Source organism: Herpailurus yagouaroundi, unplaced genomic scaffold, assembly GCF_014898765.1.
Source record: "Herpailurus yagouaroundi ecotype Mexico unplaced genomic scaffold, PumYag 355, whole genome shotgun sequence".
Taxonomy (NCBI): domain Eukaryota; kingdom Metazoa; phylum Chordata; class Mammalia; order Carnivora; family Felidae; genus Herpailurus; species Herpailurus yagouaroundi.
In genome coordinates, this window is record NW_024412572.1 from 1522047 (window position 1) to 1593911 (window position 71865).

General features: G+C 43.6%; 1 protein-coding gene, 1 long non-coding RNA gene and 1 pseudogene across 4 annotated transcripts; 1 reads left to right on the plus strand and 2 right to left on the minus strand.

Moving 5' to 3' along the window:
• Positions 1-16032: 16032 nt before the first annotated feature.
• C1S (complement C1s) lies at positions 16033-25972 on the minus strand. Of its 2 annotated transcripts, none has more exons than XM_040463055.1 (12): positions 25806-25972; positions 24727-24838; positions 24269-24476; positions 23960-24137; positions 22729-22854; positions 21858-22057; positions 21492-21645; positions 20937-21052; positions 20445-20523; positions 19824-19952; positions 18612-18686; positions 16033-17281 (listed from the first exon to the last, which is right to left on the minus strand). In XM_040463055.1, exons 2-12 carry the CDS (start codon positions 24747-24749, stop codon positions 16482-16484), a joined length of 2088 nt encoding a protein of 695 aa, XP_040318989.1. In that variant the 5' UTR covers positions 24750-24838; positions 25806-25972; the 3' UTR covers positions 16033-16481. The 2 variants fall into 2 exon arrangements, with proteins under 2 accessions (XP_040318989.1, XP_040318990.1); XM_040463056.1 differs by having other exon boundaries at positions 24727-24893.
• A 3189-nt stretch (positions 25973-29161) lies between these two features.
• LOC121021939 (glutathione peroxidase 1-like) lies at positions 29162-30023 on the plus strand (annotated as a pseudogene).
• A 9693-nt stretch (positions 30024-39716) lies between these two features.
• Positions 39717-42905, minus strand: LOC121021970 (uncharacterized). 2 transcript variants are annotated; one of them, XR_005786755.1, is made up of 2 exons: positions 42855-42905; positions 39717-40144 (listed from the first exon to the last, which is right to left on the minus strand). It is a non-coding gene; the product is annotated as an uncharacterized LOC121021970 (long non-coding RNA). The 2 variants fall into 2 exon arrangements; XR_005786756.1 differs by lacking the exon at positions 42855-42905 and adding an exon at positions 42375-42521.
• Between the last annotated feature and the right edge of the window lie 28960 nt (positions 42906-71865).

Consider the following 71865-nt stretch of genomic DNA (forward strand, 5'->3'; position numbering starts at 1 on the left):
ATCCAAATAATGAAATACAATGTAGCCATTCGATCTCCAAGATAAATGAAAAAGTAAAAAGCAGGATAGGGTGTATAAAATACTATTTGTACAAAAAGAGGAGAGGGTATGTACCGCTTTTATACGTATAAAATATTGCCGGAAAGATATGCAAGAAACAATGGTGATCTCTCGGAGAGGACAGGAGTAAAAAGAAAAGTTTTCACTGTGTACTCTGATCTTTCCAATTTTAAGCCATGTAGATGCTTTAGTCAAAAAGTAAAGAGATGATGCTCTATTAAAATATTTTTTAATTTAAAAAAAAAACTTTTAAAGGGGTAACTTTCAGGGTGCCTGGGTGGCTCAGTCACTTAAGCGTCCAACTTTCGATCTCATCTCAGGTCTTGATCTCAGGGTTGTGAGTTCACGCCTCACGCTGGGCATGATGCTGAGCGTGGAGCCTCTTTAAAAAAAAAAACGGCGGGGGTAACCTCATTGGGAAGGTGGACATTTGGCAAAGAATGAAGGAAGTTAGATATTCAGAGATCTAGGGAAAAAGTATTCCAGGAAGAGGAAAGAGCCAGTGCAAAGGTCCTGAGACAAGAACATGCTTGAACCATCAGAGAATTGCCAAGGCAGTCAATGCAGAGTGATACGAATTCATATTTTCAAAAGATTGCTCTGGCCGCTGAATTGAGATCAGATTCCAGGTGGGAAAGAGCATGATGGTTAGGAAGCAATTATGATAATCCAGGCAAGAAGTGAAGGTCGCTCAGACCAAGTGCTAGCAGCGGAGGTGATTTAAAGTCATCATATTATTGGGGAACCTGGGTGGCTCAGTCAGCTGAGCGTCTGACTTTGGCCCAGGTCAGGATCTCACGGTTCCTGAGTTCGAGCTCCGCGTCGGGCCCTGCGCTGACGGCTCGGAGCCTGGAGCCCGCTTCACATTCTGTTTCTCTCTCTCTCTCTCTGCCCCTCCCCCGCTCATGCTCTGTCCCTCTCTCCATCTCTCTCTGTCTCTCTCTCAGAAACAAATAAACATTAAAAAAATAAAAAATAAGTAAAGTCATCACATTACGGACAAAATTTGCAGGAGGAGGCCAGATTTCCTGATGGAGTAAATACTGGCGAAAGCTGGACGAGGAAAAGAAAGAAGTCAAATAGATACAGAGGATTACAAGAGCAGGTCTGGTGAAAAACACGAACAGATCCGTCTTGCACATGTCGACATCAGATGCCTATTGGATCAGGGTCAAAACGGAGTAACGGGGATTAAATTGACCCTCCTTCCTGAAACAAGCAACAGCAACAATGGCAAAAAAAAAGCATCGCATATATGACACGATAGTTCTCCAGACATTAAATTTCAGGGGACAAAAGACAATGATCCCTGAGAGACTGAGCCCTACCCCTGCCCCAGCTCAGCTCTTGGAGAGAGTTTCCAAGCTGAGGTACTGGAAGGTGAAAACCAGGTCGTGCTTAGTTGACTCCCTGAGCTGAGCCAAAAGGGAAGGGAGACCAAGGCCACTCAAGTTCACAGAAGTGAGGATCAGAAAGGAGAAAGCCACAAAGAACGCCAGAGATCCGCGAAAGCTCCCTACCAGTATTCACCCATAAGTGAGGAAATTACTCAAGGATGGAGAATAAAGCTGTATGACGCGATCGGATGAAACAGTACCAGGCGATCAGCAGGGCTGGGAACAGTGCTGGATCCTGCCAGCCAAAATGAATTCACGGGGCATTGTGCAGGGCATGTGAAAGGGTCTTGCTTCAGTGGTAGGGAACAATTAGCCTTCGATTAAATGCTGCTGCAGTTCTGTCTAACAAATGTTAAAAGCAAGACCCCAAAGGATCACACTGTTTCCAAGTAACTTAACTGAGTCCCAGAGCAAAGCTCCAGAATATTTATAGAATTACAAAAATATCCAGCACCCAACAAGATAAAATGTACAAAGTCTGGCAACCAATCAAAGAATATGAGGCATACAAAGAAGCAGGAAAACATGACCCGTAATGAGAAGAAAAATCATCAAAACCAGGCAAAACCTGACAGCTGTAAGAATTAGCAGACCGGGAGGTTAAAACAATTGCTATGACTTCCTCTTCTGTATTCAGAACGTTAAATAAATGTCTGTTAGACACCCAACAAAATATGCTGAATACGCTGTTGGATGCATACATTTGGAGTTGAGGGAACAGCTCTAAACTAAAAATGTCAAGTTTGGAGTTACCGGGAGGTGTATAGACGGGTATTGAAAGCCACAAGGTTGAATGAAACCACCAAGGGAGTGAAGATAGAGAAGAGAAAAGAACCAGTGCTTATGCCTTGAGGCATGTCATTATAAAAAGTCTGGGAGAACAGGAAAAAATCAGCAAAGAAGGCTCAGAAGTTGTGACTGTTACAGAATAAATGTGAATCTCAAAATTCACATGTTGAAGCCCTAACTCCCAATATGTTGGCATTTGGAGGTGGGGCTCCTCGGAGGCAATTAGGTTTAGATAAGGTCATGAGGGTAGGAAAAGAAGAGGCTGCACATAGGCACCAAGAAAAAGCCATGTGAGCCCACAGTGTGGCGGCTGACTGCAAGCCAGGAGGAAGGACCTCACCAAAAGGGAATCTGCCAGCACCTTGATCTTGGACTTTCCAGCTTCCAGGACCGTGAGATATAAACACTCATCGTTTAAGCCACCCAGTCTGTAATATTTCGTCATAGCAGCCTGATTGAACTAAGATAGTGACCGCTGAAGTAGGAGGAAAACTGTAGAGTGCAGAATTTTGAACCCAAGGAAAGAAAGTGCATCCAGGCAAAGGACTGATCAATTGATTGACTTAGCCAACGTCGTTTCTGGGTCAAGATGAAGACTGAGGATTGATCCTGGGATAGAGCAATGCCAAGGTCACTGGAGAGCCAGCAAAGCACAGTTTGGTGGAATGGTGGGGGGGGTGGGGGTGCGGGGCGGGAAGTCAAACTGGAGTTGGAGTTGGAAAGCGAGTGGAAGAGGAGGAACTGGAGACAAAGAGTATAATCAGTTGTTTTAAGAAATTTGCTGCAAAAGGGAACAAAGAAACAGGGCAAGCTATTGGAAGAACTGCAGTAAGAGAAGGGTGGCTTTTTTTTGATTAGAGAAAGAACAGCTTGTCTGTATGTTGATGGAAGTTAGAGGGAAACATCATAGAGGGGAAATGATGGTGATCAATGGAGGTAGGCGAGAGATAGAATCCGGTTGGAAGCATGGCTATGCTATCTATGCTAACAGACAGGCAAGCAGAGTAGAAGAAGCTGGTATTTCAGTAGGTGTGGTGACAGAAATGTGTAGTTCTTCCAATTCTTCACTTGTCTTGGTGAAGTAGAAAACAGGGTCATCCGCTGAGAGTGTGAATGGGGGGTTGAGGAGAGAAAAGAAGGAATGAAAAGTCATCAAGGAGAGTGGGAGAGAGAACGGATTAGGGAATTTTGATTGCCCGGGAGCATTAAGGGTCCACCTGAGATTCATGGTCATGGATTAAAATGAGATAGCTGTTCTCACTGTTGTGAGACCATTGTATGGGTTCGATTGTATGTCTTCGGCCAGCCACTATCAGCTGCACCGATACAAGGCATAGAGGGCTTCCTTTTTGCCACGTGAATATATTGAAACCACAGAAGGGCACGGGAGTCCAAGTTGCACGTGAAAGAGTTATTATATTGAATTTCAGCTGGGTAAAGAGGAGACTAAGTACGGAGCGGGTAATGGGCAGTAAATAGGCAGTAGGACTGATGGATTAGTGTTCTGGTATTGTGGGATATAGGAATTGACCTGGAAAAATAGGAGGTGGTGGCAAAAGAAAAGGATGTGTGAAGTCAGGACGATAGGAGAGGTGGCAGTTATTGGGAATGAAAAGGTCTATCTAGGCATGACCATGGGAATGTGTGGCTGAGATGAAGTGGAAGATAAAGGTGTGAGAGAAGAAGATTTGTGGAACTACAAGGCTAAAGCTTTAGAGGGATCGCCTATCTATACACCGAAATTGATAAACACTATGACAGGAATAGTGTTAGAATGACAGTGAGTCAGTTACCACAGTCACCGAGAAGTGAGGGGAATGACCCAGGTTCCAGGAATGACCACAACAATGTGTAGGCGTAGATGATATGGTCTGATGATACGGGCATGAGCTTCAAAACTAAGAGGCCAGAGAAGAGCATGGTCTGTACGTGACAAGGGGGCTCAAAGAGGGCAGTCACACAATGCCAGCCCTGGAACGGAGGCTGGGGAAGAAAAATGCAGTCACCAACTGAGTAAGCTGGAAGAGGTACAGTAGTTCAGGGAGTTCACTCTTGTGTCAAGGGGGCTGGCCTCTTTCTACCCATGGTAACTTGACGAGTTTCTTAACCTCTCTCAGCCTCAGTTCCTTTGTCTAATAGTATCTCATGCCAATTTTATACAATAGTATCTCATACAAATATCGAACAGTTAAATGAGAAAATACAGGTAACAGGCCTAACACAGTGTCGGCCATATTGTAAGCTGTACTAGGAAGATGTCCTCCTGGCACTTTGCTGCTTCAACTTCCACAACCAGAGGGCGAGGTCTTTCTTTGTGGCTGTGATCTTAGAATCGTGCTTTTTACCCCTTTACTTTCTCAGCACAGCTTTCACTCAGTCTGATGTAGTGCAATAAAAATTACTATCAGTAAAGGTACAGAAACAAGGATGTGGTATGATTTCTAGGGTCCCGGGAAACTTTTAAGCCCCCTAACTTCAAGTAATCCCTCCCATTTCTGACTGATGACTGAAATGTCATTAACAAGGAGCAAACGTCCTTCAACATTTAGATACAGGTCAACCTGATGAGGTGACTTATATCTATTTGCACCAAAGGATGGTAGTGACGACAGCACAGGATGACCAAAGGGGAACAAGCAGCCAAGGACCAGGAAAGGAGGTTGGAAAGGGCTCACAGCTACCCATGACAAACTAACACAATGCCATAAATTGCTAAGGAAATTTTTTTTTAATTTTTTAAAGTGTATTTATTTATTTTTGAGAGAGAGAGACAGAGAGAGTGAGTGGGGGGGAGGGGCAGAGAGACAGGGAGAGAAAGAGAATCCCAAGCAGGCTCTGCATTGTCAGCACAGACCCTGATGTGGGGCTCGAACTCCCAAACTGTGAGTTCATGACCTGAGCCGAAACCAAGAGTCGGATGCTTAACCGACTGAGCCACCCAGGCACCCCCACACAAAAAAAATTTTTAATGTTTATTTATTTTTGAGAGAAAGAGAGAAAGAGAGACAGAGCACAAGCAGGGGAGGGCAGAGAGAGAGGAAGACACAGAATCCAAAGCAGGCTCCAGACTCCCAGCTGTCAGCCCAGAGCCGGGCACTTGGCTCGAACTCACGGACCGTGAGATCATGACCTGAGCCGAAGTCGGATGCCTAACCAACTGAGCCACCCAGGCGCCCCACCCCCCGCAATTTTTTTTTTCATTAATTTGTGTCACAAGTAGAGAATGTCAATCACACACCCCCAAATTAGAAGCAGAGTTCACCTAGACCCAAGCTAAATGATTATTGTTTTCCGAAATCTCTCTTAGGGTATCTCTGGCCAGCCTCTAAGGTTCAGCTCTTCCCCACACTCACCACCTCTGCTTGGTTCCATGAGAAGAGCAGAGTCTTTCCTTTGGGATTTCTTTGGGACATTGGTCTCTTGTGATCCCAGGATTCTCTTTCTCTTTTATTTTGTTTTCTCTCAAACATCTACTCAAGGAATTTTTGCTTTTTACCCTGGCTTCTATAAATTTTTATTCTAAAAATTCTTTTTTGTTTCCTGTTGGAAACCTTAGATTCTTCTTGGTTTGGGGGCACCTGGGTGGCTTAATCGGTTAAGTGTCCAACTTCCACTCAGGTCATGATCTCGCAGTTCGTGAGTTCAAATCCCACATCGGGCTCTGTGCTGACAGCTCGGAGCCTGGAGCCTGCTTCAGATTCTGTGTATCTCTCTCTCTCTGTTCCTTGCCCACTCGCACTTTCTCTCTCAAAAACAAATAGACTTTAAAAAAATTTTTTTAAAGATTCTTCTTGCTTTTTATCCAGGGAGATCAAGAAACATTTTTATTTTACTCATGAATAAATGGATACCCAGAAAAACCTGAGCATATTATGCCAAAAATATTTCACCAGTCAGTCCCAAGCAGTGAAGACAAAAGAAATAATTTGCTTCCACACTAAGCATAAAGGGAGATAGGGATTGCAAACAGCCTATTTAGAGGTCAGACAGAATGAAGTGATTAAAATTAGAACCAGTGCCTTACTGGCAGTCGTTGGTATTCTGTGTCCTTTGTATTCCCTTGCAGTAAAACAAGAGATTTTAAAAACAGAAACTACACCCCGGGAAACAAGACCCATTAGGGGACTCTCACTTTAAGTTTATGCTCTCCCCTTTTGGGTTCTCCCACTGTGGTTCCTGTTGCCACAGTTCCACTGTCCCCCATCATTTATCTAGTCGCCCTCTTTCTCTGGCTGAAGGGTGGGCACGCCTGAAATTCAATTCCCTTGGCCCCCTGGCACAACTGAGAAAATCTGGATCTTTCAAAATTGTCTTTTTTTTTTTTTTCATTGAAAAAGAAAAGAAAAAAGAAAAGAGTGTGACTAAAAGGGGTAGCATAAAGGAATTCTTTGTGGAGATGGAATAGTTCTGTTATCTTGATTGCAGTGGTGATTATGAATCTCCACAAGTGACCACTTTATAATTTTATAACCTCACACAAGACTATCCACGCACATTGTACCAACAGAAGTTTCCTGGTTTTGGGGCGCCTGGGTGGCGCAGTCGGTTAAGCGCCCGACTTCAGCCAGGTCACGATCTCGCGGTCCGGGAGTTCGAGCCCCGCATCAGGCTCTGGGCTGATGGCTCAGAGCCTGGAGCCTGTTTCCGATTCTGTGTCTCCCTCTCTCTCTGACCCTCCCCCGTTCATGCTCTGTCTCTCTTTGTCCCAAAAATAAATAAACGTTGAAAAAAAAAAAAAAGAAGTTTCCTGGTTTTGACATTGTGCTATAGTTACATAGGATGTAACCATTAGAGGAAATCAATGGGGGGCACACAGGATCTCACTGGGTTACCTTTGCAACTTCCCGTCAATCTATATTTCAAACAAAAATGATTTTTTAAACATCATGTAAAAAACGACAGAGTTCATGGATTTGAGCAAAATAAATAAAGTTTCTCTACCCACTTTCAACAACAGATCATCCCTTCAGAAAATCAATAAGGAAATATTAGATCATATGGATCCAAAAAACATTTACGGAACAACCCATAGAACAGCAGCAGAATACACATTCATCCCAAGCATACATGGAAATTCTCCAGGATAGGTCACACGTTAGGTCACAAAACAAGTCTTAATAAATTTAGGAAGATTAAAATCATATTAAGCATCTTTCCTGACCACAATGCTATGAAACTACAAATCAATGACAAGAAGAAAACTGGAAAATTCATTGGTTCTTGAATATAACCAATGAGTCAAAGAATAAATCAAACCAGAAATCAAAAAACATCTTGAGACTAATGAAAACAGAAATACACTGGCGCCTGAGTGGCTCAGTTAAGCCTCTGACTCAACTTCAGCTCAAGTCATGATCTCAGAGTACATGAAATCAAGCCCCCGTCTGGGGCTCTGTGCTGACAGCAGGAAGCCTGCTTGGGATTCTCTATCTCCCTCTCTCTCTGCCCCTCCCTCACGCTCTCTCTTTCTCAAAATTAATAAAGACACTTAAAAAATAAAATGGAGGGGCGCCTGGGTGGCGCAGTCGGTTAAGCGTCCGACTTCAGCCAGGTCACGATCTCACGGTCCGTCAGTTCGAGCCCCGCGCTGGGCTGATGGCTCGGAGCCTGGAGCCTGTTTCCGATTCTGTGTCTCCCTCTCTCTCTGCCCCTCCCCCGTTCATGCTCTGTCTCTCTCTGTCCCAAAAATAAATAAAAAACGTTGAAAAAAAAATTAAAAAAAAAATAAATAAATAAAATAAAATGGAAATACACCGTGCCAAAACTTATGGCATGCGACAAAAGCAGTTCTAAGAGGGAGTTCACAGTGATAAATGCCTACATTAGGAAACAAGAAACGTCTCAAGTAAACAACCTAACTTTATACCTCAACGAACTAGAAAAAGAACAAACTAAGCCTGAAGTTAGTTGAAGGAAGAAAATAACAAAGATTAGAGCAGAAGTAAATGGAGACTAAAAAGATAATGGAAAAAAACTAAGGGGCGCCTGGGTGGCTCAGTCGGTTGGGCGTCCAACTTCAGCTCAGGTCATGATCTCACGGTCCATGAGTTCCAGCCCAACGTCGGGATCTGTGCTGACAGCTCAGAGCCTGGAGCCTGCTTCAGATATTGTGTCTCTCTCTCTCTCTGACCCTCCCCCGTTCATGATCTGTCTCTCTCTGTCTCAAAAATAAATAAACATTTAAAAAATTTTTCAAAAAGAAAATGAAACTAGGAGCTGGTTTTCTGAAAGGATAAACAAAACAAACAAACCTTTAGTTAGATTTACCAAGAAAAAGAGAGAGAACTCAAATAAATAAAATTATAAATGAAAGAGGAAACATTACAACTGATACCACACAGATACAAAGGATCATAACAGACTACTGTGAACAACATATAGCAATAAATTGGACAACCTAAAAAGAAATGCATAAATTCCTACAAACATACAATCTACCAAGACTGAATCATGAATACAAAATGTGAACAGACCGATTACTAGTAAAGAGATTGAATTGGCAATCAAAAACCTTCCAACAAACAAAAGTCCCAGGACCAGAAGACTTCACCAGTGAATTCTACCAAATATTTAAAGAAAATTAACACCAATACTTCTCAAACTTTTCCTTTTTGAGGGAACACTTTCAAACTCATTTTATGAAGCCAGCATCACCCTGATACCAAAGCCAGACAAGACCCTGCAAGAAAAGTTCAGACCAAAATCACTGATGAAGAGAAATACAAAAATCCTCAAAAAAATGATCAACATTAAAAGGATTATACAGCATGATCAAGGGGGCTTCATTCCAAGGATGCAAGGATGGGTCAGCATCCACAAATCAGTGTAACACACCACATTAACAAAACAAAGGATAAAAATCATATAAGCATCTCAATAGGTTCAGAAAAAGCATTGACAAAATTCAACATCATTGCATGATAAATACCTCTCAAACTGGATATAGGGGGAATGTACCTCAAAACAAATAAGGCCATATGCAACAAGTCCATAGCTAACATCATACTAAACAGTGAAAATCTGAAAATTTTTCCTGTTTTTTTATTTTTTTAATGTTTGTTTTTTTGAGTATTATATATTTTTTTTTATTTTATTTAAATCCAAGTTAGTTAATGTATAGTGTAACGATGATTTCAGGGGTAGAATTTAGCAATTCATCACTTCCATATGACACCCAGTGCTCCCAACAAGTGCCCTCCTTAATGCCCAACACCATTTAGCCCATCCCCCCCATCCATCACCTCTCCAGCAACCCTCAGTTTGTTGTCTGTATTTAAGAGTCTCTTATAGTTTGCTTTCGTCTCTTTTCATCTTATTTTTCTTCCCCTTCCCCTATGTTCATCTGTTTTGTTTCTTAAATTCTACATATGAGTGGAAATCATATGATATTTATCTTTCTCTGCCTGACTTTTTTTGCTTAGCATAATACACTCTAGTTCCATTCATGTTGTTGCAAAGGGCAAGATTTCATTCTTTTTGATCACTGAGTATTTTTCATTGTATATATATATATATATATATATATATATACCACATTTTCTTTATCTATTCATCAGTCGATGGACATTTGGGCTCTTTCCATAACTTGGCTATTGTGGATAGTGCTGCTATAAACATTAGGGTGCATGTACCCCTTCAAAACAGCACTCCTATATCCATTGGATAAATACCTAGTAGTGCAATTGCTGGGTTGTAGGGTAGTTCTATTTTTAATTTTTTAAGGAACCTCCATGCGTTTTTTCAGAGTGTCTGTACCAGTTTGCATTCCCACTAGCAGTGTAAGAGGGGTCCCGTTTTCCACATCCTCGCCAACATCTGTTGTTTCCTGAGTTGTTAATTTTAGCCATTCTGACAGGTGTGAGGTGGTATCTCATTGAGGTTTTGATTTGTATTTCCCTGATGATGAGTGATTTCAGCATCTTTTCATGTGTCTGTTAGCCATCTGGAGGTTTTCTTTGGAAAACTATCTATTCATGTCTTCTGCCTATTTCTTCATGGGTTATTTGCTTTTTGGGTATCGAGTTTGATAAGTTCTTTATAGATTTTGGATACTAACCCTTAATCTGATATGTCATGTGCAAATATCTTCTCCCATTCTGTCAGTTGTCTTTTAGTTTTGTTGATTGTAGAGATTTTTTTTTTTGAGAGACAGAGAGAGAGCGTGTGAGCACATGCCCATGGGAGAGGGGCAGAGAGAAAGGGAGACAGAGGATCTGAAGCAGGCTCCCTGCTGACAGCAGAGAGCCCAACGCAGGGCTCAAACTCACAAACCATGAGATCATGACCTGAGCCAAAGTTGGATGCTTAACCAACTGAGCCACCCAGGCTCCCCTGAATGCTTTTTCCTCTAAAATAAGGAACAGGACAAAGATGCCCACTCTCACCACTTTTATTCAACATAGTACCAGAAGTCCTAACCAGAGTGATTAGTCAAGAAAAAGATATAAAATGAATTCATATTGGAAAAGAAGTAAAATTGTCTCTATTTGCAGATGACATGAAAACATATAGAAAAACCCTTAAAATCCGACCAAAATAAAACTGTTAGAACTAATAGATAAGTTCAGTAAAGTTGCAGGATATAAAATAAATACACAAAAACTACTCGTGTTTCTATACACTAACAACAAATTATCAGAAATTAAGAAAACAATCTTATTTACCGTAGCCTCAAAAAGAATAAAATATTTAGGAATAAATTTAACCAAGAAAGTGAGAGACCTATACACTGAAAACTATAAAACACTGATAAAAGAAAATGAAGAAGATACAATTAAATGGACTAGAAGAATTAATATTTTTAAAATGTTCCTACTACCTAAAGCCATCTATAGACTGAGTGCAATCCCTATCAAAATTCCAATGGCATTTTTCACAGAACAGAAAAAAAATCCTAAAATTTGTATGAAGTCACAAAAGACCGTGCGTATCCAAAGCAATCTTGAGAAAGAAGGGCAAAGTTGGAGGCACCCAAGGAGGCAGTTCCTGGTTTCAAACTATATTACAAAGCTATAATAATTAAAACAGTATGGTATTGGCAAAAACACAGACACACAGATCAATGGCAAAAAGTAGAGAACCTAAAAATAAACCCACATGGATGGCCAACTAATCTTGTAAAAAGGAGCCAAAAATTGGGGCGCTTGCGTGGCTCAGTCGGTTGGGCATCTGACTTCAGCTCAGGTCATGATCTCACGGTTCATGAGTTTGAGCCCCACATTGGGCTCTGTGCTGACAGCTCAGAGCCTGAAGCCTGCCTTGAATTCTGTGTCTCCCTCTCTCTCTGCCCCTCCCCTGTTCACACTGTATCTCTCTCTCTCCTTCAAAAATAAACATTAAAAAAAAATTTTAATAAATGAAATAAATAAAATGGTGTTGGGAAAACTGGATTGCCATATGCAAAACAATAAATCTAGACCATTATCTTACACCATACACCAAAATTAACTGAAAAAAAAAGTCTTTAATCCTAAGGACTTAAACATGAGACCTAAAATCATAAACCACCTAGAAGAAAACATAGAAGGTTAGCTCTTTGACATTGGTCTTGGCAATGACTTTTTTTATTTGACACCAAAAGCAAAGGCAACAAAAGCAAAAATAAGCAAGGAGGACTACACCAAACTAAAAATCTTCTGCTCAGGAAAAGAATCCATCAACAAAATGGAAAAGAAAACTACAGAATGGAAGAAAGTATTTGCAAACCACATATCCAATAAGGGGTTAATATCCCAAAAACACAAGAACAGCTACAACTCAGTGGGAAAAAGGGAAATAATTCAATTTTAAAATGGGAAAAGGACCTGAATAGATATTTTTCAGAAGACATACCAATGACCAACAGGTGCATTAAAAAGTGCTCAGTGTCACTAATCATCAGGGAGATGCAAATCAAAACCACAATTAAATATCACCTCACATCTATTAGGATAGCTATTCAAAAAAAAAAAAAAGATAACATGCTGGCAAAGATGTGGAGAAAAGGGAACACTTGTACACTGTTGTTGAGAATGTAAACTGCTACAGTCACCATGGAAAACAGTATGGAGATTTCTCAGGGAATTAAAAATAAAAATACGGAGGTGCCTGCCTGACTCAGTCAGTAGACAGTGCATTTCTCGATCGCGGAGTGGTAAGTTCAAGCTCAACATGGGTGTAGAAATTACTTAAAAATAAACATATTTTTTAACAAAAAATAAAAATACATGTGATCCAGCAATCCCTCCTCGGGATATATATTCAAGAGAAACCAAACTATTATCTCAAAGAGATGTCTGTACTTCAATGTTCTTTGCAGCATTAATCACAATAACCAAGATATGGAACAACCTAAGTGTCAAGAGATGAATGGATCAAGAAAATATGGTGTCTATTACATACAATGGAATATTATTCAGCTTTTTAGAAAAAGGAAATCCTGTCATTTGTGACAACGTGGACAAATCTGGAGGGCATTATGCTAAGTGAAATAAGCCAGACAGAGAAAGGCAAATACTGCACGGTATGGCTTATATGTGGAATCTTAAAAAAAAATTAATTAATTAATTAAGTCAAACTCATAGAAACAGAATAGAAAAGTGGTCGCCAGGGGTGAGGTGTAGGGGAAAGAGGGAGAGTTTGGAAAAAGGTAAAAGCTTTCGGTTATAAGATGAATAAAGTCTGAGGATCTAATGTATAGCATGGTGACGATAGCTGGTAACACTATAGTGTATAATTGAAATGTGCTAAAAGAGTAGAACTTAAAGTGTTCTCACCACCCAAAAAATATTTATAAGGGTAAATATGTGAGGCGATGAATTAATTACTGTGATGGTGGCGGGGGGGGTGCATACATGTATATGAAATCATCACATTGCATACCTTAAATATTTTACAGTTTTGTCAATTATACCTCAATAAAGTTGAAAAAAATAGTTTTCTCATATTTTTAGTTCAAAAAAAACCAGGTATGCGGGAAGCATAAAGTCACATCTCCACAGAAGAAATTGCTGATTCTAGGAATCATACTAAAAGCAAATTTTGAAGGTCTCAAAATTCCACGAGCACCTTCTGGGCTAGCCCGGTTTCAACTAGGTTCCTTCCATCAAGTCCTCTTGGACTCTGGGCACCTTCTATTCTCCCTGGCGTGAGAAACTGATCCACCAGTCCATTTTCTTCTGACCAAAGTGTGACCATTGACCTGCTTTTATTTTTTTTTTTAATTTTTTTTAATGTTTATTTATTTTTGAAGGAGAGAGAGAGAGACAGAGTGTGAGTGGGGGAGGGGCAGAGAGAGAGAGGGAGACACAGAATCCGAAGCAGGCTCCGGGCTCTGAGCTGTCAGCACAGAGCCTGATGCGGGGCTCGAACCCACGAACTGTGAGATCATGACCCGAGCCGAAGTCGGACGCTCAACCAACTGAGCCACCCAGGCACCCCTGACCTGCTTTTAAAAAGTTGTCTTTTCCTGGGGCTCCTGGGTGGCTCAGTCGGTGAAGCATCTGACTTTGGCTCAGGTCATGATCTCACAGTTCGTGGGCTCCAGCCCCGCATCAGTCTCTGTGCTGACAGCTCAGAGCCCGGAACCTGCTTCGGATTCTGTGTCTCCCTCTCTCTCTGCCCCTCCCCCACTCACACTCTGTCTCTCTCTGTCTCCCAACAAAATTAAAAAAAAAAAAAAATTCTTTAAGTTGTCTTTTCCTGAGTTTCAGGTGAAGCAGACATACGTCATTCCCAAGTGACGTGTGAGGCAGTCTGACTGATACCCTTTAAATCACAGTGCATGATTCTCTAGGCCTTGGTGACGAGTCCTTCCTAGCTCTAAAGTCTCTGAGGATGATGCATTTAGAACCCCTCTCTGCCATACACCCGAAGTAATGATCTTGTAGTAAAGTTAACCATGCAAAAACCATAACCATCCTACTGCATAAGGCAGCAACAATGAAGGAATTCTTTTCTTTTTAATTTTTTTTTTCAACGTTTATTTATTTTTGGGACAGAGAGAGACAGAGCATGAACGGGGGAGGGGCAGAGAGGGAGACACAGAATCGGAAGCAGGCTCCGGGCTGCGAGCCATCAGCCCAGAGCCCGACGCGGGGCTCAAACTCCCGGACCGCGAGATCGCGACCTGGCTGAAGTCGGACGCTTAACCGACTGCGCCACCCAGGCGCCCCAAAAATGAGGGAATTCTGCCCAGATGAGGCAATGAGGGAATATCCCAGCTCATTAGCAAGGGAAAAACCCAAATAGACTGATGATTCTGGCCTGGATGGGCTTTCTTTGTCTGTTATTTGTCGGATTCCAGGCTACCTGTTTTCCCCTATTATTTCAATTATTTCTCCTTTGATTCTTCAGACCTTCAGTTACAATTCTGGTTACTTCAACATGTGTTAACCTCCAGTCTAAGGTCAACTGTTGAATTTAGCCCTTTTGGTCTATGAAAAACGAAAGTCCTTTCTTGATGGACCCCAAATACACACCTTTTGTGTAAAACACACACACACACTTTTTGTGTAAAAACAAAACCAAAAAACTGGTCTCCTAAGAGCCTCACGTCCCATCAAACAGACCAGAGGCTTCCTGAACTCCTACTCTTACTCTCAGTCTGCGGCCTTCATAAGACACCCAGTTAGGGCAACTGCCACCCTAAGACAGGCCTCCTGTCCACAGTTTTAAAAATACTAGTCTCGGGGGTGCCTGGGTGGCTCAGTCGGTTAGGTGTCCGACTTGGGCTCAGGTCATGATCTCACGGTTTGTGGGTTCGAGCCCCGTGTCGGGCTCCGTGCTGACGGCTCAGGGCCCTGAGCCCGCTTCGGATTCTTTGTCTCCCTCTCTCTCTGCCCCTCCCCCGCTCGCACTCTGTCTCTGTATCACTCAAAAACAAATAAACGTTAAAAAAAAAATACTAGTCTCAATTGTGTGGTCGTTTTTACATTCCTAATCCATCTTGTGGGGAGGAGGAAAGTTGTGTTGTTTTTGTTTTTGTTTTTAATTTTCACTCCCTTGTAAAAGAATAGAAGGGAGAGTCTTTGGGTCCATCCATCCTCACCAGAATTTTCAGCTATAATGTCATGGCACAGAGTTTAATCCAGAGAAGGCATTGTTGCCTGACTGACAACTGATCAAAGCCACGAGGAAAGCAGATAAGAGCGTGTTCAATTTCTTCTTTTCTTCTTTATTAAGCCATAATATTGTATTATGCCAAAAAATATTGTATTATACAAATGAGTATTAAAGGAAAATTAATTTTCAGAGACACAAATAATTCGTGCCTCAAAATTTTATACTTAAAGATCTTAAACAGCCAATTCTAACTGTCGTTTGTGGACTTCTGCATGAGGTTCGGGTTTGTTTCATAAATTTCAGGGGCACCTGGGTGGCTCAGTCAGTTGAGCGTCCGACTTCAGCTCAGGTCACGATCTCGCGGTCCGTGAGTTCGAGCCCCGCGTCGGGCTCTGGGCTGATGGCTCAGAGCCTGGGGCCTGCTTCCGATTCTGTGTCTCCCTCTCTCTCTGCCCCTCCCCCGTTCATGCTCTGTCTCTCTGTCTCAAAAATAAATAAAACGTTAAAAAAAAATTTTTTTTTTAAATTTCAAACTCACCTTATCGTACCTTGTACTGATGACATTCGTGCTGACCCACAAGATTCAATAAATCTCAATTGGAAGAGAGGAGAAAATCTGAATTGCCTTTTCATGACAATTAAATATTAGCTACTAGATGACTGAATTTCCATGACACAACAGCCCTTTCCTCGCCCTTTTCTGGGGCTGAGGTCCTGATGTGGAATAAGTCAAGTCAGCCAAAACTGAGTTTTAAACATGATTTATTACAAGTAGATAGTAGACACTGAGTATGATAAGGTAAGTGGAACTTCAAACAGTAAAGGGGAAACAAAAAATCAAGGGTATGCCCAACAATAAATTTCACAATCAGAACCGTATCGCCAGGCAATCATCAGGAGGGGGGAGAGGGGACTCACTAGGGAATAGCGCAAGATAGGAGCATTCTTCTCGTGTTGTTATCCATAGTTGGTATTCAAGGGAGAGGACCCCCACAGATTCAGACCACACCGAATGGCCAGCACAATGTAATGTTCAAACACTCCTGCCAGCCAAGTACCCCAACAATCAAGTTCTATTTAAATCACACTCCCAGGTCTTTTTTCAGTCATAGTGAAATCGTAGGAGTATTGAGAGGAACAGAAAGCAAATGGATTGGTCATAGCCCTTGAAGAAGCTGGTGGTGTATGTATGGATTAGTCCATACTGGGGGGACTATTTTCCTGCATTGTCTTCTTTATCCAGTCAATGTAGTTCTTTACTCGTGTGTAGATTCCATAGGTTCCACACTGAGGGCCCCAGGACACCAGACCAGCTACATAGAATTTGGGGGTCTCTACACTGGGGATCTGTACAGCAAAAGCTCCGCCACTGTCCCCTTCACAGCTATCAACACCCTTCTGTCCTCCAGCACAGATCATGTTATTAGTGAAAACGAAGGCATTTATATCCAGTTTAAGATTTTCCCCTTTCACCTCCCGGCACCTTTCTAAGGGAGCAACGGGTAACTTTGCCCCTCTGAGCTGGCGCACATGATCTTTTTTCTCTGTTCGGCCCCAGCCTGAGATCAGTCCCAGGTCTCCCACCAAGGGATTGTATTCTGAGGAGGTACCTGGCAGGCAGATAGGGGAGACAGTGGGTCCCATTTTCACGGGCTCTTTCAGCTGCACAAGTGCAATGTCATTGTCAAAATTCTTCCGTGACTCTGGGTCATCCAACAATTTCCAACCCGGATGAATAATCACACGCTCAGCAGTAAGCATCTTGGTTTTTGTCAGATCTGAGCGGAGTACTGAGGTGGACCCAACGTACATTCCTGGGTTATGGTTTCTCTCCACGACATGGGCGGCTGTCAGCACCCAGTACTCATCGATGAGAGCCCCACCAGCCCGTGGGTCTGAAAAGAAGACTTGCCAGGGGAAATTTTGAATATCTGCAACAGATCCTCCAAATATCCTCTGTCTTCCTACAAAGGGCTTACTGGGAACACCACAGACTAGGAAAGAACAAGAACAAGGTGGAGAGGGAATAAGAAATAAATTATTGGCCTCCTACAGATCCTCCAACTACTCAAAAACTTGCCGGGCTTCACAATTCTCTAGCACAATAGGGCCAACCCTCCATTTGGTCAACCATCTGAGTATCTGACTCATCCTGAATGTAATCACCAAACATCTCCCTTTTCCAAAGCCGGGCAGGCTCATGGGAGAGAGTCTGGTGTGTGAACTGAGGAGTCCAAATGAACTAGTGCCTCACACTATGAAAACAGCCCTCTAGAGGTACACTTCATCCTAGGTTCAGCACATGGGGACAGCGGCCCAACTGGAGGCAGTGCTGGGAAATTCTTTCCTCATACAGATGATGGAGGAGGCAGGCGTTCTACCTCCTTCTGACGCCCAGACCAAATGCTTATCGCCTTCTGTACCGAAGTCCTAACCGCAGCCGAGGCCCTCCTAGTAATCCATGGAGGTAGGGCAAAGAGAGGGTTCTCTTCTTTCATCGCTCATTTCAATTCCCCATTGATTCCAGGCCTGAATATTTTGCCATTACCGAATGCAACTACCACTGAATTTTATTCCAGACCAAGTCAGTTTACCTAAATCCCTCAGTAGTCAGCCTGAGTGGACTCTGAGTTGAGCATAATATCAGGCTTTGGACTCAGACAGACCTGGGTTCAAAGTCTACTGCTGCCTGTTACTAACTCTGCGACCTTGTATTCAGTTCACTCATCTCTGAAACGGAACTAGTAACACCTCAAAGGGTTGTTGCAAGGACTGGAATGAGATAATAAATGCGATTAATTAGCTCAGTCCCTAGCTCTCAATAACACTGTTGTTACTACAGGATCACCAGTATTAATCTGGCTTTGCCTGAAAGCCTTCTTCTATTCAACTCTGATCTGTCTGCAACTCTTCCTTTCTTTTATTCCTCTATATCTTGTTGCCATATAGACTTTTACATAATAACTGAGCTATTCAGCTGGTCTTGTTTCTGCATGCGGAATCCTCACTCTCAATTTTCGGGCCCTGTTTTTAGCAATTCTTTATCCCTTTATTGCATCTCCTTTACCGAACTTAACTGGCCCTCCCTCTGCCACCAACTGTCACTGGCTGATTTTCTATTTCCTGTCAGTTGGCCTGAGTCAGGGCGGTGGAGGAATTCCCCAAGGCCCTGGCGGGCCCACAGCCCAGTGTTATCTCCACCTCCCTGGGCTAGACCCAGAGTGTTAAGTCCTTTCCCAAAAAGACTGCAGCTGCTTTCAGAGAGTGGGCCCCCTCACCTCCACCTATGTCTGTGGTCTCTCCCCAACCCTGAGCCCTGATTACCTGGAACACATTTTGGCAGCTCGGTGCCCAGCAACTCATTCACCCAGCTCCCGTTGCCAGCACAGCGATACTCCCCTGGAATAGCACAAAGGACACAAGACACACTCACCACCACATCTTCTCTCTTCCATCCCCCCCCCCCTTTCATTCAGAGCCTCCACAACTCTGGCGTTTGAGGAGGGAATCGAATCAAATCAACTAGAACAGAATGTTGAGAACACCCTCGAAACAATCCTTCTGTCCTCTATTCGGCCAAAGGAGGGAAAGGAAGAGTCCCCAAAGCAGAAAGAGGATTACGGTAGAGATTGGAAAAATGCTTCCAGTGGGAAAATAAATTCAATTAAAAGCAACAAAGTGGTACATATTATGTCTTAACCCATCTTTCATCTAGTACTGCCAAGTCCCCTCCATCAAGAAAGCCAGGCATTTGGGGGCGCCTGGTGGCTCAGTCAGTTGAGCATCTGACTCTTGATTTGGGCTCAGGTCATGATCTCACAGTTCATGAGTGTGAGCCCCTCATCAGGCTCTGCACTGACAATGCAGAGCCTGCTTCAAATTCTCTCTCTCCCTTTCTCTCTCTCTGCCCCTCCCCTGCTTGCGCTCTCCTTCCCTCAAAATAAATAAATACATAAACATTAAATATATATATATTTACATATATGTAAGTATACGTATACGTATGTATATGTATACATATACATATGTATACATATACATATGTATACGTATACATATGTATACGTATACGTATACGTATACATATGTACATGTATACATGTACATATGTATATGTATACATATACATGTGTGTATATATATATAATATATGTGTGTGTGTGTGTGTGTATATATATATATATTTTTTTTTTTTTTTAAGCAATCATTTGGTATGGTGACTTGACACTGGAAGCATTATTCCCGTAGGTTCTACATTAAATAATTGGCCAAAAGCTGGATAACCACATGAATATGGATATCATAGGGGGAATTCTGGCCACAGTTGTGAAACCGAGCTAGGTGACCTCTTTGATTCTCTACGGATGATCCTATATCCCATAGGAAAACTGCATCTCTAGACCAAGCCAAGAGAATAAATAAAGTCCATCCCATCTCCTTCATTTCTCTCCAACTTCTCTCCAAGCCAGAAAGAGTGCACTATTCACTCTCCAACTCTCACTCTTTCTCCTCTTTTCCCTAGTCAAAGAAACCTACCACTTTCTTCATTTTCCATGTAGTAATATGGCTCCTCACAAGTATAGCGAATGACAGAACCAAATAAAGTGTCTTCTGGATCTTCCACTGTACCATGCTGAATGGGTTCAGGAATTCCACAGTCCACAGCTATCAGAGGAAGGCAGGAGAGTGATGGTCAGGGAAGCCACTTCCTTCCAGAAGGAGTCATTGGAGCCAGTTCCATCCTCCAGGCCATGCTCCTCACTCCTTCCCCACCCGCACGTCCATAAGGACACCTGGGCTGAATCTCCCCAGGTCACTGAGTCCTGCCAAATCAGATAGCCCCTTGAAAGCTATAAGGAGTAGTAGCTTCTCAGTGGTTGGTGGAGGCCCCTGCAGAAGCCAGGAATGGACCTCTTTGATGCTACTAAGTCTACCAACCCCACAGACTCTTTCTTTGAAAGAAGCCTGCTAATCTGGCCAGTCTAGGACCAGAACTGGGCTGCCAATTAATTGGCTGGCTTCTCTTCAAAAAATCCAACCCACTCTCTCACAAGCCTAAGAGGAAAACATGAATTTGAATCTTGATGAACCCATCTTTCAATTCCCTTAGAAAGGAAAAAAAAAAAAAAAAAAGTCCCATTTTAAAGAGATACATACGTTGACATTTCAGTTTGGAATTACTCCACTTTCCATCACTTTGACAAGTAGAATAGAAAGATCTCGAGCCAACACTTCCCTGGAGAATAATACACATCACCATTAATTTATAAGGAGAGATATGAGAGGCCAAAATCAAGAATGGAATCTATCTCTGGCCTTGGATCAATGAGGAGTCCTGACCATAAGAAGTTTGGGGACATCTTATCTTAGCAGAATGACCCAAAGCACCCAGGAGTGGAGGCTAAAAGACAACTTTGTCCCAGCATATCAGAATCCCTTCCTCAAGAAGACTGAAAGCAGAAGGAGAATGTCAATCTGGCCAAGGAGCTCCATGACTTACAAGGAGGGACTAAAGATCCTGCAGTATTCTGTTTATGGAAAAGGGGTTATACCTTGCTCAAACAAGGACATTCAGTAAACCATTAGATAATTCCAGTATGCTCATCCTGACTTAGAGATTAGGGAGAAGCCCCTAAATTTGTACTTTACCTGTACGACTTCAAACCCTTCCAGGCAGGTTATCCTCACCACATCTTTGAACACATATTTTGCTTTCTCAGGCTCCCAAACAGAATTGTCAGTGACGTCTTTGGGACAAGGGATTGCTTGGAAAGAACAGGGGGAATCAAATTACCAAATAGTTGGAGAATCTCTATTCTATTTACATCACCTTCACACTTTCTAAAATCATTCGGTCATCCTTAGTTCTGATGCTTAACATTCCAATGCAGATGTCTAAAACAATATGGCCTTACCTACTCCAGAAAGAGTCATTAAGGCAGTTTCATCCTCCCAGCTGTGTTAGTACATACTAACAAACCACCCCAAGTTGTACATACTAACCACTCCACGTCACCTGCACCCGCAAGCCCAGTTGAAGGATTCCTAGAGGTCAAGGCATTTCTAATGACCACTGACAGGTTTAGATCCTGCTGAAGAAGTGACGTATCTCAGGTGAACTATCCATACAACAATCTACCTTTTTGGATTTTACATTGTCCGGGGACTTCGGTAGCACCAAAGACCAACTTATAGGTTACTCACGATCTCCATGGTAACGAAGTTTCCAGCCCCTTTTTTGCTCTGTTTGGTCAGTTTGGAAGATGATATTAAGAGCATTGCTCCTGGTTTCAATATTTAGTGGCCCAGGGAATCCATTACCACAGTAAGGACCAAATTGCTTGTCTCTTGCAACAAACTGAAAAGAAACAAAATGGTGAAATCCGAAGAGAGAAAGAACTAAAAGATACAGGTAGGTAAAATGGAGGGGACAAAAGTAAAGAACGTAATAAAAGTAACATAAAATAAGAAGGAGAAGAAGAAAAGAAGGGGCAGAAGGAAAGACAATTTGTCTTTGGGGAGAAATTGATCTGTGTGAGTTGGGAGGAAAACTAATCATTCATCACTCACAACTAAACTGTCAGGGCAATGGCCCCCTGAATCAGCTGGTTCCACATCAAAATCTTCTCTCCGCACAGTCACGACCACTTGGTATCCCTCCTCCAAGAGGACCTGATATTCACACCTTGAATTCTCTGGGTATGGATTGGGATAATTGGGACTTGTGATCTCCCCAATCAGTGCCGTGAATACATCCCCACTGCAGTTGACTATGGGAGAAAAAGAGAAAAGGGCAATCAAATATAGGGTCAAGCAAAGGAGTTCCTGCTCCATTCTGTGACTCTTCTCGTGAACTAACCATCCCTAACTGGAGCCCCCATGCCACAATTACATACCCCATGCAAATCAGTAGAGATACCCAATGCCTACTCAGTTTCCATCACATTGCATATGATAAAGCCTTTCATGGTTATGAACAGCCCCAGGTAGACTCTTTACAGGCATCTATTTCTCCTCTCCAATTCACTAACTTGACCCTGTAGGCTTGTCTTCCTCCACTCTTGGGGCTCCTCCACAGCTTATGGGTAACTAAAGATAGGTGCCAAAGCAAGGCTGAGGCTAGTCAAAATTAGAAAGGCTGGGGCGCCTGGGTGGCTCAGTCGGTTAAGCGTCCGACTTCAGCTCAGGTCACGATCTCGCGGTCCGTGAGTTCGAGCCCCGCGTCGGGCTCTGGGCTGATGGCTCAGAGCCTGGAGCCTGCTTCCGATTCTGTGTCTCCCTCTCTCTCTGTCCCTCCCCCGTTCATGCTCTGTCTCTCTCTGTCCCAAAAATAAATAAACGTTAAAAAAAAAAAATTTAGAAAGGCCAACAAAGATCTAACTGAAGCCTCAAACCATTCCAAACCCCAGGGAACACGCACCCCTCTTGATGCCAAGCTCACCTCCACAATTCTTCATGTCATCATGGAGGAAGTATTCTGGGGGGCAGGAGCAGTAATAACCACCCATGAAGTTGTTGCAGAAGTGGCTACAAGGGGCATTGGCAAAGTCTGTGCACTCGTTTACATCTAGAAAAAGCAGAGAAAGATTGAGGTCAAGGACAGAGACTTAGAAGGAAGAATGAGTTTAAACCCAACCCTACAAGGGTAAGAAACGGTAGGAACGGCCTGTTACTTAAATAAATGAGTGAATCACCTTTCAGGATGGTATTATTCTGTGTTACTCTCCTGAAATATGATTCGAGAGTTGTGCCCTGCCATTGCACAGCTATAAGGGAGCTCTCAATGCCAGAGACCGTTGGCCTTTCTCACAGAGCATTTCGGCTCCAGAGACAACACTCTATAGGCTCAACATGATGAAATGTCTACTTCAGGGAGGAGCAATTAGTACACTTATCACTTTATAGGATTTGGGCACTTGCGTTAAATCTAAACAACAGTTCAGCCTCATGAGATGTTCTAACTTCACTTTAACCTGGAGTTAGGTACAGAAGCACCCAGAATTTGAAGGTTTGTTTGCCATCGGATGGGTTTGAATACCACGCATTCTTCGTGTGATTCTTGGCAAGTTACTTAACTTTCCTAGTCTTCTCTTTCCTTATCTTTAAGTGGAGATCATAATACCCACCTTGAAGAGTTGAGGTGAAGCTTAAGTTAATATAGGTAAAATTCCTGGATTTTAAAATTCCTGGGTTTTAAAATCCCAGTTTATAGTGGTTCTCAATAAATCACTATTTATTACCTATTTTTACCATTATCATCATCACCCCTAAGATACCACGCGTTTGAATTTCACAAAGGCAATTCCTGGAAAGACAGACCGAAATCAAGTCAACACCTCTTAAGAGTTACAAACAGGGGGACGCCTGGGTGGCTCAGTCGGTTAAGCGTCCGACTTCAGCTCAGGTCACGATCTCGCGGTCCGTGAGTTCGAGCCCCGCGTCGGGCTCTGGGCTGATGGCTCAGAGCCTGGACCATGCTTCCGATTCTGTGTCTCCCTCTCTCTCTGACCCTCCCCCATTCATGCTCTGTCTCTCTCTGTCTCAAAAATAAATAAACGTTAAAAAAAAAAAAAAGGGTTACAAACAGGATCCTTATTTGCTGAATTGCTGTTTGTTCTGCTTCTAATCTTTTAGCTGGACCCATGAGGCACATAAAGAGGGGTGAGCCTTACCTACAGCGACATAGTAGGCAGCAAACCCAGTGAAACGTTCTTCATTGGAGAAGTCTGACTTAAAGATCACCTGGAGTTTATTGTACGGGATTTGGAACTCTTCCACGATGGGAGAGTTGGGACTCTTGCTGGTCCTCTGCCCACAGAGTTTCCCTTCTTCAAAGTCTCCTGACATTATCTAAGAGAAGAATCAAAAGGAAGCTGAGAAAGGGTAATATTTTGGCATGGAGGTCAGAAAAGGGGACAGAGGGAATAGAACATTCCACCACCACCCCCAGCCCTATCCTTTATGCGCTTATTATAATATACCTGCACTGAGTCATATGCGCAGTTCTCCGACAGCTCTATGTCCAGATGGGTGAAGTAGAGGTGGATCCCATACCCTTCAGGAACTTCTATATCCCAAGATTTCTCTACCTCATTGGGGTATGCCTGAGGATAGTTCGGGGACAGGATCTCCCCATACATAGTAGGCTCAGCATAAACGGATGCCAAAAGGGAAAACAGGAAGACGCACCTGAAAGACAAGACATACGGAGACGTGGGTGACCCAGGTACTGGCAGACTAGTGAAGTGCTCGAGCATTTGTCATGGGCAGAAGGGAGGAGAAAGGAAGAGGGCAAGAGCACATGGAGAATCTCGTTGGAATAAAGCAAAAAGGCCTAGGCTGAGCCAAAACCTGGGCTTCAGAGCCGAGCTGCCTTCTTGAGAAGATAAAGGGAATAGAGCCCATGTACGTACATCTCTGTAGACTCGTGATCACTTACCGCATCTCTGGCAATTTGTTCATCCCTGGTGAACGGCGGTACGCCTCTTGGTCCTGGCTCTCTGCACCTCTGGACTTTGGAGCAAAGGGGTGGCAGGCCCGGCTGTATTTGTCTAACAAACACAGGCACCTTCTTTGGTGGCGGGGTCACCTGGGGTTCAGTGTCACCTTCGTGACAATAACACACAAGCTAAACAAAGCCGCACACTGATCACCGCATGAGGCCTGTCCTCTCCCCGCCTCCCTGGTTCTACTTCAATTCATTTTCTAGACTAAAACTAGAGCTTATCCTTCTCCCGTTGCTTCTCAGGATCTTCTCCCAGTTTTTCTCCCAAAGAATAAGCACTTCCTCCCAATTTTCTTCCTTCCCTGTTGCCCTCCTTCACCCCTACCCCCCACCCCTGCCCCCTCTCTATCAGCCTCTCTCCTGCCCTCGCAAAACAATATCCCCGTTTCCACTCAGGCTTTCAGGCGTCTTTCCCCATCATGACTATCCATCTAGGACATTTCTCCCTCCTCTTTTGGCAAAGATCCCCCTTAGCACTTCACGCCAGCTCTCTTTACTATGTTTACTGTCACACATATTTCTCTTGGTGCTCCCGATGACCACTGATGGAGGAAAGAGCTTCTTTTACTAGGGGAAGGCAGTGACCTTGGGAGAAGTGGTCTGACACAGGGTTGGGTGGGAAATGAGAAGAAGGGCAGCTGAATGACCAGAAACACAAAAGGAAAGGAAAGGTATTCCCTCAATTTCCTATGTTAATTTTCCAGGGTTTGGGTTTGTTGTTTGTTTTGTTGTTGGTTTGTTTTTTCCCCCTTTACTAAAAAGAGATCTCTTTTCAAAGTTAAGAGGCTTGCCAAAAATGTTTCTAACCCTAAAAACAGTGGTAAGTAGTGGGGTGGCGGTGGGGGGAGGGGGGCAACCTAAGAGAAATAGGTTGCCTCTCTTCTGCCTTCTTTTATTCTGCTCCTTGCTGCACCCCCCCCCCCCATCTTTGCCCGCAACCTTCCTATGTGAAGTTTTCTGCCTTTCTTTTGTCTTCCATCAAAGCTCTGCTCTTCCGTTTTTAAGGTTTTTACCTTCAGCAGCTGATGGGAGCAAGTGGGTCAGTCCCCTCTCTCGTGCCAGCGGGCATGCTGGGCGACCCTGCCGACTCCCAGGGAGAGCAGCTCAGGGCCTGGACGCTCCCTCTGCAGGAACCTCTGCCGGCCTCCCTGTCCTGGTTCTGTTCATATGATTCTCTACCCCAGTGTGCATGTCTGAAATTCCCTGATCTAAACAAACGGGGGGCTGGGAGACCGGGACATAGGGAAAGGGTAACTCAGCCTTGATCTTGGAGCTCCCTCTGCTTTTGAAACAAGAACTGCATACTCCGGTCAGGACTGAGGTCCCTGCAATCTGGGGCTCCAGGGGGAGAAAGGAGGAGAGGGAAATTCCACCGATTGCCCAACGTTCTTTTTCAGCCAAAGGGTGTGTTAACAGAGTTTTCACAGAAGTCAGGTGACTTGTAGGAAAAGGAGGGGATTAATATGGTGGGGGAAAAGCCAAACCCAGAAGTTCCAACCCTCCAACTGTGTATGAATCACGACTGAAGGGAGAGTACTTACCAAAAATGCCTCTCATCGCTGCCCTTAAAGCAAATTTAATGGTTAGATAATGACTTAGACCTAGACCCGAGCTGGTGTGGGATGATGCTCTTCCTCTTCCTAAAATCCCCTCCAAGCATCAAATATCCACCAATCAAGCCCCAGTTCAGATACAGTCCAGTCTCATCCATAACCCTTGGGTCCCGACGGGTTTCAAAATTCAGAATTTTACAGATTTTAGAAAGGCAGTGCAGGACATGGACCCAATGTTAGGTAACACCTTCTCCCCCCCTCCCCTCGAAGGGCTGGGACAATGCTCCATTATCAAACATTAATATTTCTGCAGCTAAACATATTGACCTTCACAGTAAACGGAATAACTAAAATTATATAATTTGGCTATAATTAAATATGATATTTATACATTCCTTATAGTTATAAATTACCTTACATCGGTTCAGGTCAGGTGTTGCCACCAAAGAGGTTTTGGTGTCAAACTTGAAAACAAGCAAACAAACAAACAACAACAACACACACACACACATACACACACACACACACACACACAAACACAAAAAGGCTTTTGGAATTCAAAGTTGCAGCTAAGGGACCAAGGGACGGCGGGCTGTACGATTCCTCCACAAAGTCTTCCCTGATCTCTCACCTCCTCTTTGTGTCCCTTTTTACTTCCTACCCCTATTTGGTGACTGCATTCCAGTGAAGCTACACCTTATCGAAGGAAGATGCTCCCTTCTTTTACACACCACTAGGAATAAACACTTGCCAGTTAAACTGTGATATATCATTGATTATAAGATGAATCTTGATTTCAGGAGCATTCAAATGTTGGGGGAAACCACGTGCCTTGAAATCGATTGCACTGGGCCTGGAATCAAAGGACGGGTCCGGGACCGATTCATTACCTAACTTCTCAGCTTCTTCAAGTATAAAACAGAGAGAGATAACATCAATTCTGCCTACCTTACATGGCTGTCAGAAGACTCTAATGAAACAGTGAAAGAGGGGGGCCTGGGTGGCTCAGTCGGTTAAGCGTCCAACTTCAGCTCAGGTCATGATCTCATGGTCATGATCTGTGCTGATGGCTCAGAGCCCGAAGCCTGCTTCACAGCATGCATCAGCACACGGCGAGAAAAAGAGAGCATCTTACCAAATTGTCCAGGATTCCTTCCCCTTTTCCTTCTGAATTCAACACTCACCAGAAAAGTTAGTGACTCTCTCCTACTCTTCCGTGTTTTGACTTCTCCTTTTCAATTTTGCCATCCAACTAGATTATTTTATTTTCCCCTCGAAATCTCAAGACACATGTGAGGACATCTCTGGGCCCTGCTACCTTCCCTGGGTCAGCAAGAGGTCAAGCCAAGGGCTCTTACAGTGACAGGGGACATGTTACATAATCTTCTCAGTATCTTGGGGAGTCATAAAAATGATGGTGCTTATCGCCATCCTCAGGGCCATCTGAACCCAGGTGACAATGCTGATATACAAACCACAAATTTAGAACCTTCCGTGTTAGTATTAAATGTAACTAACACACATGGGTATAAACATGAAAAGGACATTTTATCTTGATTGATTGATTGATTGATTCAAGTGGAGTTTTTTAAGTTTATTTATTTTTGAGAAAGAGAGAGGGAGGGAGGGGCAGAGAGAGAGAGGGAGACAGAGAATTCGAGAGAGGCTCCACACAGTCAGTACAGAGCCCAACATGGGGCTTAATCTCGCTAACCATGAGATCGTGACCTGGGCCGAAATCAAGACTCAAATGCTTCATCGACTGAGCTACACAAGCACCACAAACATGAGAAGTACATTTTAGGATATGAGCGCTAGTGCTACTCAGAATCCTAACTACCATATTCACAATGTTAGGGTCTCTGAGGGGCTGAATAATACCATCCCTCTTTCCATTCCAAGTTCTAGAGAGATGGAGAAATAAAACAAAAGCAGCAAACGGAGCCCAAAGTAATATCTCTAATAGCAATAAATGCCAAGATCGAGCAAGTAGCCTAGCTTAAAAGCCAAATAGTGGCTAACTGACTGCCAGAGTTAGAATTATCCTTCTAGGGGAGCCTGGGTGGCTCAGTCAGTTAAGCATCTGACTCTTGGTTTTGGCTCACGTCGTGATCTCACGGTTGGTGGATTCAAGTTCCACACTGGGCTGTGCGCTGACAGTGTGGAACCCACCTGGGATTCTCTCTCTCTCTCTGCCCCTCCCTCCCCCCAAAATAAATAAACTATAAAAAAAAAAAAATTACCCTTCTAGACACAGACAATGCTAGTCCAGGGAAGGCCTTCTCAAATAGAGGATACATGCTCCCCTTGGACAGCTAACTCCCAAGAGGAAGAAGGGCCAAGGTAAGGACATGCCCACGTATTCTTTCTGCCTTTACCAGGTAGATAAATCACTCTATCTCCCCAGGGCTGTGAGTGATGGAATGGAGTGGCCACAAGAGTCATATCATGGAGCTCTCTCCATCGGGAAAGATCTATCAGAGGTAGTACAAATATTTCTCCCCAACACTCCCAAGGCTTTTCTTCTTTAACCTGTTAGATTTGACAATTAAGCATACAATGAGCTAGGCAGACTACCTGGGAGAAAGGCTCAGCAATCTAATGAGGGCTCCATTCGGCCAAGGCCAACCACTGCTCCCCTTTTGTGTCCTCCAGCACCACTGGCCCCAGAAGCCCCCCCAAATGATTCTGAACAATCCATTAACATTAAGTATATTCCGCACCCAAGGTTGGAAATTCACCTATTCCATTCCCATCCCAGATTACACCCAGCCTTGTCAGCCAAGACAGCTATCAGAGCTCTGCAATGGGATTAAATGACGGTATTAAGAAATTCCAACAATAGAAATTCTTGTCCTGACAGCCCGCGCGCCGTACGCCTCTCTACTCGAGGCCCCGCTCTGGGTGTAGACCTCTGCGTGCCTGCTGGCCTGTGGGGAGCTCAGGGCCTGGGTTCCCTGCGGGACAAGTGCTGACAGGAGAACGTGGCGTTGCTCCGAGGCACAACCGTCCGGGACTACGCCCAGATGAACGAGCTGCCTCCGCACCTCGGGCCCCAGGCCTGTGGTGCTCCGCTTCTCTTGCAAGCAGATCGTGCATCAGGAGAATGCCAAGAACAAAGAGATCCGAAATTCCCTGAGTACTTCCCACGCCGTAGCTGGTTCGAGCCCAACTTCACGCTGAGAAGTGCCAGGGGAACAGCGCGCAGGCGCACCCCTTCTTCACCTTCCTGCGGTAGGCTCTGCCTGCCCCTAGTGACGACGCCACTGCGCGCACGACCCACCCCAAGTTCATCATCTGGTCTCCAGTGTCCCCACCGACGTCACCTGGAACTTCGAGAAGTTCCTGGTAGGCCCAGATGGTGTGCCTATGCGCAGGGACAGCTGCTGCTTTCTAACCATCCACATGAAGCCTGACATCGAAGCCCTGCTGTGCCTAGGGCGCCCCCCTACCCCTGCTGCTTGGCAGTCCCAGCGCAGCCCTCTGGGGATTTCATCAAGGATGGTGTTTTCTCGAAATCTGCGTGGAGGAACACCTGATGTCCAGGAAAATCTCCTGAGATGGGCGCTTCTTGTCCATCCCAGCATCTGCTCTCCAAACCAAGGCTCCTCACTAGTATAGTGTCGGGTGTCATCAGAGAGGAAAGAAGAAAGAAAGAAAGAAGAAAGAAAGAAAGAAGAGAAAGGAAGGAAAAGAGAAAGAAAGAAAGAAAGAAAGAAAGAAGAAGGAAGAAAGAAAGAAAGAAAGAAAGAAGAGAAAAGAAGGAAGAGAGAAAGAAAGAAAGAAAGAAAGAAAGAAAGAAAGAAAGAAAGGAAGGAAAGGAAAGGAAAGGAGGAAGGAATTCCAATAATAAAATGCCAACAATAAAGAGGTGTTGCCAATATGAACAACTATTTTAAAACTTCTCATTATCAAACTCCAAAATCAAAGTCCAAATCTCATTGCAAAAGAAATCCCAAAGGCACTGAAGCCCAAAGTTCTTAAGTTAAACTCATGAAACCATCCGTCCCAATTTGTGTTCAGTTGAGTTTCAGCTATGGGGGTTTCCATACCTGAGCGGTGGTGTGGCTCCTTGAGTGGCTGCAGCCTGAGCCACAATGATTTAGTTCCTGCAAAATCCCAGAGACTGTGCAGATAGCTCTGAGGCACACCTTTCCTGAGCCCAGTTTTGGAAAGTCCAAAGAGTTCATGAGACACAAGAATGTCGTAACACTAGCCCCACCACCACAAAATTTCTAAAACAAGCCATCCCCAGACCCCAAAGAAGACATCCCAGGAAAAATTAAAATTATATTTCCAAAACCCAGTACTTCATGTTGCCAAAGACTGCAGAAGAAATTCAGTAGCATCTGAGGGAAAGAGAAAATCTTAGTTTTTGATCTCACCTTAATGCCCCTTGGTTTATGCCAACTGTTCAGAATCCATATCTTGTGAACTTAAACACCACTGAAAGACATCATCTAGGAAAAGGCTAATCTGGGCATTCTACATTTACCATATGGGGGTCCTTCTATATGACACATTTCCCTTCCATTTCCCGCCTTGGTCCCAAGCCTCTGGCACCCAGGGCTGCACTGATAGGTGAGCTTTGCCTACAATCCAGCCTCCACGATGTACAGGACAGATGGTTTCCAACATATGCCTCCGTGGCTTTTGCCGCTTTTATGGAATCTCTCAGAGCTGAAAAGCCTTCCCACTAAGGAAGGCTTTCTCTTCGTCCCCATGTTTGTTTCAGCTGCAAAAAAGACCCTCAGTAGATTGTTGAAACTGAGGTCCATTGTGAAGGTTCAGAAGCCTGTGCACTTTGGGAAGGACCAATACCTCTGCCAGATACCCTACTACCAGTTTCCTTCCACTTTTTAATGTCAATAATAGATTATGGTGACTTCACAAATTAGGGCACAGGCAATGCCAGAAAAGCCTACCTACCATAAAGATGTCATCTTGAGGGGGTGCCTGAGTGGCTTAGTCGGTTGAGCGTCTGGCTTTGGCTCAGGTCATGATCTCACAGTCTGTGGGTTCGAGCCCCGCATCGGGCTCTGTGCTGACAGCTCGGAGCCTGGAGCCTGCTTCGAATTCTGTGTCTCCCTCTGTCTCTGTTCCTCCCCCCCTCATGCTCTGTCTCTCTCTCTCTCTGTCTCCCTCAAAAAATAAATTAAAAACACATTTTTTAAAAAAAGATATCACCTTGAAACCCACTCAGTAATTTTTTGAGAATCTGCCGCTCTCAAGCCTGTGAACAAGCCGCTTGAATTCAAGATCAGCCTTTCCAATTTCTTCCTTGGCCCTGAATGTAGACAGGCATTTGCCAGTTGAGCACTCATTACCTTAGCCGGGCACTCACATATGAAAGCTACTCTCCCAGTGCTCTGTAGCACCCACAGAACTCAGCTTCCTTACGGGAGGTATTCCCGTAAGGAAACATCAGGAGTAATGGAAGAGGATCCCACTACTACTACATATAGGATGTCCGGATTATTGCAAAAATTCGAATATAAACAATGCTCGCCAAAATACCAGTTCGTTGTTCAATAAAACCAAATCAAGATCATTTTGTTGATGCACTTTTTTGACATGGAAAAAATCATTTTAAAAAAAGTGTAGCTATATCAGAATAAAGTGTAAGTGGGAGAGGGGGCTACAAGAAAGTAAACGTGGAAAAGAAGCAGTAATTTCTACAGTCTGCATGATTGTGTCCCCCCAAATTCACAAGTTAGAATCCTAACGCCCTATGTGCTAGTGTTAGAAGATGAGGTCTTTGGGGGTAGAGCCCTCAAGAATGGGATTAGTGCTCTTTTGAAAGAAACCCCAGAAAAAGACAGAGAGAAAGAGACAGAGAGACCCCAGAGAACTCCCTAGCCCTATGTGAGAACAACGAAATTTCTGCAACTCCGAAGATGGCCTTCACCCAACCATGCTGTCACCCTGACCTTGGACTTCCAGCGTCCAGATCTGTGAGAAGTAAATTTCTATTGTTTATAAGCCACCCAGTCTGTATTATTAAGTCCAAATTAAGAGTGTTAAATAACGAAAATCTACTTAAGTAATTTTAAAGAACTAATTGGGTTTTTTTAACTTCTTTCTAATGTTTATTTTATTTTTGGGGGGAGAGAGGGGGCAGGGAAGGGCAGCAAGAAAGGGAGAAACAGAATCCCAAGCAGCCTCTAGGCTCTGAGCTGTCAGCACAGACAGAGCCTGATGCCGGACTCAAACTCACAGACCTTGAGACCATGATCTGAGCCAAAGTCAGATGCATAACCAACTGAGCCATGCAGACACCCCTTAAAGACCTGACTGGTTTTATTAAACAAGTCATGAATCAGGCAACATCCCATCTAGCAAGTTGAGGGGAACTCCAAAGGGCTACAGAAAAAGAAAGGTTTTTAAAGATACAGAGGGAGGAGTACCTGTGTAGCTCGGTTGGTTAAGCCCAGACTTCAGATCAGGTCATGATCTCATTGTTTGCAAGTTCAAGCTCTGTGTCAGGCTCTAAGCCAACAGCTCGGAACCTGGAGCCCGCTGCAGATTCTGTGTCTCCTTCTCTCTGCGCTCCCATGCTCACGCTCTGTCTCTCAAAAATTAATAAATGTTAAAAAAAAAATTTAAATAAATAAAGGTAGAGAGGGAGTGGAAAAAAGGAAATTATTAGCAAAGAATCCATTGTTTTAGGCAAGGTCACCTCCTAAGGAGAGCAGAAGGGGTCCATCAGTGAATTTCCTAGTGCTTATCAGGAAATTCCCATGTTGACTGGCTAATGGTTACATTATGGGGAGGGGGGGAGGTCAAAACTGCAGTTAGGTTAGGTATTAAGCCTTGGTTTATTGGCTTGAGATCTTAGCCTAAGTGATGCCATTTTAAGCCTGTGGTTTACTTCCAGTGTCCAGAACCGTGAGAAGTAAATTTTTGTTATTTATAAGTCACTCAGTCTGTGGTATTTTGGTAGAGCAGTCCAAATGGACTAAAAGAGTAACAAAGTAAAGCCAATTTGGAGGGCTCCTCTGTTCCCACCTAAACTACATCATTAAAAGTACATGTACCTATGGCTTATGAAGTACAAAGCACTATGTTAGTTCTGTCGACATAAATTGACCAGAAAGAACTCTAATATGAGAAGAGCATGGAGTTTTATTTGAGCCCAGATTAGGACAGCTGCCTGGGAAACACAATATTCACTGGGAAGAAAGTGATCCAGGGAATGAACAGTTTTTACAGGGTTATATACTTTTTTACATAAAGAGCCATAAATCAATATGTCAGAGGTATAGTCTCTCAAAAAAATTATAAATTAACATGCAGGCAGGATTTACGAGTTTTAACATCATAGACTAAGAAGTAGGAGCATTGATCGACATCTTAAGGACAGGAGGCTTTCCTTCAAGCTGCTCTTTTTTTTTTTTAATTAATTAATTAATTTATTTATTTATTTATTGGAGAGAAAGTCCGACCAGATGCGAGCAGGGGAGGGGCAGAAAGAGAGAGAGACACAGAATCTGAAGCAGGTTCCAGGCTCTGAGCTGTCAGCATAGAGCCCAATACAGGCCTTGAACCCACAAACAGTAAGATCGTGACCTGAGCCAAAGTTGGACACTTAACCAGCTGAACCACCCAGGCGCCCCCAGGCTGCTCATTTATAAAGCAGATGTCCTACACATGCTTGGTGGGCCTTAAATCAAGTTTTTGGTTTAAACAACGTCTATGTAGTCATGTTGACTTAGATGGAAATCTAAAATGGCCTCCCTCAGGTCAAGACTTAAGAGAGTTTTTCTCTCATCAGTTCCCCCATTTGATCAGTAATTTTTTGACAGAAAGCATTGATGATCATCATTTTGTCCCTTGATGTCAGGGTGATTCCTTATCCACCATGGGGCCATCATGTCCCTCCCTTCTAGGCCTGATTTAGGTGGCCTAGGAGTCTATGGTGGGGGGAGGGGGGGGCGGTGAGGTCAACAGTATGGCCTTTAAATAGGAAATATTACAACTGATTTTTTTTTTCAATGAGATCAACCTGTCGTGCAAACATTGTTCATGTGCTTTGTGGAGAGTTTTTCCCCTTTGCCTTTTTGTAACCTTCATAGCATAAATATAGAAATAGTAATAAAAATCCAATTAATAACATTTAAAGCACCCAATGGGGAGTAAGTATAGAATCAGAAAGACAAGAGAAGAATCCAAAAAAATCCAGCACAGGTATTCTGATAATCTTGAATTAATTTGAGTATCTTCTTTATCTACAGTTATTTGTGCTTTGTGATATGTTTGAGCTGATTGGTTTAAAATGGTAATTACATTTTCTGTTATCTGTAAGGACTTCTCTGGCCCATTAGTTTCCATAGATAATACGTCTTGTGGTGGGTGTAATTCTCTCTCCCCATTTGGTCATCAATAACAATATTAGTATAATTTTTGTTAGCATCAGGCAACTCTATTTGAGTTGCAAAGCCAGTATTGTACCATATAGCAGTAGTGTTGTGAAGAAAAGTACTCTGGTTACAAAATAAATCAAGGAGTATTGCAGAGGTGTTTTATAAACCTTCCCAACAAAATCTTCCTTTTCCCGTATACCCTATGTTAGTTTGTATAGGCATAGCCATTGTAGGCCACGTTGGAATGAATTCAGGATTCCATTGTTGGTTAGGGAATAACCACATATTTTGCCTGAATTCACAGATGTTAGTAGATATTGGAATCCAGTAAGAATCAATGGCTAATAAGGCCCATTTTCCTCCAACGGGAAGAACTCTGGTCGTATTTACAACAGTTTTTGTTCCTACTCATTGAACAACATCCTAAGTCTGGTTGACCATAAATTTGCCATAAGTACTAAGTTGCCATAAGTACTAAGGCAGAAATTAAATATTTAATATAAGTTACAGGAGGCTTTAAGGATTTTCTACAGATTAGGAGAGCTATGTAATTTCCATAAATATATATTTATGGAAATTATAAAATTTCCATAAATGTATATTTTGGGTTTCTGCAGTTAATAAAGGCCATTGGCCATAGATACTTCAGATTCATGTGGATTAGCATGTCTAGGAGCCCTCGGGTTAAAGTACATGCTTTTCTCCATTGTTGGATACAAGCATTTTTCATCATAATATGCTGTTTGATTTAGCCATTTTTAAAAAAATGTTCATTTATTTTGAAAGAGAGAGCAGAGAAGGGCAGAGAGACAGGGAGAAAGACAGGCTCCAAGCTGTCAGTGCAGAGCCCTACACAGGGCTTGACTTCATGAACCAGGAGATCCTGACCCCAGCCAAAATCAAGAGTCGGAGCCACCCAGGTGCCCCTAGCCATTTTATTAAAGGCTAGATTATCAGCCCAAGCAGATGCAGATTTCCATCCTTTACCTTCTTCCTGAAATAAACATTCTTCTAATTTTCCTTTTTGTCCAAGAGTGTTTTTTTCCTTTGACATGTCTTTTTTGTTTGTTTGTTTCATTGGTTGGTTTTTTTGTTTTGTTTTTTAATTGTTTTTAATGTTTATTTATTTTTTGAGAGAGAGAGAACACAAGCGGGTGAGGGGCAGAGAGAGAGGGAGACAGAATCCAAAGCAGACTCCTGGTTCCAAGCTGTCAGCACAGAGCCCCATACTGGGCTCAAACTCCTCTAACCACAAGATCATCCAAAGTCGAATGCTTAACCAACTGAGCCACCCGGTCGCCCCAGAACTTTTTTTTAAAGTTTTTATTTATTTATTTTGAGAGAAAGAGAGAGTGCATGCATAGGAGTGCGGGTGGGGGACCAGAGAGAGAGAGAGAGAGAGAGAGAGAGGGGGAATCCCAAGCAAGTTGTGGGACTTGATCTCAAGTTTTGTGAGATTGTGACCTGAGCTGAAATCAAGAGTCGGACGCTTAACTGACTAAGCCACCCAGACACCCAGACATGTCTTTATGAAAGGCAAGCTCAGCCTGACTGAGGGAGGATACCCAGACCTGATCCTTATGCCACTCAAAGTTTTCTTTCTTCACTGGGGCCAGTGCTGACTTATCCACCAAATGTGTTGCTGCCATTGTAAACCAACAGCTTTAGTACAATTAGGATAAAGATTTTGAACCCAAAAGCGTTGGGCTTGCCAGACTAGTGCTAATTGAGTAGTAGGAACTTCTCAATATAATTTGGTCTGAGTATGCCATGAGGCTTCTCATAATCTTCTGGGTCCTAAGACAAAGTCAGATTTAGAAGGTGGATGAATCCACCAAGTCATTCTGCTAAAGTAGCATCTCTGGGAGATACCCATTGGGTTTTTTGGGTATTGGTTTTTTTGGCTTAGGCCATTCCATCTACAAAAACATGGTCTGTGAATACATGGGATATTTTGGCGTGTCGGACAAGCTGTCACTTGTACCCAAGCTCCCACTGTGCCCAGGAACCTTTCTTAATAAATTATCATCAAGTTTATAGAGACACAATGGTCAATCTGTTGAGTGTCATACATAATGCAGGTTAAACTTGAGTTAGGAAGTCCTTTTTGAAAGACTTTTCCTAATAAAAGTCCTTTATAATATATATATCCTAAAAACCAAGCGTCAGAAGCTAAAGGAACATTACAGTGTGTCCAAGAGGTCATGAATATGTTATCTAAGTTATCATCATAGTAAAGTACTAGGGTAGTATTTGAAGTTACATTAGTTAAATCCGCAGGTAACCATGATATTTCATCAGGATGTAATAAAGGAGGAGGTGAAAGCAAACAGGTAGGTTTACTATATTCTAACATTACAAACTGAAAAAGAAAGAAGAGTAGAATACAGGCCTGGTCTCAAATCTGGGGACAAGCTGATGTCATCTATTTCTTATCCTGGTCTGGCATCCATTGCTTAGTTAGTCAGAGCCAAGTGTCAGAGACAAGAGTTGAAGTTCACTCTGGTGAAGGGACCTTTTTAAAGGAGAAATGTGGATGCCTGCATTTAGACCTTTTGACATAACAGCACAGGGTTATTCAGTAATACTTGATAAGGTCCCTTCCAGTAAGGTTGTAATGACTCTTTTATTTGATGTCTTTTCTAATAAACAAGATCCCCGGGTTGGTCTTTGAAATCTTCGTCTCCTAGGAGTTCACTGTAAAAGAAACTGTGAACAAAATTTTCACTTTGTTTAAGGGCTTTAATGAGGCCTTGATAGTAATGGCAATAATATTAATAAGGTTGGTTCATACATTCCTTCATCTAACCTCATAAGCCATGCAATTGTTATGACTTCAAAAGGGGATAATCGATGTTTTTGAAAGGTAGTACATCTCTAACCTGGAAGTACAGTAAAACCTTGGTTTGTGAGTATAACTCGTCCCAGAAGCATGTTTGTAATCCAAAGCACTTCTGTATCAAAGTGAATTTCCCCATAAGAAATAATGGAAACTCAGACGATTCATTCCACAATCCAAAAATATTCATATAAAATGATTACAATACAACACTGTAATATGATACAAAATAATAAAGAAAATACAAAATATAAAGAAAATAAACTAACCTGCACTTATCTTTGAAAACCTTCAAAGGCTGGAGTGAAGGAGACAAGAGAAAGGGGGGTTATTGTGTTGGACAACTTTCACTATCGCTAACAGAATCCCTGCTATCTATTGGCTCAATGGAATCTTTTCCCGCATGGCAGCTATTGTATACACTTACCCAGATGCTGACTACAGGACAGTATTAATAAACTCTTGGCATATATTGTACTTAGTGTAACTGGCAATAAGGCAGCAAAGGAAAGGGTCTGTATCTGCAGGCAGCCTGACCTGGAAAAAGCAAAGCATTCCTAAACTTACTCTTGTATGGAAAAGCAAAAGACTCTCATAGGGGCTTTGCAATAGCAAAAAATACACTAGTGCCAGCTGTGAGCACCTTCCAACGTTCTGAAAAATCACTGATTTCTGCCAAACACTACGGCCTGAGACCAAGCATCCGAGCATGGGAGACGATCACCCACAACTCCTCAGCAAATTAGAGAGAGAGAGAGAGAACAAATGGCGCAGTGTGATCATGTGACATTCAGCATCATGTACTACTCATATTGCAAGACATCATTCATTTACCAAGTTAAAATTTTTTAGAAATGTTTGCTCGTCTTGCAGAACACTCGCAGAACAAGTTACTTGCAATCCAAGGTTTTACTATACTAGTAGGAGAGGTTTTGGCCATGGAAATTTAAATCGTTCAGAAAGTTTTGCCAAATGAGTCTTAATGGTATCATTTTTTCTTTCCACCAATCCTGGGGATTGCAGATGATAAGCACAATGGAAATGTTATCGGCCAAACATTACAAATGGTTTTAATTTTTGTCCAGTAAAATAGGAACCTTGATCAGGATGTAGTTCGGAGGAATTCCCCAAACAGGAATTATCCTTTCTAAATAATTTGCCTACCGTTAATGCCATAGCTCTCTTCTGTAAGGACAAATGAAAACCAATGTGAAAATCATAGCCAAAACATATTTATATCCTTGAGATGGTGGCATCTGGACAAAATCCAACTGCCATACCTCAAATGGTCCTTTGGGAAGCGAGAGATGTCTTTGTGATCCATGTAATGACTTCCCAGAATTGTGTATTGGGCAAATGGTACAGCGGGCATACATTTGACAGGTTCCATAAACATTATTTACTCCATAAAATCACTTTTCCAGATCTCCAATGAGTCAGTTAACAAATATGTGAAAGTAAAAGTATTTGTACTCCGATAGGAACACTAAGTTTTTTGTTAGGCCCAACCCATACCTGAGTGATGGGGTTGAATTTTCTCCCTTTGAGTCCATAAAAGCAAATCTTTTAATAAATTAATATTAAGGAACAATGAGCATTCTTGATGCTGGACAAAATTTGTATCTAGAGATACTCACTTAGCAGTTACATCAGCCAAATGATTTCCTTTTCTTCTATGGTATCAAATCTAGAATGCCCAGGTATCTAAATAATGGCAAGTTGTTGTGGTAGTTGTATCACACCTAATCACTTTGCAACCTGCTTCCCACTTTTTATAGGTTGTCCTGAGGACGTTAAAAATCCTTGTTGTTTCCGTAACATTCCAAAGTCATATGCTACTCCAAAGGCATAGTGACTGTCAGTATAGATATTTGTTATTTGAGTTTTAGTCAATTGACAAGCTCAAGTTAGTGCAATTAATTCAGATCGTGAAGATTTTCTTTGGGGTAAATAAGAGCTTTCAATTATATCTGTTAAAGAAGTAATTGCATATCTAACTCAGTAATGTCTTTGACCGTCTTTATGATCATCTGTAAATTCCATAAACCAAATTAAGTCAGCATTATCAATGGGGTCTCATGTAAGTCTTTTCTAGGAATAAGAAGATAATCAATTAATGAAATACAGTCATGACCAAGATCTTTTGGCCTTTTTTTTTTTTTTTTTGGTAGTTTTATACCTTTATTTGACAAGCAGCAATTAGTTCTCATCCACATTAACTGTCTGCAGATTTTTGAAAGTGGTGACAGGTACATAAGTCACCAACATATAGAGCTTGTTTGGTGATTCTTCATCCTCATTATGTTTTCTGGACAACTGCATGCGGATACAGTTTGGAACATTCCTTTGCTGAGCCTGGTGTCAATGCACACATCTGGAGTTCCCATTCTCCTTCATGGCAAATTTCCAGATCATTTTGTATGCCAGAGAGGCACACTTCTTGAAACCCACTCCATGGATGTGCTTGTGAACGTTGATGTGTATTCTCTGGTCACTACTTCGTTGGCAGAACGGACCTTCTTCTCAGCACCCTTCTTTTCAGGAGCCATTCTGCCAAGCCCTGGTTGGAAACCCATGATCAAGGTCTTTGTGTAGATCTGGAAGTAAAGTTGCATGGTTAAAGTTACTTTGTCAAGCTAGAATACTATTAGGTATGGAGAGTAATATTACTTTTTAAGAAGCTGACTTACAGAATAATGTTAAGATGAGAGTATAGAAGAGATACAACTGAATGTGGAATATAGTTAAGGGGAGACCATTATTTCCTCAGTGGCCTTGCATGTGAGTGTGGTTGCCTAAATTGCTCTCATACAAGGTGGAAGTCCTTTAGTCACCAAACCAAGTTGTTGGCTATAATATCCTATAGGTCAATGTTGATCACTATGCTTCTGAGTTAATACACTTAGAGCATTCCCTTTGTTTTCATGTACCAAAATGAAGAAAATGGGGTCATAATTGGGGTGTCCTAGGGCAGAACCTTGAGTTAATATGTATTTTAATACATCTACAGGAATACTGAAGGAGCTACACAAATCTATCACTATGAAAAGTAATGCTTATTGGTTGGAATCAAGGAGAGCAAAGTATGTGGATTTGGGACCACTGGATGTCAAGTCACCACAGTATTAGTTCTAGCTTTCAGGTCTTGAACAAATCTCCAAACTTTTCAGTAGATGTGTTACAAGGGCTAGTACAAGGAATTGAGTCCCCTTTTCAGAAACATGTAGGTGGCTATTGTGCATTCAGGAGCTGTTCAGCTTTATTTTTTTAAGTTTATTTATTTTGATAGAGTGAGTAGGGGAGGGGCAGGGAGAGAGAGAATTCCAAGCAGGCTCCATACTGTCAGCACGGAGCCTGATCCTGGGCTCGAACTCAGGAGCCATTAGATTATAACCTGAGCTGAAACCAAGAGTCGGACGTTCAACCAACTGAGCCACCCAGGCGCCTCAGGGAGTTGTTCAGCTTTAGAGCATGATTTCGCATCTTCTTTAGGCTTTAGTTTTAGTATAAAATCTGGACAATTCTCTTGGGAGAGAAAAATATAGTGGACCAAAGTGTACTATTTATGAGTGCACTTCCAGGAGGCTGTGAAACACACTGAGGTATCCGGTGTTTCCCCATTGGTAGCCTAAAACTGCCGTGGGGGCTCCAAGCACCAGATGATCAATCCTTACTTGTGCATCCCCAGACAAGCCAGACTTTATTTACTATGTGAAGAAAATGAAATTCCCAATGGGACTGCTTCTCATCTTGAGGAATAATAACCTCAGATACTTCCATTAGGTTCTCGGTCACCTGAGAACGCCTTTTGGCTAGAAGGAGCAAGTATCCCCTATCTTCAGAGCTAAATAATTCAATCTCTCATTTTCTGACTCGTTGGTATTATCCAGTCTTTAAGGTTTTATTGCCAGACCAAAGCCAAATATGAATTAGCCAACCCAAGTTTTACTCCCTTGTCCAGAGGTTTCCTACCTAGAAAATCTTACCAGTACAAATAAAATCAGTCTAAAACCAGCTTGAATAAAAGTCCGGACTGTCAACTTAAAATAAGGAGATCTGCATAACAGAACTCACTGATCCACTCAAAGGTTGCTGAAAAGCCAGAGGTATACAAAGGGCCCATGCTGGTACCAAGTGCCAGGTTCCAGAAGACCTCAGGTGGCCTCAGGTGGATTTCTCTGATGTCCTGCCAACTAAGCCAAGAAATGTCCATGCAATTTGACCAGAAAGAATTCTAATATGATTTTAAAAAGAGAGAGAGAGAGTTTTATTCTAGCACAGATCAGGACAGCTGCCCAGGAAACACGATATTCACAGGGAAGAAAGTACTCCAGGGAATGAACAGTTTTTACAGAGTTAAATACTTTTTTACATAAAAATATGACAATCAGTGGGATGCCTGGGTGGCTCAGTCGGTTAAGCATCTGACATCAGCTCAGGTCATGATCTCACTATCCGTGAGTTCGAGCCCCATGTTGGGCTCTGTGCTGACAGCTCAAAGCCCGGAGGCTGCTTCAGATTCTGTGTCTCCCTCTCTCTGCTCCTCCCCTGCTTGAGGCTCTCTCTCTCTCAAAAATAAATAAACATTAAAAAAAATTTTTTAATCTGTCCATCAGTATGTCAGAGGTGAATTCTTTCAAAAGATCATATTAATATGTAGGCAGAAATCACTAGTTTTAACTTCATGAAATAAAGGGAGTTGGAGTATTGATCAATATCTTAAGTGTTATGCCCAGAATTCGTGATCCCCAAAGACCACCAGGGAGCCGAGTCCAATGCAAAAGCAAAAGAGCCTTTATTCGAGCTAGCTCCAGCTCAATCCCCTACCTGCACCGACGCAGCGGTGAGATACTGGGGAGAGAGAGTGAGTTTCAAAAGCACAAAGGTTTTATTGGCGCCTAGGGGCAGTTGATGAGGTAATGGTTGTGGCCTCAGCCGATTGGCTGGGGAAGGGTCAGAGTCCTGTTAGGCAGGTAAGGGGGGGGGGGGTTACTCAAGGGGAGGAGGCGTGGTCAAGGTGAAGGACACAGAAAAAGATGGAGTCAGCCGGCGTAGGCCCGCCCTTTCATTCCCTTGCCATGTAGCTTGCGGACCCAATCATGGGACCAGCTGCATTTATGGTGACAAGGGGAACAGAGTTTGGAGGTTTACACAAAATTCTGGGAACCAAGTGTCCCTGGGGTGGCTCTGGGAGGTCTGATTAAATATTGTCCCCGAGCTGGTGTCTATGATCTGCCAGGTGATGTTTTGGGGGGTGTGGGGACTCCCGGCAGCATGAGCAATGACAAGCAGAGTTAACAGAGTTACCAATATTAGGTGGGTCGAACGCGCTGTATGTAGCTTGAGCTTGAGCGGGTTGTGCTGGTCCCAACTTACGGCCCATTGCATGACAAAGTCCTTCCAGATCATGGAGGGGTCCGCTGGCTGAGCGTGGGTGTGATGGACCCAGGTCGCGATGCCGTCTACTTTGAGAGCGGTGGGGGTTGTCAGCACCACGATGTAGGGTCCCTTCCAGCGCGGCTCGAGGGTCTCTCGGTGGTGCCTCTTGACGTAGACCCAGTCTCCCGGCCTGTACTGATGAGGTGTCGGGGTCGGGCCAGCCTCGTAGATGGCACGGAGGTGCGGCCAAATGTCCTCGTGCGCCCTCTGGAGCCCTCTCAAGGAAAGAAAAAGTTCTTGATTTTTTAAACTCAGCAAGAAGTTCAGCTCGAAGGTTGGGAATAATAGGGGGTGGCCTGCCAAACGTGATCTCGTAGGGAGTAAAACCCAAGGTGTAAGGAGTGTTCCTAACCCAGTAAAGAGCATACGGTAGGAGAGTCACCCAGTCCCCACCAGTCTCCATGGTTAATTTGGTAAGGGTCTCTTTTAGGGTTCTATTTATTCTTTCTACCTGTCCTGAGCTCTGGGGCCTATAAGCACAATGTAATTTCCAGTTTGCCCCCACCGCCTTGGCTACTGCCTGCGTTACCTGCGAGATAAAAGCTGGTCCATTGTCTGATCCTACCATGGCAGGAAAACCATACCTGGGTAAGATGTCTTCTAGTAGCTTCTTAGCCACTGTCTTGAGCCGTTTCACACTCAGTTGGGTATGCCTCCACCCAGCCAGCGAAGGTGTCTGTAAATACTAAAAGATATTTATAACCATACTTTCCTGGTTTGACTGCAGTGAAGTCGACTTCCCATTGGGCTCCCGGTCCGGTGCCTCTGAGCCTGGTTCCTTTTTTATCTGATGTGGCTCTCGCGTTGGTGAGTTGGCAGGTCTTGCAGGCAGATACAACTTGCTCTAATATTGAGACTTTGAGCCGGTCTGGCAGCACGAGCTCCTTGTTAGGTGTATACCACCATCCCTTTATCTCCTGGGCCATGGGGAGTTTCTTGATCCGCTGCAACTCCTCCTGGGAGTATTTGGGCTGGTCTGGTAAAACTGGGTCTCCCAAGTCCGGTAGTTGTTAAGCTGTTTTCTAGCTCCCAGCATCAGCGCCTTGGTGAGGGCTATGAGCTCTGCTCGCTGGGCTGACGTTCCGGAGGGTAGAGCCTCTGCCCATACGGTGTCCGTTTCGGTGACCACCGCTGCACCCGCATACCTGTGTCCGTCTCGCACAAAGCTGCTGCCATCAGTGAACCAAGTAGCCTCAGCATCGGGGAGGGGCCAGTCGGTCAGGTCCGTCTGGAATCCATGTACTTGTTCCAGGATTCCCACACAGTCATGTAGTGGAGCACCTAGGTCAGGGTTGGGCAGCAGGGTTGCAGGATTGAGGGCTGCACTGGGGTGGAACCGCACTCGTGGAGGGTTGAGTAGGAGGCTCTGGTAATGAGTCATACGTGTGTTGCTCATCCATCTATCAGGAGGCTGTTTCAGGACGCCTTCAATGGCGTGTGGTGTCGTGATCCAGATCTCCTGTCCTAGGGTCAGTTTGTCTGCGTCCTTGACTAGGAGTGCTGTAGCCGCAATAATTCTTTGGCATGGCAGCCAGCCGGCAGCCACTGGCTCTAGTTTCTTGGACAGGTAAGCCACCAGGCGGTTCCAGGGGCCTAAGGCTTGAGTTAGAACCCCTTTTGCTATTCCCTTATGTTCGTCTACAAAGAGGTGGAAGGGCTTCCTAATGTCTGGTAGGCCCAGGGCTGGGGCACTTAGGAGGGCCTTTTTTAACTGATTAAAGGCAGTTTCTTCTTTTTCAGCCCATTTAAATGTTTTCCCCTCTTTGGTAGCTTCATATAGGGGCCTGGCGATCTCAGCAAAACCTGGAACCCAGAGGCGGCAGTAGCTGGCTGATCCTAGGAATTCCCTCACTTCTCTTCAGGAGGTGGGAGTAGGGATCTTTAGGACAGTTTCTTTTCTGGCATCTGATAACCGCTGCTGTCCGCCCTCCAGGATATACCCCAGGTAACTTACCCTCTCCCTGCATATCTGAGCCTTCTTCGCAGATGCCCGGTACCCTAAGGCCCCCAGCCATGTCGGCAGCAATCAGGAAGTCATCTACGTACTGTAGGAGGGTGAGGCCAGGGTGCTCCCTTCTGTACTCACCCAGGTCCTCGTGTAGTGCCTCGTCGAAGATGGTGGGCGAATTTTTGAATCCCTGAGGTAGCCGTGTCCAGGTGAGTTGCCCATTGTAGCCCTCCTCCGGATCATGCCACTCGAAGGCGAACAAGGGTTGGCTCTGGGGTGCCAGCGGCAGACGGAAGAAGGCGTCCTTTAAATCTAGTACAGTATACCAGACCCTGGAGGGCGCCAAGGAGCTCAAGAGAGTATATGGGTTGGGAACAGTTCGGTGTATGTCCGTGACCCTCTTATTTACTTCCCGGAGGTCTTGTACCGGTCGGTAGTCATTTGTGTGAGGCTTTTTGACCGGCAGTATGGGGGTGTTCCAAGGAGACTGGCAAGGAACTAGTACCCCTAGTCTTCATAGTCTCCGGATGTGTGGCTGGATCCCCCTTCCGGGCCTCCCGAGACATGGGGTATTGTTTGATCCTTACCGGACTCTCTCCTGGCTTGAGCTCTACCAGGACCGGGGTCCTGTGAGCAGCTAGTCCTATCCCGCCCCCACCACCGGTATCTGCCCAAATCGAGGGGAATTCTTGTAGCCATCTGTCTATATTATCCTCTCTCAGGAGCGCCTCCTGGTGGAGGCGGTATTCATCCTCCAGTTTCATGGTCAGGACCTGGATGGGGTGGCCCTTGCCATCGGTGACCTGAGGCCCCCCTTGTCTGAAAGTTATCTGAGCTCCAATCTTGGTCAGTAAGTCCCGTCCTAATAGCGGGTAGGGGCATTCTGGTATTACCATAAAGGAGTGGGATACCCGGCCCGTTCCCAAATCGACTGTTCTTCGGGTAGTCCATGAATACTGGTTCATACCAGTTGCCCCTTGTACCCAGGACTTCTTGCTGGCTAGTTTTCCTTGTAGGGTGCGGAGGACCGAATGTTGTGCTCCCGTGTCGACAAGGAAGTCAACAGGGGTCCCCTCCACTTTAAGAGTTACCCTGGGTTCGGGGAGAGGGTCCGAACCCTGACTCCCCTAATCACTTAGTTCATCTAGCTCTAGGACTTTTACTCCATCAGTCTTGCTTCCCTTCCCGCCGGCCCTTTTTGGACAATCTCGGGCCCAATGCCCTATCTCCTTGCAGTATGCACACTGATCCTTCTGCAGCCTCTGCTTCCCCCCCTTGGTGGTGCTTTTACCTTTTCTTGTGTCGTCTGCCAGCTGCCGGAGACGGCGGTCTCGTTCCTCGGGGGAGTCAGCAGTGGTAGCTAGTAGTATTCTGGCCAGGTCTCGAATCTGCTTACTGCTGGCGGCCGCCATGGCGCGAGCCTGCTTGTCCTCAGGAGGTTCCCGGTTATTATATACCTTTTCGGCTACCACCAGTAAGTCCTGCAGACTTTTTTCTCCTAGTCTATCTATTTTCTGTAATTTTCTCCTAATGTCTATGGCCGATTGGTTAACAAAGGCCAGGATAACAGCTGCCTTGCTTTCCAGAGCCTCTGGATCCATGGGGGTATAGGTACGGAATGCCTCCATGATCCGCTCTACAAAGGCAGCCGGAGATTCATCTTTTCCCTGTTGTACATTTCCTACCTTGGCCAAATTGGTTGGCTTTCTAGCAGCCATTCGGAGACCCTCCATTAGAGTCTGGCGGTAGACCCAGAGCCTCTCCTTACCTTCTGCCGTGTTGAAATCCCACTGGGGCCGAGTTAAGGGGAAGGAGGCATCTATCTGAGCCTGGTTGGTGGTGGGATTCCCGTCTGCGCCCGGAACTAGTTTTCGGGCCTCATTGAGGATTCTTTCTCTTTCTTCAGTCGTGAACAGGACCTGCAAAAGCTGCTGGCAATCGTCCCACGTGGGCTGATGGGTAAAAAGAACAGAGTCTAATAAATCAATAAGCCCTGCCGGTTTCTCGGAAAACTTAGGATTCTGAGCTTTCCAATTGTAGAGGTCACTAGTGGCGAAAGGCCAATAGTGATGGGGCTGATTCCCCTCCGCGTCTGGGGGTCCGGTGGCTCGCAGGGGCGGAATAGTGGAGTCGGCAGCGGAGGCGGATAGCTCCCTCTGAGCCCTTTGTCTGGTAAAGGGTAGGCTTCCCACTGGAGCGTTCCCGCCTCCCGCTCTTGGAACAGCGTCTGCCTCCCCCGGAGGGGGAGGATGGTATTCTTCCGGCATCCTAGGGGGGTTATACGGGGGAGGAAAAATTAATTCTTCAGTCCCCCCCTGTAGGACAGGGTAGAGGGGTGCTGAAGGCTGGGTAAGACTTTTCTTCTTCTTTGTCCCCTGCAAAGCAAGAATGGGTTTTGGCTCCGGAGGGAGCGGGGCTAGGAAGGGCTTAAGCCAAGAGGGTGGGTCTCCTACAAGGTCCTGCCAAGTGATAATGTAAGGGAGCTGATCAAGATGGCCTGTCTTAGGCCGAGAGATGATACTCCTGACTCGGTGGATGGTAGGGAGGTCGAAGGTCCCCTCTGGTGGCCATCCGACATTGAAAGCTGGCCACTCGCTAGAACAAAAAAACTGCCACCGACCCTTTCGGACTTCCACACTGAGGTTGTTAGCTCTTCCCCTCACATCCTTAAAGTGATCAATCATAATACTTAGAGGAGTAGTCTGAGTCTGTCCCATAACGTCCGTCCAGTAAGTCCACAGAACAAAACAGAGAAACACAAAAACAAACAAACAGAGGGCCCCTAGAAAGTCTCCCAACTCCATGGAAGCAAAACTGAAAGCTAGCTTAGACCTTTGAGGGGATTCCACGTCCCTCCAAAAGGGAGGATCGGAACTTCTTCTGAAACTCCCGGCCCGTGGTCCTCCAGTGCATCCACTTAGACCGCGTCGGGCACTACCAGAATTTCAGAAATGACCTCACACAGAAAAGACGGAACGAACAGTCACTAACCGTGGCCAGTCAGGCTCTCCGGGTCGGGGGTCCCTCGGGGGTTTTGGGGATCCCGGGCCGAGCCCCCAAATGTTATGCCCAGAATTCGCGATCCCCAAAGACCACCAGGGAGCCGAGTCTGATGCAAAAGCAAAAGAGCCTTTATTCGAGCTAGCTCCAGCTCAATCCCCTACCTGCACCGACGCAGCGGTGAAATACCGGGGAGAGAGAGCGAGTTTCAAAAGCACAAAGGTTTTATTGGGGCCTAGGGGCAGTTGGTGAGGCAATGGCTGTGGCCTCAGCCGATTGGCTGGGGAAGGTCCGAGTCCTGTTAGGCAGGTAAGGGGGGGGGGGTGGTTACTCAAGGGGAGGAGGCGTGGTCAAGGTGAAGGACACTGAACAAGACGGAGTCGGCCGGCGTAGGCCCGCCCTTTCATTAAGGACAAGATGTTTTCCTATAAGCTACTCACTTAGAAAGCAGATGTACAACGCATATTTGATGGGCCATCAATCAGGCCTCTGTTTGAAACAAAGTTTATGTACAGTCATGTTGACTTAGAAAGAAATCTAAAATGGCTTCCCTTACCTCTCAGGACTTTAAAGAGTTTTTCTCTCATCAGTTCTACATGGGACACAAAAGTGATAGGGTCAGAATCCTCATACAAGAGAGAGGAAAGTAAGCAACATGACAGAATATAACAAAGTGACAAGGAGAAAGATACTACATCTGGCTAAGGAGGAATCAGAAAGTCTTCATAAAAGAGTGGAGATTTCAGATAAGACACAAACATCTAACGTTTCAACTGTGGTCCTACTCTGCCTTCCCTTTGTTTGTTAATAACCCTACCATTTTCCCTGCCATCCAAATTCAAAGGTTTAATTATCTTTCATTCTTCCGCTCCTCTGCCCCCAGTCTTTGCTGAGACTTGTTTCTACCTTTTCACTGTCTTTCATATCCACTCCTCTGTTCCAAGTCAGAGCCTCATGACATCTCTTGTGGATAGATGCCTTAAAACTTCCCCCCCTTCCTCTTTCTCACCATCTCTGAATCTGTCCTACACAAACTATAATATTTATCTTCCTTAATGACAACCCCAACTACACTTTTTAAAAACATTAATGGCTTCCCTATGTCTTCAGAATTCAACTACAGAAGTTGGGCACAGGGTGCCTGGGTGGCTCGATCGATTAAGCGTTGGACTCATGGTCATGATCTCATGGTTCATGGGTTTGAGCACTGTGTCGGGCTCAAACCGACACAGCCTGCTTCAGATTCCGTGTCTCCCTCTCTCTCTCTGCCCCTCCTCTGCCATTGCCCTCTCTCTGTCTCTCAAAGATGAATAAATGTTAAAAACAAATTTTTTAAACAAACAAACAAACAAAAAGTTGGGGCACTAGGTGGCCCAGTCAGTTGAGTGTCCAAATTTTGATTTCAGCTCAGGTCATGATCCCAGGGCCATGGGTTCAAGCCCTGAGTTGGGATCTGTACTGAGTGTGGAGCCTGCTTAAGATTCTCTCTCTCTCTCTCTCTCTCTCTCTCTCTCTCTCTCTCTCCACCTCGTCCCCTCTCCCCCATTCATGCGCTCTCTCTCTCTCTCTTAAAAATGTTTTTTTAATTAAAGAACTCAATTACAGATGGTAGTTCCTCCAAATATTTTACTTCTTCAAAAACATTTTTTTAATTTTAATTTTTTTTTTTAATTTACATCCAAATTAGTTAGCATATAGTGCAACCACGATTTCAGGAGTAGATTCCTTAATGCCTCTTACCCTTTTAGCCCATCCCCTCTCCCACAACCCCTTCAGTAACCCTCTGTTTGTTCTCCATATTTAAGAGTCTCTTCTGTTTTGTCCCCCTCCCTGTTTTTATATTATTTTTGCTTCCCTTCCCTTATGTTCATCTGTTCTGTGTCTTAAAGTCCTCATATGAGTGAAGTCATATGATGTTTGTCTTTTCTCTCACTAATTTCGCTTAGCATAATACCCTCTAGTTCCAACAAACAAATATTTTACTTCTCACAAACAGAACATCTTTTCCCTAGTGATAGCTTATTGAAACCTCCAATATTGCTATGCTAATCCATTCATTCATCTAGCAAACAGTCATTGAATGTCTGCTCTGTGTTGGAGAATCCAAACACTAACAAGAATCCCCATGGCCTCAAGGACCTTACTTTCTAGTAGGGGAGGAAGACAAGAAAAATGTGTGAAAGTCCTATGATAGCAGTTGTAGTGGTTTTTAAACATGCCCCCAAATTCTTTGACATTACTTTGTTTCCTCCTCCTAAATGTGGCTAAGTGCTTATGACTTACTCCAACAATATAGAGAGGACAGTGGAAATGATCCTGCGTGACTTCTTTTTTGTTTTTCAGTTCCAAAGTTATTTATTTTCCTTTAGATTATTTAAACCAATGAAAAACAAACAACTCCTTAAAACATAATTGAACTTTATTCTCTTATATATAAAGAGGAAAAAACCCTGAAATTTACATGTCATTACTGAACACTAATACATTTTCTCTTTTTTTCTTTTCCTTCTTTCTTTCTTTCTTTCTTTCTTTCTTTCTTTCTTTCTTTCCTTTTTAATTGTAGTTAACATACAGTGCAATATTGGTTTCAGGAGTGATACATCACTCACATATAACACCCAGTGCTCATCACAAGTGTCCTCCTTAATACCCATCATGCATTTAGCCCTTCCCTTCTACCTCCTTCCATCAACACTGTTCTCTGTCATTAAGAGTCTCTTGTGGTTTGTTTCCCTCTCTTCTCTTTTTTCCTCCCCTTCCCATATGTTCATCTGTTTCTTAAATTCCACATCTGAGTGAAATCATATAGCATCTATCTTTCTCTGATTTACATATTTCACTTAGCATAATACATTCTACCTCTATCCATGTCATTGCAAATGGCAAGATTTCCTTCTTTTTGATGACTAAGTAATGTTCCTGAGTATATATATCCATTTTATCCATTCTTTATCCATTCCAGTTGATGGACATTTGGGTTGTCTCTATAGTTTGGCTACCGGTGATAATGCTGCTATAAACACTGGGGTGCATGTACTTCTTCAAATCTGTATTTTTGCATCCTTTGGGTAAATACCAAATAGGGCAATTGCTGGATCATAGGGTAGTTCTATTTTTAGTTTTTTGAGAAACCTCTATACTGTTCTCCAGAGTGGCTGCACCAGTTTGCATTCCCACCAACAATGCAAGAGAGTTCTCCTTTCTCCGCATCCTCACCAAAACCTGTTGTCTCTTGTGTTGTTTGTTTTTTTTTAAGCCATTCTGACAGGTGTGAGATGGTATCTCATCATGATTTTGATTTGTATTTCCCTGATGATGAGTGATGTTGAGCATCTTTTCATGTGTCTGTTAGCTATCAGGATGTCTTCTCTGGAAAAGTGTCTATTCATGTCTTCTGCCCATTTCTTAACTGGGTTGTTCCTTTTTTTTTTTTTTTAATGTTTATTTCTGAGAGAGAGAGAGAGAGAGAGAGAGAGAGAGTGTAAGAGAGGGAGGGGCAGGAAGAGAGAGGGAGACACAGAATCCGAAGCAGGCTCCAGGCTCTGAGCTGTCAGCACAAAGCCTGATGCAGGGTTCGAACTCACAGACAGCAAGATAATGACCTGAGCCGAAGTTGGACGCCCAACCAACTGAGCCACCGAGGTGCCCCTTAACTGGGTTGTTTCTTTTTTGGGTGTTGAGTTTGATATGTTCTTTATAGATTTTTGATACTAACTCTTTATCAGATATGTCATTTGCAAATATCTCCTCCCATTCCGTAGGCTGCCTAGGTTAGAAAGGTCATCTTGCATCCACCTGGTCCTCATGACACACTCACTCTTGGAACCCAGAGGACATGAGGTAGGGAAGCCCAGGCCACATGGAGCCTACTCGTCCATGTTCTGGCTGAACCCACTGAGGTTGCAGCTGTCAAATCAGCATCACCTCAACACCAGTCATGTAAGTGACAAAGTTTCAAGACGACTCCAGCGCCATCTGACTGTGACTACATGAGACACCCTGGTGCAAACTGCTTAGTTGAGCCCAGTTAACACCCAGAACAATGAGCGATAATAAAGAGAAAAAACAGTATTTTTGTTTTAAGTCACTGAGTTTTGGAGTGATTTCATTATTCTGCAATAGATCATTGGAACAGCAGTAGAAATGGGATATTACAAGAGGGCATGAAAAGGGTTTCTATCCCAGATTTGAGTTAGGGAAGAAAATAACTCCTGAGTTCCAACATTGCTGAGTCAGGGCCATACATCCTCAGAGAATGCCCATGACCTCGTTATTTTCACAGGAAGCTGAGCAGCCTTCTCCACCAGCCAGCAACCCAATATGCAGCCTGTCTTCCTGATAAAACACTCAGGTGTGGGACCCTGGTCTGGATTTCACAAGTCCCACTTTGCTCCATCTAACACTCTTTGCAAGTCTTTTTCTAGGAAGATCTTTGTTCTTTTTTGAAATTCATTGTCTGAGTTAGAGCACTTTATGATCACTTTGGTTTTTTTTTTTTTAAGTTTATTTATTTTTGAGAGAGAGAGTGTGTGTGCACACGCAAGTGGGGGAGAGGCAGAGAGAGAGAGAAACCCAAACAGGCGCTGCACAGAGCCCAATGTGGGGTTTGAACGCACAAACTATGAGATCATGACCTACTCGTACATGTTCTGGCTGAACCCACTGAGGTTGCAGCTGTCAAATCAGCATCACGAGCTGAAGTCAAGAGTTGGCACTTAACCAATTGAGCCGCCCAGGCACCCCTATGATCACTTTATAGGAAGCTCCATTTCCTGCTATCATTCCTAGGAAGCGGTATACACTGCATCCATATTTTCTCTCCTTTTGAAACCGTTGCCAGGCTCCCTGGATCAGCCCAGGGCATCTCTTCAGCTTCAGCTTCTTTATAGCTAACTAGTATTCTCAAAATCTGCAAGGATATCTGATCTTCCATTATCATTCCAAACACCCATGTTGCAAATATATACAGGTATTTATGTTGCAGGACATATAAAATTATTAGTTAGCCCCTGTATTAAATAAGTAGGCTAATGCAATAACAAATAAATCTAAAAAAATTTTTTCTGTTCAAACATAATGGAAATTTCCTGTCTACTCACATACACAGTCCAAAATGGTCCTAGATCAGCAAGACAGCAAAGGCCCAGCTATCTTCAGTACATTCTTTCCAGGGCCATTGCAAGAAGAACATGGGGCATCACACAGTGGGAGATTTCTATGAGCCAGGACTGAGCGTGGTACACATAACTTCTACTCATATTCCACTGGCTAGAACTCAACCAAGAAGTTAAACGTAACTGTGGGTCTTGTGCCCAGAAGGATGAAGAGACGGGGATTTGGTGAGCAGCTAGCAGTCTCTGCCACTACCTCCAAATATAATGCCTATTTCCCCAAGTCGCGGATATAAATGGGGTCCCCGTAACATTTCTCTGGCTCTTCCTTCTACCCACTTATACTGGATCTCCAGCCCCATGTTCATAAACACTCTTGTCTGCTATCACCTGGAAACTTCTTCACCATATACTGTAGGAACTGTAACATCTCCTGGAAGGAACCTCCTGCTATTATACAGAAGACTATTAAAGCCTAAATCTGCACAGTAATGTAAAGTGAGGAAAGTGAAAAAGTTAATTCATACTATCGGGACCCACAAAATGGAAGTTGCCCCAGTGGTTTGGCCCAGGTCACAAAACTAAACCTAAGTCAGCCTACCCTCAAAGAAATGCTCCACTGTCAAAGAAACCTAACACCAGTTGCCATCTTCCCAGTCAGCGTTAGCTTACCTTATCCTAGCAAATAGGACCCGCTAGCCTTATGGAAACCACTGACCTCCATGTCAATCACAGGTAGCTACCTCTGCTGATGCTCTGTAAAACTTGCTGTTACCCAAACATCCCTTGAGAGTGCTATACTCCCCCAATCCATGGGTTGTTTTCTCTTGAATAAAAAATATCAAACTCATTACTACATTGTCTTACTTTTGCCATCTGACCAAAGTAATGTAAAGAGAGAATAACATTTGCTTTTCTCTTTTTGGTTATTCTTTCTAAGAAGTACCAAGGCAATGTGTAGTGGTACCAACGTCTTACAGAGTTTTCTGTGACACTATTCCTGCAGTTTTTAAACACAGCCTCCTGGACTCAGATACGAATTCATTTAGGCTGAGGTGAAGACCAGTTTGAGTGACGTGCACTGAGCAATAAGAAGAATTCAGTCCATCTGTCCGTGAGTCAGCAAATACTTATTGAGTATCCACCATGTGCCAGGCTCTGCTAAGCTCTGGATATACAGTGTTAACAAAACGGACACAGTCCTTGTCCTCACAGAAGTCAGTCTAGTAGTAGTCAGTCATATAGCTCTGGCCCTGAGAATTTGTTACTGACTTCATCAGGTTCCTTCTTCCCTTTGGGTGAGTTCTCTCCCAGAAGGCTCCTTGTGAAAATTGCCCTACTGTTACAGCCACCTCACCCATTCACCAGAGAGAAACAGATATGCATGAATGCCAAGTTAGGCTGGCATCACCACGTAGGTGAAGCCATCAGAAAGGATGAGGCCACTGGGAGAAAATATGTCAAAGCATGGCTATGAACTAATGGACTATAACCAAAGCAGGTCAGCAAATGTGTTTGGCTTGCCTTGCATTCTATTGACCTACACAGCATTTTTTAAGATTTTTTAATTAATGGTCAATGATGGAGGTTTGGAGTGATGGTGGGGTTCAGAGCTGATGGCCAAGAAAGAATTCTTGAAGACATCTTTGGTGCAAAAAGGTGATTTTATTAGAGCCAAGGGACAGGATCCATAGACAGAAAGAGCTACACTGGGGTTGTGAAGAGACTGGTTATATACTATGGAGTTGGGGGAGAGACAAAAGTCAAGGGGAAGTTTCTTAAAGGGATTTCCATATGCTAAAGAAGACTCACAGATTACTGGAGGCCTAGCTATTGTCAAGCTAAGGTTGTTTTTCCCTCTAGCAAAGCATTATCCTTAAGACTGTAGGGAGTTACTGGAGATTAGGCTATTGATAAGATTGCCCTTTTCTTGTAATATTACTAAGATATTTAAAAACTGATGGAGACTATCAGTTTAACCATTTGTTTTCTGTCCTTTCCTTTGTTCTTGGGCAGCTAGAAGTGCCTGAGGAATGTCACACATATCCCCAGCAAGGATATGAGAGCTTATGCTTTGCCCTCAGCTTGCCTTATGGTCCCCTCATCAGTTAACATTGAAAAACAGAAGGTTTTATACACACACACACACACACACACACACACACACACACACACAAAACCTTTATTTCCAGCCTCTTTTGGAGAAAACAGAATATCTAGCCTGAAGTTCCACATAAGGCATCCACTGTAGCTTTTCATAGTCTCAATATTTCCTATTGTCCCTGACTCTGAGGTCAAGAGTCGATTGACATTTGTCACTGTACTTTTCTTAAAGAGTTAAGGGAACTGTGTTTATTTATAGCCCTGCATTTTTTTTTTAATTTTTTTTTCAACGTCTATTTATTTTTTGGGACAGAGAGAGACAGAGCACGAATGGGGGAGGGGCAGAGAGAGAGGGAGACACAGAATCGGAAACAGGCTCCAGGCTCTGAGCCATCAGCCCAGAGCCTGACGCGGGGCTCGAACTCACGGACTGTGAGATCGTGACCTGGCTGAAGTCGGACGCTTAACCGACTGCGCTACCTAGGCGCCCCTAGCCCTGCATTTTTATCAAAAGTGGGAAACCAAAAACAAAACAAGTTCAAAATACTAAGAAAAAAATGGGAGGGGATCTATTTCTTCATGGAAATAAAGAAGATACCTACCAGATTACTATGAAGACACCACTATAAATATATATATGTATATATATATGTATATATATTATTTATATATACATATAAATGTATGTATATATTATATTCTATATATATTATATAGAATATATATATATATATATATATATATATATATATATGACCTACTTCACTTTTTCACATTATCTGCCTGACCTCTATACCATCTGAAGTAGAGGGGTTGGGGTCTGATATAAAATAGGGGTTGAGGGATGTGGTATAAAAAATATATTTGGCCCTTGTCCCCAGTTCCAGGTACAAAGCTCTTAAAACCTTTAGAATTTCCTGAGTGATAGAAGTGCCTTTTGTCTCTCATAAAGAGCCACTTTTGACAGTATGCTAATAATGAAGTGACTTAGGATGGACCCCTAGACAGCCTCAGGTTAGGGCTGACCACCAGAAAGACCAAGTGATTTAGAGGGCTACAACTTTTAGCCCCTTCCACCGACCTCTGGGAAAGGAAGACAGGACTGGAGATTAAAGCTATAAAAACTATTGAACGGGAATTTCCAGGTTGGTAAATGTGAGAAATAAGCCCACTAACCCAATCAAAGGAGGGACATGGAGACTCTGAACACAGTGAGGTGAGGCTTTAATCAACATTCTTGCAAGAGCAGGTGTCAGATGGACAGGCACATTCGGGGCAGTTCCAGCAGACAATTTATCCCCTAGCATGCAAGTCCCTCCCCTGGTTCCTCATTGGCTGAGTACTACAGAGGTTACGGCCTTACCCGGACATTGCCTATGCCCATGTAAGGCACAAAGTAGTCTCAATGGAACAGATGTACATTCCTTAAAGTGACACAGAAACTTCAGTTCTTCAGTGCATGCTCATTGCAAAGCCCGTCAAAAATAATCCCTCAAAATGGAGAAGGGAAGAAGGCCAGGAAGTGAAGTGTCTAAGGGTTTGGGACTCCATTGTGGGGAGAGGGGCTCATACATATTGCCAATAGGTTGTAAACCTAATATTAATTAGACACCATAACTTTTATTTGGTATTTCTGAAAATACATCATCTCACTTCTCACAGTGAACACATGGAGGTTCTGGAAGACTGTGTCTTCAAGGGCATGGAAGCTCCTTGACCCTTCCCACATGCCTTGCCCTCTGCATCTCTTCCATCTGGCTGTGCCTGGTTGTTTCCTTTTATAATAAACCACTGATCCAATAAGAAAAATAAAAAAAAAAAAAAAAACACCTCTTGAACAATGAGATTTGATGAGCTTCTGAGTTGGTGAACATATCCACATTTGGGGAGGGTAGGGCACCCCAATTTCATGGGGACAGAGACTCCTGCACTCAGGACTCTTCCACACCTCATTCTTTCTTTTTTTCTTTCTTTTTTTAAAGTTTATTTATTTATTTTGAGAGAGAACAAGAAAGTGGGAAAGGCAGAGAGAGAGAGGGAGAGAGAGAATCCCAAGCAGGCTCCAAGCTGTCAGCACAGAGCCCAGTTCAAGGTTTGATCCCACAAACCATGAGATCATGACCTGAGCCAAAATCAAGAACGGGACATTCAACCAACTGAGCCACCCAGGTGCCCCCAGACCTCATTCTAGGTACCTTTTCATCTGGCTGTTCATCTGTATTCTTCATAATAAATTGGTGTTAAAAAGAAAACCATGGGCCCAACATGGCATCACTTAGGTTAAGGCCCCACGTCAGTAAAAACCAACACTTAATACCTAACCTAACTGCAGTTTTGACCACCCCCCCCCCTTCCCTGAGGAATGTAACCTTTAACGAGTCAACATGGAATTTCCTGGTCAATTTCCTGGTCAATTTGCTGATAGACCCCTTCCACTCCTCTTAGGAGGGCAACCTTGCCTAACCCATGTATTCCTTGCTAATAAATTCCCGTCTTCTTTTGTTTGTTTTTTAATGCCCTCTCTCTACCTGTAAAACTTTTCTATTGTTGAGGTCAGTGGAGCTCTCCTCTACTTGCCAGATGGGATGCTGCCCAGTTCATTAATTGCTTAATAACAATCTCTGGGTAGATAGTCAAAATTGAGTTGAATTGTAAGACACATAGCTGGTGTCACAGAAAACTGTAGGTGTAGGGAAAACCTCCACATGATTGGTGACCTGAAGTAAGTGTTTTTGTGTGAGTAATAAAATAGAGTCCCCAGAAAGAAAAACACAGCAGGGAAGAACCGGGTTTTCCCCTACATTGGAAGGAACAAAACTGAATTCATCTAATAGACAGGGGATATGTTAACAATGCAAGTGGAGTCACAACCCAGTTATACTTATGATGATCCACTGTCATTCTCCAAGATGCCTCAGTCTTCTGCACAGGCCAAATATGTGAGTTGGATAGAGATGTGGTGGAAATCAACACCCCTACATCGTTCAAGTCTTTGATGATGGGTGGCTCTCATCTCTGTAATCCCCCCAGGAATGGGGTGTTGCTTTTGTTTTACTAGGTTTTGCTTTTCTAGTAGAGGTTAAGGCTGTACGCCCCTTTGGGGAAGGCTGAGAGAAAAATCGACAATATACATTTTTTAAGGTTATTTCTTTATTTTGAGGAAGAGAGAGATAGAGCATGAGCAGGCGAGGGGCAGAGAGAGAGAGAGGGAGAGAGACAGAATCCCAAGCAGGCTCTGAGCTCTTAGCACGGAGCCCGACATGGGCTTCGAACCCACAACCTGTGAGATCATGACCTGAGGCGAAATCAAGAGGCAGACACTTAACCCACCAAGCCACCCAGGTGCCCCAACAATAGAAATTTTTGACAGTTTACCAGAGTCCTTCCTCAAGGGACTTGGCCTCTCCTTTGTTCAAGGCTTCTGGGTCTGTAAACATGATTGAGGGGCTGTGGCTCTATTCTTATGATTCAGATTAGACTTTTGTTCACTTGACCTAAACCTTTTCTGCTTATACAGATGAAGTAAGACTTCGGTTGGCTTCCTATCTATTTCATTTATAGGAACACCGTGATCAACTAACCAATGCCATAGTCCTATGCAAGTCACATATTTGTAACTGTTGTTTTGACTCTGCTGCCCATTATAGTAACCATGCCCACTTTGCCTTTGGTAGTTGATGGCCACCACTTGGCCCCGCCAACCCAAGATTCAATTACTCCCATTGTATTCAGGTTTCTCAATTCAGTGACTGCAGTGCCCACTGTGAGATCTGGCCTACAAAGAACAGCCATCACAGAACTCTTCAAGGATGCTGGGCCTCCACTCACAAACGTATTTCTCTTTACAAGTGGTGAAAGATATGTCTTCCAGACCCTCCCAGTGTGGTGAGTAGGTAGGTTTTCAATGGCAAATCCACTCCAACATCCCGATCTCCCTAAGCCTTTGACTCCCTTCCTCTACATTAAACCAAGGCAGGCCTGGCATTTCTAATTCACTCACTGTGGGCCACCTTCTGGTCCCTGTTTCAGCCAATAAAACAAACTGTTAGAGCCCTTGCTGACTCCCTGAGCTGCACCATTAAATACAGAGTATCTGCTTAATGGGCCGGTATTAAATTTGGCCTGATCTAACTTTATGTTCCTTCCACCATTATCTTGCACCCTCAATATCGATTCCCGCACAAGTTTCCTGGATGTCTGTCTGTACAAATTAGAAAACTCAGGTAGTTCTTTTAGAGTGTAAATGCACTTATTCTTGGGTCATACTTTATACTTCACCTTTAGGGGCTTGCCAGGACTTACATCCGGTCACGTGTCTTGAAGCAAAGAGGAATGGTGGGTGTGGATCCTGAAGAGAAGCAACATTGTCTTTCTGTAGCAACTGCCTGAGGAAAAGCCATTGCAGTTTCTTCAGGCCACGCAGAGATAATCCCCTCAAGCAGAGGTGAGGGCTTGGAGGTGGGCTTGGAGGTGAAGAAGCTGCTTCCACGGGGGAGGGGGGGGCGGAGCTGAGAAGGCTTTTCCTCTGACAAAGATTCATCAGGATTTAGAACTGCAATGTCCTTAGCTTCATCAGGGTCTTTCTACACATTCCTATCCCAGTTTACGGGGTCCCATGCTTTCCCAATCAATGCTGCCACTTTAACAGCAGGCACCCTGAGAGTCTGAGAGTTCAGCTTGCTTTGCAATTCAACAGGATACGACTCTGCACTTGATTTTCAGCAACCTTAGCCCCAAGCCTGCCGGGCACAAGGGAGGGTCTCCCGGCAGGGTGGCCATTACGTGGTGCTTACACCCTGAGCTCATCTTTTTCTTTCACCACTTTGGCCAGTAATGTTGGGAGCAGCCAGCCAACCTCATCGTGTTCCTTAGTTTTCCAAAAATGTTAGAAAGTATCATATACATAGTCACACACACACCCCCCCTTGCTTCTTATCCAATGGAGACACTTTGTGTATCTCCATTGTCAGATCACACCACGGGCTGTCAGTGGTCTCTTTTCTACCAGAGTCATTTCTCCCTTTTCATTGTCTTTGTTCCTAGGTATCATTTCAGGTTTGCTTGTGTATTTCTCATCTTGGCTCTCAAGTAATACTGGGGAAGGAGTAAGGAAATTCTTCAAGGGAGTTGGCAGTTTCAATGCAATCATGTTGCATCAGGATATTTTCTAACCAAAATGATGAATCATCTGCACTAACACACTTCTTATCATCTCTCTCTTCCTTTTTTTTTTTTTTCCCTTTCTCTTTTTTTTCATGCCACCCCCCCCCCTTCACCTCACTTCTGGAAAAGTACATCATCTAGTCCTCCATGTGGCTTTCAGAGTTAACAACTATATTTTATTTAGATATTTGCTATTTAGTTATCTCTGTTCAACTGTCTAAAATCAACAGCTAATAAAATTGGCTGAGGCAGGCCCTGCTTCCTATCTCTGCCTTGCCTCCAGGCAATTTTTCCCAGTGAGAGTCTGGGAAACAGAGTACCAAATAAAGATGGCACCTGCATTGGCTCCCCAGATGTGGGGCATGCTGGGATTCTGTGGAAGAGTCAACCATGACATACCTGTGCTCCTAATCTTCGTTGCCCCAACAAAGGATGCTTGAGTAGGTCTCTTAGGTACTTGTCACTTATTTTTTCTTTTGGAAAGGGTTTTATTCTTTTTTTTTTTTTTAAGTTTATTTTTGAGAGAGAGAGCAAGCAGAAGCAAACACGAGCAGGAGGGGGCAGAGAGAGAGGGAGACCGAGGATCTGAAGCAGGCTGTCTTAACAGCACAGAGCCAACAATGCAGGACTCCAGCGCACAAACCATGAGATCATGACCTGATCTGAACTTGGTCACTTAACCCACTGAGCCAACCAGGTGCCCCACTTCTCACTTACTTTTGGAGAAATGTATGACTCCCTGGATATCTGGGGAAGTATCTGCTTCAGGTGTCCTCTCTTGTTTTGATTCAAGGTTTCATTATACTTGACAGATATTCCTTTTAGTCAATGATTTGGGCTGTAGCCACATTCTAATTTTATTGCAGATGGGATGTTCTCTTCTAATACTCATTTTATCGTTAATTTTGGTGTTTTAGGAAGTGAATAAACATACTTTACTCAACCATCTTTTATTGAAACTCCCTTACCCTTAAACTCTGTCTTCTCTTGACTTTATTGGTATTACCATTTCTTGATTTCCTGCTTACCGCTTGTGCTCTTGCTTGGGCTCCTTCTTAAGCTCCTCTAGCTGCCCTGTACATTTTTATGTTCTCCAGGATTCTCTCTTTGGTCCTTCTCCATGCCTTCAGTGTGTGTTTTACCAATACCACCAGGCCATTCTCCAATTCTCCACAGACACTGACTAGGCATCCTGCAAAAGTTAACTCAATTCTAATACCATCTATCTGGAGATACTGTCAGATCTTACAGGTGAAGGCTCAGTCCCACAGGACTGCCCCCACTAATTGCAAGTGCAGGTTGTTACCTGCACTTCTGACTGACTGGCTATAAATCAGAGGTTCCCAGGCGCCTGGATGGCTCAATCCATTAAGCATCCGACCAATTTAGGCTCAGGTCATGATCTCACAGTTCATGAGCTCAAGCCCCACTTCAAGACCTGCGCTGACAGCATGGAGCCTGCTTCGGATTCTGTGTCTCCCTCTCTCTCTGCCCCTCCCCTGCTTGCTGTCTCTCTCTCTCAAAAAATAAACTAAAAAAAAATTTTTTTTTAAGTCAGAGGTTACCACATCCCTTCTTGGATTTGATTTATTTTCTAGAGTGTCTCACAGAACTCAGAGAAATATTTACTTCTGAAGATCAGTGTTAAAAAACAAAAGTTAGGGGCACCTGGGTGGCTCAGTCAGTTAAGCGTCTAACTCTTGATTTTGGCTCAGGTCATGATTTCATGGTTCGAGGGTTTGAGCCCTGTGTCAGGCTCTGTGCTGCTAGCCTGCTTGGGATTCTTTCCCTCTCTCTCTGCTGCTCCCCTACTTGCTCGGACACTCTCCCTCTCTCTCTTTCAAAATAAATGGATAAACTTTAGCAAAAAAAAAAAAAAAAAGACATATAAAAGAACAAGTTAAAAAACAAGCAAATCTGAAGACCTAATTGGCTTTATTGAACAATCATGAATTGCGTAGCATCCCATCCAGCAAGTAGAGGGGAGCTCCACTGACCTCAAGAAAAGTTTTACAGGCAGAGAGGGCATTAAAAAGAAGGAGAAGGGAATTTATTAGCCAGGAAACATTGGTTAGGTGAGGTTGTCCTCCTAAGGAAAAAGGAAGTGGTTTATCGGTAAATTTCCTAGTATTTACCAATAAATTCCATGTTGACTGGCTACAGGTTACATTATGGGGGGCTGGGGGGTGGGGAGAGGGAGGTTTGGAAACTGCAGTTAGGTTAGGTATTAAGTGTTGGTTTTTACTGACGTGGGGCCTTAACCTAAGTGATGCCATGTTGGGCCCATAGTTTTCTTTTCAACACCAACTTATTATGAAGGATATTATGAAGAATACACATGAACAGTCAGATGAAAAGGTACCTAGAATGAGGTCTGGGGGCACCTGGGTGGCTCAGTTGGTTGAGTGTCCCATTCTTGATTTTGGCTCAGGTCGTGATCTCATGGTTTGTGGGATCAAACCTTGAATTGGGCTCTGTGCTGACAGCTTGGAGCCTGCTTGGGATTCTCTCTCTCCCTCTCTCTGCCTTTCCCACTTTCTTTTTCTCTCTCAAAATAAATAAACTTTAAAAAAAAAAAAAAAAGAATGAGGTGTGGAAGAGTCCTGAGTGCAGGAGCCTCTGTCCCCATGAAATTGGGGTGCCCTACCCTCCCCAAATGTGGATATGCTCACCAACTCAGAAGCTCATCAAATCTCATTGTTCAAGAGGTGTGTTTTTTTTTTTCTTACTGGGTCAATGGTTTATTATGAAAGGAAATAATCAGGCACAGCCAGATGCAAGAGATGCCTGTGGGAAAGGGGTTCACACCTCTCCCAGAGCCTCCACGTGTTCACCAACTTGAAAGCTCTTAGAATCCCATACTACTGGGATTTTTATGGAGGCTTCATCATGCAGGTGTGATTGATTATTAACTCTACTTTCAGCCCTTCTCCCTTCTCAAGAGATGGGAAGGCAGGGCTGAAAATTCCAAGCTTCCAATGATGACTTGGTCTTCCTGTGACTAGCCCTCCTCATCCAGGAGTCTTCCAGGAGCCCATCCAGAGTTACTTCATTAGAACAAAAGACATTCCTGTCACCCAGGAAGTTCCAAGCTCCTATGTCAGGAAGAGAGGTCAAGGATCTTCTCACTCAGGAAATTACAAGGCTTTTAGTTGCTCTGTGCCAGGAACTGTAGAGACCAATACACATCTTTCCTATTATCTCACATCATGGTACCTGGCATGCCGCTATTTATCTGGCACATACTTCTTTGTTTAATACCAGTTAGGAAAGACAACCAGAAGCAGTTTGCTTTTATCTGGCAAGGCCAACAATACAACCTTCACTGTCTTACCTCTCAAAGGCATATCAGCTCTCTAGCATTATGTCACAATTTAGTGCTCAGGGATCCTGATTGCCTCTCCGTTCCATAACATATCACACTTGTCCATTACATTGAGGGAATTATGCTGATTAGACTTAAGGAGCAAGAAGCAGCCACCACTCTAGACTTACTGCTAAGACATTTGTATGCCAAAGAGTAAGAAATAAATGCAACAAAAATTCAGGAGCCTTTTACCTCAGTGAAATTTCTAGAGGTCCAATGATGTGGGACATTTTGAGACATCCCTTCGAAGGGAAAGGATAAGTTATGTCTGGCTTCTCCTACAATCAAAAAAGAGGCAGAATGCCTAGTGGGCCTTTTTGGATTTTGGAGGCAACATATACCTCATTTGGGTTTGTTTCTCTAGTCCATTTACCAAGTGGCTCTAAAAGCGGCTAGCTTTGAGTAGGAACCAGGGTAACAGAAGACTCCGCAACTGGTCCTCTAGACTGCTAAGTGAGCTGCTCTGCTTTGGGCAGATGACCCAGCAGACCCAATGATGTTTAAAGTGTCAGTGGCACTTTAGTGATGCTGTTTGAAGCCTTTAACAGGTGCCCATAGGAGGATGATAGTGTAAGCCCTTAGGATTTTGGAGCAAAGCCCTGACATCCTCTGTGGATAACTACTTTCTTTTGAGAAACAGCTCTTGGCTTGCTCCCGGGCCTCAGCAGAGACTAAACATTTAACATGGGCCACCAAGTTACCATACCATCTAAGCTGCCCATCATGGACTAGGTGTCATGTGACCCACCAAATCATAAAGTTGGGCATGCACGGCAGTACTCCATCACTGAATGGAAACAGTATATACGTGAATGGGCCCGCGCAGGCCCTGAAGACATTGGCAAGTTACATGAAGTGGCCCAAATGCCCATGGTCGTCATTCTTGCTACACTGCCTTATCTCTCTTAGCCTGTACCTATGGCCTCATGGGGAATTCTCTATGATCAATTCAAAGACAAAGAGAAGACCTGGGCCTGGTTTCCAGATGGTCCTACACAATATGCAGACACTATATTGAAATGTGAATAGCTACAGCCCTACAAGCCCCTTTCTGGGACATACCTGAAGAAAAATGGTGAAAGGAAATCCTCCCAGAGGGCAAAACATAGAGCAGTGCACCTGGTTGTTTACTTAGCTTGGAAGGAGAAATAGCTAGATGTGCAATACAAACCACTACATGGGCTGTGGCCACTGGTTTAGTTGGATAGTCAGACACCTATAAGGAATGCATTGGAAAATTGGTGACAAGGAAATTCTGGGACGAGGTATGTGGATAGACCTCTCTGAATAGGCAAAAATATGAAGAAATTTGTGTCCAATGTGAATGCTTACCAAAGAGTAACCTCAGTAAAAGGCTGATTTTAAGGATCAAAAGTAAAGAATAACACATTCTGTGGATACCAGTCAGTCTCTTTCCCCAGCCACCCATCATTATTCAATGGGCTTATGAACAAAATAGTCATAGTGGCAAAGATGGAGGTTATGCACGAGTACAGCAAAATGAGCCTCCACTCTCCAAGGCCGACCTGGTTATATCCACTCCTGAATGCCCAAACTGCCAACAGCAAAAACCAACACTAAGTCCCCAACATGGCAGCTTCCCAGGGGTGATCAACCTTCCCAGGGGTGATGGCAAGCGATTACATTCTATCATGGAAGGGCCAGCATTTTCTTCTTACTACAAGAGAAACCCTGGATATGGATTTGCCTTCCCTACACACAATGCTTCTGCCAAAACTACCATCCATGAACTTACAGAATGCCTTATTCGTCATCATGAATGGATAGCATTGCTTTTTATCAAGGAACTCACTTCACAGCTAAAGAACTATAACAATGGGCTCACGCTCATGGAATTCACTGGTCTTCCCATGTTCTCCACCATCCTGAAGTAGCTGGCTTGATAGAATGATGGGATGGCCTTTCAAAGACTTCACTACCGCATCAGCTAGGTGACAGTACCTTGCAGGGCTGGGGCAAAAGGTTGTATTGTTGCATCCACATGACTCCTGAAACAGAATGCTATGGGCACCAGTGACAGTCACAACAAAATTTATTGCAATGAGAGGCAAGGCCAACCAATGGGGACTGACACTCTTGACCAGAGTGCGGTCCAGGCTGTTATCTCTTAATCTACAGTGTTAAAACAAAGCTGTTATTTCTTAAGGCTACAGGTTAGCCCTACACTACAATTTAACCCTTACAGTATGTGCTTTGAATCAATTTCTGATATACAGTGCTATTTCTCCCATGCCAAGATTCACAGGTCCAAGAATCAAGGGAGTGGAAACGGGAGTTGCATCACTCACTACTAACACACTAGCAAAATTTTTGTTTCCTATTCCTGCATCCTTTTACTCTGCTGGCCTGGAGATCTTAGTTCCAGAGGGAGACATGCTTCCACCTGGAGACACAACAATGATCCCACTGAACTAGAAGTTAAGACAGCCACCCAGTCACTTGGGACTCCTAATGCCTCTAAATAAAAAAATAAGGAATTTACTGAGCTAGCTGGGCTGACTGATCTTGACCATCAAGGGGAAATTGTACTGATACTCCACAATGGAGGCAAGGAAGAGTATGTCTGGAATACAGGAGAGCCCTAAGGGTTTCTTTTAGTATTACCATGCCCTGTGATTAAGGTCAATGGAAAACACAACCAAATCCAGGTAAGATTACTAACTGGGGGGTATCCTGATCAGACGGGGGCCACCATATGTGGGGCACTCTGATCGGGTGGGGGCCAGCAGCATATGTGGTGAAAGAATTCACCCAGACATAACAAAAGGGATAGAAGTTAATTGAATACACCCATAAGGGAGTGTTGGGCAGGACAGCAGAGAAGAGACTGTGTGCGACAAGGCTGTGGTAGGGAGCCACAGTCATAGGACAGAGTGAGAAGGTATGGGAACTATGGGATTTTCCCTTTTTTTGGTAACTGTTCCTGGTTTAAGTAGCCCGTAGGTTAGTTAGGGCTTGCGGCCATCTTGAGGTGGGTCAATTAATGAGCTTATCTGCATTCAGCTTGGTGATCTCTGTGGGCCCTTTTGCCTTACTCTATAGTCATGGCCCAGATCCTTCAGGAATGAAGGTTTGAGTCATACCACCAGCTAAAGAACTACAACCAAATGAGGTCTTTGCTAAAGGCAAAGAGAATACAGAATAGATAATAGAAGAAGGTAGTTACAAATACCAGCTATGACCATGTGGCCAGTTAGAGATGAAGACTGTAATTGTCATGAGTATTCCTCATTTTGTTATATACACATATCAAATCTCTGTTTTCTTCCCTCTATTATACCATAGTATTTAAGTTTTTTTTTTAATTTTACATTATAGTATTTAAGTTATGAGATATCAAGGAGAAGAGTAAACATTTCAATGATTTTACTTCATCTTCTGGTGAAGAGGTTGGTGTGTTTTCAGTTGTACACAGGATTCTTGTACTGAGTTAGATGGAAATATGACCTTGCTGTTGTCTTTATTTGGAGAATAAGTATGGTTTAAGGAGATGCATGTGAATGCCAAGTTGATGAAGGATGGACTTGTGATGGTTAATTTTTTTTGAAGTTTATTTATTTTTTGAGAGAGATAGAAAGTAAGCAGGAGACGGTCAGAGGAGGGGGGAGACAGAAAACCCTAAACAGGCTCCTCGCTGTCAGCGCAGAGCCTGATGCAGGGCTCGAAGTCATGAACTGTGAGATCATGACCTGAGCTGAAACCAAAAGTCGGAGGCTTACCCAGGCACCCCGTAATGGTTATCCTCAGAGGACTCATTAGCTCTTAATTAGTCATGGTGTCTTTTAGACCATGAAGACCTTATTCACCTTTGTTTTATTTATCTTTTTTTAAAATTATTTTTAAATTTTTATTTTTTTAACTAGTCTCCACACCCAACATGGGGCTTGAATTTGGGGCCCTAAGATGAAGAGTCACACACTCTACCAACTGAGTCAGCCAGGAGCCCCTCCGTGATGGTTAATTTTATGTCAACTTGACTTGGCCTTGAGGTGCCCAGATATTCAGTTAAACATTATTCTGGGTCCCTAAGAGTGTTTCCGGATAAGATCAACAATTCAATAGGTAGACTGAGTAAAACAGATTGCCCTCCCCAAAGGGGGTGGGCCTCATCTACTCCTTTGAAAGCCTGAAATGAACAAAAGGCTGAGTAAGGAAAAATTTGTTCTATCTTCAAGCTAGAACATCAGTCTTCCCCTGCCTTCAGACCCAGACTCAAACTGTAGTTTATATCATTGGCTCTCCTGGTTCTCAAGCCTTCAGAATCATACCATTGGCTCTCTTGGGTCTATAGTCTGCTGACTACAGATATTGGGACTTCTTAGCCTCCATATTCACGTGAGCCAATTCCATAGATAGATAGATAGATAGATAGATAGATAAGATAGATAGATCAGTCCTACTGGTTTTCTCTGCAGAACCCAGACTAATACAGAAGCCCAAGCATGTTCCTTAAAGATATAAAACTATCACAAAAATTGATTATCCATAAGCATTTTTTAAAGTAAACCATTTAGATAAATATTTTTAATTTTTTAGAAGAATTATTTTAGGTTTATTTGTTTTTGAGAGAGAGAGTGTGCAGGGGAGGGGTGGAGAGAAAAAGAGAAAGGATCCCAAGCAGGTTCTGCACTATCAGCACAGAGCCAGACACAGGGCTCGAACTCAAGATCTTGAGATCATGACCCGAGCCAAAATCAAGAGTCAGATGCTTAACTAACTGAGCCACCCAGGCGTCCCTAGAAAAATATTTTTAAATCAAAGAGGGAGACTACTGGGGCCCCTGGTGGCTCAGTCAGTTAAGTGTTCAATTCCTGATTTGGGCTCAGGTCATGATCTCGTGGTCCATGGGACCCAGCCCCATCTCAGGCTCTGCACTGACAGTAGAGAGCCTGCTTGGAATTTCTCTCTCTTTCTCTCTCTCTCTCTCTCTCTCTCTCAGTAAATAAATAAACATTAAAAAAAAAAAAACAGGGATACTGACTTACCTAAGATCCCACTAAAATAAGCATGAAGGGTAGAATGGAAAAGATATAAATCTAGAAGGACAAAGTGAAGGCGAAAGAGAACTTCAACTACTTTCATTTTGATCTCAAACTTTCTGAGTTCTTTCCAGCTTATCTCTTAACTCAGGCAAAAGACTCTGTGAACAAACCACCACTTGATGGAAACCAAAACTACCCCCTCACAGACCACCCTGAGCCAGCAAGACCCAGCCCGACGATAAAGATTGACCTGACCTTTACTAACGACCTTTGTCCCACATTTGCCTTATATAAATCTGTAAGTATTTTCAGCACCTTGGGGACACAGACTTTAACCTGTGCCTTCCTAGTGTTGGCCTCACTGAAATAAATTCCTTTATTTCACTACCACACTTCTCTGTGCCTTGGGTTTTGTCAGCGCCGAATGGCTAAACCTGGTCTGTTTAGGACCCCCAGAACCAGGTCCTCTTGCCCCCCTGCACCCCAGTTACAAATAGAAGAAGAGATGCCAGCAGATGAAACATTTAAACATGTTTCTGGATAATGGAAAGAAAATGGGGGGAGGGTCGATGATACAGTGGAGGGGGGTAGTTGGCGAGGAACCAAAATCAGAGGTCTGAAAGCCTAGACTCAAGCCTTCCCACACCCAATCACAGCTAATTTAATACCCAACTCCACCAGCACCAGGCAGGTAATTGATGCTATATTCTGAGAAAATGGATGTGAGAAACTCCGGACTCGGGACAGTAGGCATAGAAAAGAACAAGGGAGATATTTGGAGCTAAAAACTCCTGGCAGGAGATAGGCAGTTTCCTCTCTGAAGAAACTGAAGAATTCTAAAGGATAAACCTTCCACATACTGACATTTGGGAGTTTCTGAACAGAAAAGACAGCTCCCAGACCAATCACTTTCAGTGAAACTCACCAGTCAGCAAGCCCTACCCAATATATATCCAATCATCCCTAGATCCAATCAACTTTGTAATTTCTTGTTCATATATGAAAGAAAGTCATCCTAAAAGAGACCAAAGAAACAAAAAGAAACAGAAACACAGAGGAAAAAGGAAAAATGCGGACAATAAAAGGACAGTGACAAATATAAATAAATAAAAGAAGAAAACTTTCCCCATCCCAAATTCCTATTTAATGTTCTCCAGGCTAAAATAGCAGATTGTGTACATAAAACAAGAATGTGCCGGGGCGCCTGGGTGGCGCAGTCGGTTAAGCGTCCGACTTCAGCCAGGTCACGATCTCGCGGTCCGGGAGTTCGAGCCCCGCGTCAGGCTCTGGGCTGATGGCTGGAGCCTGTTTCCGATTCTGTGTCTCCCTCTCTCTCTGCCCCTCCCCCGTTCATGCTCTGTCTCTCTCTGTCCCAAAAATAAATAAACGTTGAAAAAAAAATTAAAAAAAAAACAACAAAAAAAAAAAAAACAAGAATGTGCCTGGCTGGCTTAATCAGTAGAACATGCAACTCTTGATCTCAGAGTTGTAAGTTTCAGCCCCATGTTGGGTGTAGAGTTTACTTAAAAATAAACCCTTTTAAAAAAGAAAAAAAAAAAAAGAATGCTATGGAGGGAAAAAAAAAGTATTCCAGCATAAAGTAAGACTTCTTGGAAATGAAAAATATGAGACAGAAAAGGGAAAGTAAATGTAACTATAGTTGCTGGCTAGTGGGTGATTAGTTTCATAAATGGTGAAAATGAATACCAAATTCTAATGGGGATAAAGAGTGATGGGTTAGTGTATTATTCGTCAGGATAAGTTGCAGCAGTAACTTTAAATCTTGTGGTTTAACACCACAAAGTTTGTATTTCCTGCTCAAGCCAAGTCTAAAGCTCTTTCCCCTACCATATAGCTATGCTATACAGAACGTATGGCCTCCACAAGCTTACCACAGCAAGGGGAAAGAGACGTTTAGGAGTCACTCTTGGCTTTTTATCCCTTTGGCCAGGAAATGGCACTTCATTTCTGCTTGTAATCCAATGGCCATAACTAGTCACATGGTCCCGACCTGACTACCAGGGAGTTGAGAAGTCATAGGCACATGGATGGATATTGAATGAGCACCAACCATCTCTACCATCAAGGGAAAGTGAGATTGTATTCACAAAATTATGGTAGGGAGGGAAAGGAAAAAGAGGGCCGTAACTTCAGAGAAAGCCAAGGAAAGCTCTGCTGATGATAATAGACAGAGATCAAAGAGCCGGGGGGAAGGAAGGAAAGAAGGAAAGGAGGAAGGAAGGGAGGAAGAAATAGAAATAGATACTGAGATTGTTGCAGAAAAGAAGGACAGGAAAAGCAGCAATAAGAGAAGAGCGATTTCACTAACATGTTTTGTTTATTTCCATATGAACACTTCCACTTCGCTTTACAATTATCCCTTCACGTCCCTCTTCCCACTAGACAGAGCTTCTTGAGGACAGGGACTGTCTCTTCTTCGTCTTTGTATTGAGGGTCCAGCACCGAACCTGACTTAGTAAGCCCTCAATGAGTGTGTTTAATCGCAAAGTGAAAGGCCACATAATCTTAACCTCTTCTTCCAAGCACCAGATACTATAATTGGAGAAAGAGGTGTTGCACTGGAACAGTAAGAAGAATGACGAGAATGTAGCTGGTCAAACCCTTGAGGTGAAAGGAAAATAGGCACTTATGTCAACAGAGACACAGCCTCGGTGCCATGCCCAGCCTTCTCTTGGAACACCAGAAGCTCAAGGAGGGGAAACATGCTATCTAATTGTATAACACAAAGAAAAACCAATTTTCTACATTTTTAAACAAGATGCTTAACCGAATATATTTTGCTTACTCAACAAATCAGATATTAAAGATCTTTTTTTTAAAGTTTCTTTATTTGTCTTGAGAGAGAAAGAGCAGGGAAGGGGCAGAGATAGAGGGAGAGAGAATCCCAAGAAGGCTCCACACTCCTGCTCTGCGCTGAGCCCCACTTGGGGCTCGATCCCACAAACTGTGAGATCATGACCTAAGCGGAAATCAAGAGTCGGACTGAGCCACTGACTGACTCAGGTGGCTCCCTGAGCGACTGAGCCACCCAGGCACCCCAAGGATCTTAAATAACATCTAGCTAAACACTTCAATTCAGCAAAATCTAATAAAGTTAAAAGTGTGCATAACCCATAATTTCCCTCCTGATTACAAACCCTAGAGAAATCTTTTCTGAACTGAG

Bases quoted from the DNA above. Each gene is read 5' to 3' on its own strand.
- C1S (XM_040463055.1), bottom strand. From the start codon at position 24,749: ATGAACAAATTGCCAGAGATGCG. The intron at 21,646-21,857 runs GTGAGTGATGAA...GTTTCTTTTCAG, and splicing joins ATTGCCCTGACAGTTTAGTT to TTTGTTGCAAGAGACAAGCA. The intron at 18,687-19,823 runs GTAGGTTTCTTT...GTGCTATTCCAG, and splicing joins CATGGAAAATGAAGAAAGTG to GGGAGTATCGCTGTGCTGGC.